We start from the raw sequence: 70,308 nt of genomic DNA, 5'->3' as shown, positions 1-70,308 counted from the left end.
TTACTTCTATTTAGGACCAAGTGAAAATCATACGTTTCCCACTAATATTTTTGTTTGTGATTGAGGTGGGGATGAGCTGGCACTGGGAGAATGGAAGGCTCTCCGGTGGTTTTCATACTGGCTCTTGTGGGAACAGCGTATTGACATTTTCTGCATAGGTGAGCTCATCATCTGGGCAATTTGGGTTTGGGAATTGGTTTTGCAAAGGTGCTTGTGCGTCATTTCTATATACATGCATTTACAAAACTAAACACTGCTAATGCTTCATTAAAAAAACCCTTACAAATCTCTAACTCAAATTCATTTCTTTTGCAGATATAATAAAACTTAGTGTCTGCTGATCTAATATATACCAGCAAAAAACCTCTCTGTCTTGAATGACTATAGAGTGAAACTCCTCAGACAGGGAAATCAGTTATTATAATTAAAGGCATTTAAACCCTCCACTAAAACACTTTATACAACTTTCCTTCCTCTTAAGTAACACTACTTCTCTATTTATGTTGTGGCAACACTAAAGCTTGCAAATTACCCAAAATCTGCAATAGCTTGGTTTTTTACATTCTCCAATTCTTTGAGTCAGCAAATATTTATGGAAATTTTGCTTTTCTTTAAAAATAGTCTAGTCCCAACAGATGCAAGACACGTCCGCTGCTGCGAAATCTGTGTGCCTTAAGTCATCAGAGGTCAGAAAATAACACCATCGTCCCCACACTTGTATTAGGAAACTTTGTGGCCTCTAAGCTATTTTCAGGTGGCGGAGGGAGGCAGCCTGACTCCTGGTTTTGCAGCACCTCAGCACTGGCCAGGCTGGTTTCTCCCTGTTTCCGCCTCCATTTTGTGAATGCCACCGCGTTTTCCCTGTATTAGGGGTTGTCCGCCCTCTTTACATTCTCCTCGGGGGATTTCTGAACATCGCTCCACTCTCACCTGGGCACCATCTCCCTCCCCTTCCCCGTCACTTTTCCAAGCGATGGTTTTGGAGGGCAAGGAGACCCTTTCCCCTCTGACTCCCAGATTTGGCCGCGGGGGGGGGGTCTTCTCTCCCCGGGCTGAGTTTGGGAGCGGGGCCAGCACGTGGCCCTCAGCGATGGTGCCGTGCCGCGGCCGTCAGAGCCCGTCATGTCATGGGAGGTGCAGAGTTAAAGAAGAACCGGGTTTTATAGAGAAATTGGAGGTTTTTTGTTCCCTGATGCTGGGCATGTTTTACATCTTCTGGAGCGACCAGAGCGTTGAGCCACGGCGATGGCTAACCAGCTGCGGAGGCAGCCGCCCGCTCTGCCCCAGCACACCAAGGGGGGCTGCAATCCCTGCAGCACACCCCCCACACCCCCCCACCCCACCCCCGAGCCCCCTCCCTGCCCGGCGCAGCCCCGCGCTGCCCGCAGCGGCTGTCGGCAGGTGGCAGCGCATCCTCTGCCTGCGGGAAGGGCTCCGCCGGCACCTCCCCGCCTTGGCCCCGGCAAAGGAGCCGTCCCGCTCGGGAGGGAGGGGGCAGGGGGAGATGCTATCGTGCGATAACGAGCTGCGGTGCCGAGGAGGATGGTTTGGCTCCGGCTGGTTTTCTTCCACGGTCTGGGCAGGGAGGGGAGGCACCGAAAATACACGGCTGGCCAAACGGAGGAGTATGTAATGTACTGCCTGAAACGCGCCAAGAGAGATAAGTGGCATATCTGACAGCATTTATGGGGAAAGAGCCCCACACAGACCCACCCTCATTTTTATTAGCTGCATTTGCATGGCAGGAGACAGGCAGCGTTGGCTAAAGAACACACCAGGAGATAGGGATCATCTGGAGCCCGAGGTTTTCCGTTGATTTGATATGTGACCTTGGGTGAGTTATTTAAACTTCATATGCTGGCTCCTTGCTGAGTTACTCTGGGCACACTGGACTTTTCCGTGGTAGCCTCACACCCACGTGGGCCTGAAGGCAACGGGATATGGCGAGCTGGGGTTCCTCAAGGCTGTCTGCCACAGGACCTCACTGCGGTGGCCCCCGTAAAGTCTGCTTGACCGGTTCTGCGTCACTTTAGGGCAGGTTTCTTAATTTCTTTCTTCTCTCCTCTTTCTCTCCAAGAAAGTGGCCATGCGACAGCTTCAGAGTATTTTTGTGCCAAATAATTGGTGCTTTATGGGAAGTACAAAAAGTCCTGTAATAGGCAGCTATGGAATAATTTGACTGACTCATAATAAGAGTTTATCGTTAAAAAACAAAGGTGGAATTTTAAATTTTTTTCTTTTGCCATTTTAACAATATATGTCTTCATATGGATCTAGTTTACCCATATCTAAGCCCTCTTGGAAACCTGATATATGCTTGGCTTCAATGAAGTCATGAGGCAGTAAGTGCCAGAGATAATGTGATATAAAAACTCCTTTCTTTTGTTCATTTTAACATTATCCTTAGACATACAACTTTTCCATTTCATTGAGTTACACAGTTCCAGTGTTTCCCATTGCTCTTTTTTTACCTCTGTCACCATTTTCATTTCCTGAAATTTCATTTCATTTCATTTTCAGCTCCCACTATCTCTGCATCACCTCTTGCGAAAGATTGACCAGTGCTGAACAAATTATTCTTGTCAGGGTAGACTTAGGACTTATCCAATGCTTTCAAACACTTTTTCATCGACTTTAAGTAGCTATGACTATTTGTAGTATACAAGATTTCAACCTGTGAGTATCACAGAATTTCCATCAGTCTTAGGGCAAAATCCCTTGAAGTCAAAGGACACCCTGCCACTAACACGGGGAAGTTTGTGTCGTGCTTTATGGGTGCAATTCAGCTCACAGCTGAATGTAGGTGTCTTAGTTTGTGAGGCGAAGCCCCGCCATGCCCATGCTGCGGAGTAAGAGGCAGATTGAAGGACCATAAGCACCATAAGCATGTCATGATACTGCAATCACTATCGTGCTGTGAAGTGAGTATAGCCAGAGCTGTAGCAAGGGCAGGTTGACAGGCATCAAGTGAAGCAAATACGTGACTTCATCCCTCTTTGACACATACAGTGGAAGTTCAAGCCCTGCTGTCGTCGTGCTCTGTGAAGGGTGTCGACACCTGCCTTTAAAGTGCTGGCACGACTCAACAGACACGCGGTGACCACTGCAGATGGTGGCTTGAAGGCTCAGCTCTGCATAGCATGGAGGGGCAGCATCAATCAGCACCGGAAAATTGGCACGGAAGATTTTTCTGACCTGGGGGGATCCAGCTCAGCAGTGTACTTGGTCTGGACAACTGCAGGTGTCTAGACTTTGCGGTCTGCCTTTAGGAGTTCTGATGGATATAAGAATAATCTGGCGTGTTTTTAAGGGGAGAAAATGACCAAGGCAAAGCTGTTCCTTTGACTGAAGGATATGAGAGGAGACACTTTTATAACCATCAGAGTAATCCTAAACAAATCCTGAAACTTTAATGGGAGTCATTTTAGCATATTTCCTGTAATTTGTAATATTTATTTTGATATACGTTCAGAAAGTTTATGTAATATTTTTCATGCATGAGCTATTTTTGGCAAAATATAGAGATCTTCACATGCATATAAATTTGCTATTATGATTGGCCAAGCTTTAATAAATGATTTGTAATAGCAAATATTGGCCATGTGTTTGGAACAGGGATGTGCCAGGACCACATTATCCAGTGCTCCAGCATGGAAATATCTGCTTATTGCAGATGACCTGACCTCAGCTGGCCTTTGTGTGACCGCTGTAGAAATCAGTCTGACCTGTGGCCCTGCTTTCTACCCAGAAAGCTTTTGCAGACTGTACAAAACCGTAGTTTTAGGGGCCAGATTCCTCACTTATGCCTTGTCTTATATCCCGTGTCTGTCATTTTCCTGTGGCTATGTGAGAGTGCTGCATTCTACATTTGAATATTCTTTGCATAATGTGAAAACCACTGGCAAAGAGGACCAGAAATTGATCTCACTGTCGATCATGTAACATCAGGGAAACTCTCTTTCATCAGGCAGAGTAATTCTGAATTACGGTCTGAATCTGAGTCCAGCTTGTTATGTCCACTAGCAAGACTGATTCATTTCTGCAATTAATTGAAAATTGTGCAGAAAAATAAAAGAAAGCTGGAATTAGGTAAGAAACATTTAGAAATGGGAGTTCCTGTGGTACCTCCTTGTCTACCCATGAGAAAGCAGCACCCTCTCTTAACTGAATGTGAGAATTGCTTTGTATTAAGTACATGTGTTCCCCAAGATCAAACTTTCAAAATGAAAAGGAAACGGAAATGGTTTTCTTAAATTATGAGAGAAAGCATTGCAGTGCATGACAAGGTGTCCTTGGCCATCGCTGCTGAGCCCGGCGAGCGTGCTGCTGTGTCAGCCGGTGCCCGCGCAGCCCCGGCCCACGGGCAGGGGGTTGGCGTGTGGCGCAGCAGAGGAGCCTGAAGCCTGCACCCATGCCACGCACTGTGCCAGCCAGCCCAGCACCGGCTGCTCATGAGGATGCTCAGTTTGCAAAAAACAGGAGGTACCAAGCTACACCTGAACTAACCCTTCTCTTTTAGGGCACATCTATGCACCACTATTGTGTACAAATGTAGACCAAATTGAGCTCGAATTAGAGTAGAAAACGTATGGACTCCCAATTGATTTTAAACCACAGTCTTAGCACATTGCAGAGCCGTGCATGACCCAAGCATTACGTCAGCAGGCAGTGGCCGACTCGGGACCCAGGGGCTGGTTGGCAGAGCCACGCTCCGGGCAGTTACACTATTTTCTAGCACCATCTAGTGGGTAGACAGCCCTTCCTGCATATGTCACCTTAGGAGAACGTTTTCCCCTTACTGCAGGTTTAAACAAACAGTTATAAAAGCTTGCACTTGACCTCTACTCTTTTTTCCCTTCATTCCTTACCAGCATTGTTTCATGAAACAATGCACTGATAAACCAACAAGCAATCCGTTCCGTCCCCGCCGGCACGGGGCTGCTGAAGAGCACCAGAAGGTCTCAGTTTGTCATCAGCCCTTCACGGGAACTTGACTGGACAGGCTCTGAAAGAAACTGAACATTTTGTAAGAAAGAAATGCATTTGACAAAGCTGCTACTGATCTAATTTTGCTGCCTGAAATACACAGGACAAGCCAGTTGTAAGCAGATATGAGGGAAAAGAAAAAAAAAAGGAAACATTAATTTTCTATTATTTATAGTGTGGCTGTCACACAGAGAAAATGTGCCAGGATTTTCTTGGCGTTTGTTTCTCCCTTGTTTTAAAACATGCAAATAGTAAACAGAGAACTGATAAGGCTCAGCCACAGCTGACGGAAATATATGAAAAGAGGCAGTGAACAGCAAGACTGCCTAAAGCCCCTGAGCACTCCTGTAACTGAAACTGGGTTTGTAGGTCGTGGTCAATTCAAACAACCTTCAAGCTAAGCTTTAACGTAATTTTTGCTGTCAGTATATGTAGGAGGACCAGGTCAACAGGAACCTTTCGGCAAAAGCTCAGTCCTGATCCTGCTCTGCCTACTCCAAACATGAATGAAGAACAAACCTGTTCGTTTCTATCCAAAGGAGAGACGAAAATTTAGGTGCTGTCTGAACACATTTATGTCCTTGCTTGCTTAGTGGGAGTCCTTGGGGATTCTAACCAAAGATACTCCAAACCCAAGTGTATGCTGCTGAAGCTTTACTCACCTTAGTAGACTTGTACCTTATTCACTAGGACTTGGATCAGAATTTGGCCTCTGGATTTCAAAGAGGTTTGGGAGAAGCCTGTCTTTTGTGTTTGTGCAGAGTTTTTTTCTGTGAAACCCTTGCATTTTTTGTCATAGCTGTGATTATCATTACAAAGCAACTAAACGCCTTTTTCATGTATATTCTTCCAGACCTCCTGATATGCAACTTTTATGTTGACTTCTGGGGAATTGTTTCCAATTCTTGCCAACTAAGAGGACAACTCCCTCACTGTATGTAAACATATATTGTAAATCACTTGTGCAAGAACCAGTTGCAGAACTATAGACAACACAGTCAGAAAAGAGCATTTGGCTGGATTTGGCATCGCGCTCATCTACCAGCACTACACAAATGCTCCTCCAAATGTAAAGACACCTGTAGGTAACATGCAGTCAGCTGCATGCTTCCCCACCTGAGTCCCAGGGGAGGTTGTTGTTAGCGATGTTTCCAGCAGGACACAAATGGTGGGACGCCCTGTGCAAGTGACTCCTGCTCTGGGGAAGCCCTCTGGGAGCTACTGCCAGCACAGCAAGGGCTTTCCCTGGCCAGGCTGTTGGCTTCTTCGGGTCTGCCCAAACCTCTGCTTGGACATCCCAGAGGCTCATTTTTTGGTACCTTACTTCAGGTTTTCCCAAGCACAGAAGATCCAGTCTCCAGGGTTTGGCTGCGTGGTTTTTTTTTTTGAGAGCAGAACGGCACCCAGTTTGCACGGTGCTGATGTAAACATCAACCTCAAATAATTAGCGCATGTGGCCAGTTAATCATCTTGCTGGCTCCAGGTGGAAATGTGCCAAGACATTTCTGTAGTAATGAGGCCATTACATTTGCACTTTATTTGCATTGGATATTTAAATATTTCTGTATCCCAGTCACAGTTTCCCTCACCAGTTCTTACAAGTGTTATACATGTTTTGGAAGGAGCTCAGCAGAAAATATTTTTAGTTAATATATAAATTCACAGCAGTTTTAGAGCAATTGAATCAATTTGAGTCAAGTTTGATAAATCATTTTGACAAAAAGTGGGGAGAAGGCCTGGAAAGAATCCTGACATTTTGTTTAAAAATTATATTTTCGTTTTGAAATCAGGCTATATTTAAAAATGAAAAAATCAAATCAGCCCCAAATACTTCTTTCCAATTGGCAGTTGAAAAAAAATATCTATTTTTCACCCAGTTCTATGGTAGAGTTTGACAGGGCTTGGTGACCTAGTAAGTATGTCTTAATAGGAAAAGAAATACTTTTGGATTATTTGTGGTTGACCTTATAATGGCTTCCCACTCAGGACTGTCACAAAGGGTTTTGCAAGCGTAATTGTATCATGTCTTGCAATATGTGTGGTATCTCTGAAGAAATTGTTATGCAGGTGACTGTCCTTTCCAGATTACTTTTGAGGGCTGATAAATCACTGCAGCAAGAGGAGAACGTCTGTAAGTCAAGAGGCAGGATTCCTTGTAGGTAACATCTCTGACAGTGTTTTGGCCAGAAAATTTCAGTGGTGGTGCTCATAAAACGAATCTCTGCCTCAGCTCTCACCTCGGGCTCAATATCATCCCGATATCATCAGTATCATAAGGAACACAGTGAAGAAGTTTGTCAGGTCTTGGCCTTTTTTCGCATCCAGGTGCCTTGCTGATGCATAGCTGTCAAGTTTTCAACGTGAGTACTGTTCATACTCGGAACATGCTTGTAGCACATGGGACAAGAAGGTAAAACGTAGCTGTCATAGAAGTGTCACACTGTGGCACCGATGGACAGTCATTTCCTGCACTCCCATTAGCATTGCTCATCACCATCTGATAGATGATACGCTGCTGTCGGTGTTCTGGCTTGTTTATGCTTGCACAAGAGTGTGAGGTATATAAATACCTCCCCCCCCCCCCAACATACATATATATATTTAGTGTATGATAAATATTTAATTGTGACTAAGCGCTCTGGTCAGTTTAATCCATCCTCTGGTCATGTTCAGACTTCTGTTTGCTTGTTCATTATTCATAAGCATTTGCTGAATAACAGACAAACCGTTTACAGACTATGAGTTTTCTGGGAATCATTCACTTTAGCTATTCACTATTCATCTTTTGTGGTAGAAGACTGGCTACTTAAACCACACAGTGGTTTTCCCCTAATTCCTAACTGGGTATTTATAAACAGTAAAATAAAGACGGACGAATTGTGAATGCTTTTCTTTGATTGTGAAGATCCTTGTTTGCCTGCCTATGTGGGCATACATCCCAAGAGCAGCCTTGTCCGGAACCGTGTGCATCCGTACAAACACACAGAAATTTGGGCTTTGGGGAAAAGTTTATGAACATAAAGGAGCACAGCGTGCGGGAGCCATGTTTCAGGGCACAGAACTGACCATGTATGTGTTTTGGATGAGATCTAGCAGTTCTCTTGTTTGCTTTACAGCACAAAATAACGCTGTTTGTTCTAATTTTCAAGGCTTTGGTCTACCTGCTACCTTTTCGTGCATGTAAATTCCTCTTAGTCACAGGGCTGTCTGTGACTCCTTCCTAGCACCTGCATCCCTGGGTAGGGCTGTGATGCCAACATTAAAAGTCATGAAAAAAGGAGAGACAGATTTTCATCGTCGAGGTTCATCTGGAAAAGAAATCGTCTTTCTTCCCACTGAGCTGAAAGAGGGAGGACGCTGTCCTCCGGCACGCTTGTGTTTTGTCAGGTCAGGATCCGTGTTTGGCTGGCTGCTGCGCTTCTACCAGGGGCTGAGAAGCAAGGAGAGAAAGGAACCGGGGTGGGCAATCTTGCCACTCAATGCGATCTGGAGCTCCGGCACTGTCATCTAGAGACGATCCTACAAAGAATGGTGTATGTGTAATTGCTGTTCATGGAGCAGAAACTGCCTAGAATAACATTGCTTTTGCAACGCCTCTGTGATCTGATTCTGGGGACTATTTAGGTTCCAATGCTCAGATGGTTTAGGGTGGACTCCATCTCTCCTATTGCTGGATTCCCTCTGTGTGTAGGAGAGTGTCTCAGAAGGGTGAAGGATCACCTCTGACGGTGCCGATTGCCCTCTGTGGACCACAGGGATCAAGGCTCAAATGCATACATTGACATTTGCCTACAACAACCTGTTGTTGTTGCTCTTGCAACACACAGAAGTCCTTAATGATCTGTCGGTGTCTCTTGGAGGAGATAACTATTCACTTTGCTTGTTCACAGAAGAGTGTGGGCACCTTTGAGAGGTTTTTACCAGGTTGGCTGTGAGAAGCCTATCTAGTTTCACGTGATAATGAGGTGTTTTCACAATCAGCTGGGAATGATTCATGGAGCTACGGAGAGATTAAGTGAATGAGTGCAATGAGCTGAGATGATTTAGCTTTTTTATTTTCCAAGTAGAGATTCTTCTGGGGACCATTTATGTACTATCACCACTAGTACTGTGCTGCCCAGTCAGACCATGCTGGAAGCCACTGGAGTGTGTGAAAACTCTGGGTATCTGGAGAATTTTAAAGTAAAAATATCCTGAAGTATCTATGGATTTTAGGGTGACACAGCAAGTGGCTAGGGATTTTGTGGATTGCATTTATGGATGTGCTCAAAATCTGCTAGTTCTGGTGGCCTTACCTTTTTTCATCTTGGGCCTAAACAACAGTGAAATCCTGAGGCAGAGGATGATGGACTTGCTTGCTGCCAGTTAAGATACTCATTTTCTGTAATTTGTTTTGACTTGGCTCTATCTGTATATCTATTTCAAAGTTTATTGCAGAGGCCATCATTATCTTAAATAAGCAGATGGAGAAAGGGGAGTTGCCATGGAGATGTGCTAAGCAAGTAGTGCTTGATCTAATCAGTTTTTATTTTGAGCATTTCTAGGTCTGTAATTTAATAATAAAATAGTGAGTTGGACTGTGGATCCTGTTGAATAGACAGTGTTACTGCCACAGAGGGAAACCAACCCCGACCTTGGAGAAAGCAGGAACTTAAACCCACTTCAGAGAGCACCTTGCTCCTTCCAGAACTGCAAGTAAGTCAACAGTGATTCTTCTTCCCCTACCTGCAATGTTTTTACTGACAGATGTCATTGTGTTTTATAAAGGTGGTCACTCAAAAGCAGTGATATGGTGACAGAGAGAGGCAAACTACTCATAAATCACTCATCGTGCTTCCTTGTGCAACACCCTGCACTACATCGTACTGGAGACTGAGAGGTCTTCTCCTGTGCTTTGGGAAAAGCCATCACCCGAGTGCTGAGCTGAGTCAGAGCCACGATTATAAGGTTACAGCAGAACAAGGCAAGGGAGCCATGCATGCAATTCTTTCCTCAAAGCAGTATCAGCTCGTTCGGGGCAGTAGAAGAGAAGGGGAAGGGCTGTTGCAGACACGAGGAAAGAGATACAAGTTGAAATGTAGTAGGTTTTATATGACATAAGGAAGAGTACAGAAACCATCAGGAAGCATCCCTAAATTGTGGGAAGATGAACCCTTACTTTCCAGGCCGAGGACTAAATGTAACACCTTTGATCAAGGGTCTCAAAGTGTGGGGATGGAGCAGCACTGTGGGTGTCAGGCAAGGTGCCTTCTTCTTCATCGGTTGTGCCTCCCGAGTTGTTCTCCTGCCAAGCGGAGAAGGGCCAGATCGGTTCACTGAGGTGGAGATTTTGTGCATACAGAAATCTTTCTCTGCCTCTACCAAGTAAAGAGAAGCTGGGACACTGAAAACCCCCCAACATTTCTTTAGCCTACCTAGGATGAATGTCAGAAGTTTTGAACAAGGCAGGTTGATGGGCTTGGCTGCCCAGGGGCTGAGGGGGAGGTGAGGAGGGGTGGTCTGGGTCTCCTCTGCAGACTCTCATTAAGGTGGGTCCAACCACACTGTAACACTGCATCCAAAGTCCTGAGATGAGAATACTTATTCCTCTGCAGATGTGTCGGTGAAAACTGACTGAGCTGGCCAGCAAGTGTGCCAGAGAGCTGCACTGGATTCCGCTTACTAGTGTGATGAGGTACAAATTTCCATTTTCTCCGTGCGATGTCTGTAAACCCATGGCCTTGCTAAAGAAGTAAAATAATAAAATAAATAAAACAAGGCCTCATCTTGTGTCCATGTGAGATTACTTCAACAGTTTTCAACCACAGTCAACAAAGTACCTTATGTTTATCAAGGCACATTTTCCATTATATATACAGACTTTTTTTTTTAAATATGAAAGGTCATTTTGAGAGCCCACAATACCACGCTGTTACGCGGGCCCAACAGAATTTCTGGAAATGTTTAATTTGTGTACTGTGTTGAAAGCTCTCTCAAACAAAGTGTGCATAATTTAATCTATTTATAGAACCCCTTGCTTCTCCTAAATATACTCTCATTATTTCTCTCAGTTCAGAAAGCCTTACTTTCTTTTATCATCAGTTTTTAGTATTTTATCATGAGCATTAAGGGATAGTCAAACTTGTTCAAACCAAAGAAGAATACCTGAGATTTTCTCTCTTCTCTCTTTAATTTCATTTTTTTCTGTTAGTCTGAAATGGCTTTCTTGAGGACTTGGAAAAATACAAGGTTTGGAAAAAAAAAAAAGGAAAAGACTAGACATGCTAAACTAAAAGACTCTTTTTATGTACATTACTTTCAGTCTACCCTGGTAGACTACAAAGAGTGCAGTCCAACAACTCCTTCAGCAGTACCTGAGCAGCCTCCTGAGGAGGTAGATTCGCTTAAGTGTATCTGAGGGCAGATTTGGGCCCTGTGGTTTGTTCTCAGCTATGGGATCAACTCCGCCATGGTGAGGTCAGGCCATAAAGAGAGGTAAGGAAAGGTTGCAGAACCGGGCTCTCAGCTATGCTGGGCGTACTTCAAGAATTTAATTTGGCCATGGAAATATTCCCAGCACAGCAGTATTCCCCCTCATTAAAGGAGGGGATATCGCCGCAGCCCATAACCTCTGTAGGGGAGGAATTAACTTTCAAACTGAACACTGCATTTGGATAGGAAATGAGCTTAGTGGGGTCTGCGTGCTAAGGAACGCGTGTGCTTTGATACAAATACTCTTTCAAGTTTCAACCTATGCATAGAGTAACAATGGTCAAACACAGACCAGGAATTAATTACTGTGAAGTGGTTTCCAGTTAAAAAATATTCTTTATCATTCCTTCTCTGGATGCTTTCAAGTGTCATATAATTGTGTGGAATACTAGAATAATTAATCAAATGAACTGTGGAGGTCATTTTTGCAGATGAAGGGTTTGAGAGAGGACCTTTCTAGCTACTTTGCATTGCTTGTGAGCAACTTCATCCATGCAAAGCCACATTTTGACCTGCAGCCGTGCTGCTCTGCAAGAACCTCCCAGTGTGGGCAATCGTAAGCACAGCTGCAGCAAAGCTTCTAAGGTCTTGCTGTGCAGGACTGCAGGACTTGGGGAGCCTGGGGGAGTCTTACATCCAGAAGTCAAGAAAGGCTTTATTTTGTTCCACCTTGCCTTTTGGTTTCTTTTTCTCGCTTTGGTTCCTGGTATGAAAAATAAAATAAAAATTTAAGATTCGATTATACCTTTAGGTTGGTTTTAATCCTAATAGAAGTATAAATAAAAAGTTGAAGTTTAAATTTTAATCTCTTTCTTGATCATTCATTATTGCATGGTAATTTTGCAGAATATACTCTAATGGCCTAATGTTGTCAAACAAACATGCTTCTCCTGAATAATTTATTTGAAAAAACTGAAGTAACATTTTCTGATATTTTCTCTGTAATATTGGACCTCTGTGGTGAAGGGATAAATTAGAGTCCTGAAAATATTCTTTCAGCACTCACATAACTTACTGGAACTGCAAATACAATTTCTGCCAGTTAATACAGCTGAAGCATAACATTTTTATGACATCCCAGTCGTTTAATATGTTTTCTTTCTAACTGAAATGTGGCTCATCTGCTAAATGAACCAAGACTTAGCTTAATCTTTTCTGGAGTGTTTCTAACTCCAGATTGCTCTTCTTTTCTTGGGACATTTCATGAGCCTTAAGAGGTTCCAAATTCTCATCAGATCTTTCATAGAAAAATGTGTCCAACTTTGATTTTACATATATATAAAACATGATTATTTTCAGTTTCTGACTGAAGCATGTCCAATTACACACTTGGTTTGATTAGATGAAAGTTTACCTTTTTGCTGAAGAATGTAGTCTGGATATATGTGTAAGACAGAGTGTGTGTCACCCTGTTTTTCTCAGCTTTTTTCTCCTGGTTTTTCATCATTGCTAGAGAGGAGTCAGGAAAAAGAGAAAAGATGTTTGATGTTTCAAGGTGATGCTTTTAATCAAGCACTATGCATGCTCAGTTTGTTTATACATATCATATTTGTTCCATTTTATGTTGGGTTATTCCAAGCATGCCAACAACTTAAAGAATTGTTGATTTTAAAAATAAATAGTTAAGCCTTTCCTTTTCTCCAATATTACAGTCCAAGAGCAGCTTGTCTTACAAGAATGTAGTGAATGCTCATTATGGAAAATTATTGTGTTCTGCAATAAGTTACAATGAAGTTAGTAATTATCATCTCTATTCTGATATCATCCTGAAGGACAGTTGCTGAAGTGGCAACTTTGTCTCTTGTGCTTTCTGCTTTAGTGTAATTTTGACCTCTGTCTCTCCAGAATGGAGTCAAGAATTTTGCAGCATTTTGAACCCTGTAGTAGTTTAAACAATCTTCCACTTTCAGAGATGAAATCTGGGCAAGCATCCCATAAGGTAGTATCATCAAGTAGTACAATAGTTGACTTATTTTTGAACATGAGTGTAGAATGGTTTGTTCTACTAAAATTCTGCACTGGGGCTTCAGTGATACTGTGCATTTCTTATCATACTTTATTGTCCTTATCCTGCATTTCATTCATACAGAAAAAAAAGAAAATGCAGCATACCTCTGAGGGCAATGTCTTTATCTTTACCTCACAGTTTGACTGATGCTCCTTCTGCTTCTTCTGGCTAACAAAGAGGTTCCATTTTTACACTGCTGTTTCAAAAACTCTTGTGTGAGAATCTCCTGTTTTTTCTCCACCATCAAGATCCAGTTGCCTAAACGTACTTCAGAGAAAATTTAATTTCAGAAAGGGACCCAAACCAGTCATATAACCCAGGTGAATATTCCCAGAAATGAATTAAGTATGGGGAAGATTTTGTAAGGTATGAACAGCAAATTTGAGGAGCAGGTTAGGGAAGGATGATCATGGGTCTTTACTGGCTTGTGTGAGCTGTTGAGGCGTGGGGAGAGGACCCGTTCTCAGCTGCTCTGTCCGTGCTTGGCTGAGGATGAGCACACTGCCGCTGAGCCAAGCTTGGTCACTCTGCAGAGCAAGTCCAGGCACTGATCAGCTAGTTACCTAAAGTGCTGTACACAGGCCCTGCTTCTCCATCCCCACTCTGCTACGTATTCTTAGAAGCTGTTTATAAAAAGTTGCTTTACTTTATCTGGATGTCCATCTCTGCACTGGTCAGGTCAGTAAATAGAACAGAATTACAGTCAGATTCCACTCCTGGTGGCAAAAGCAACAGAAACAATTCTCCAATTCCCGTTTGGTTCCTGTTTATTCCTATTTAATTTCTTGTAGTTGCTGCAGGACTGGGGAGGAGTATCTTCCATCCCTTACCTAGTGTTGCTCCAAAGTCATGCCAGAGCTGCTGGAAGGTGACCCAGGTGTCTGGATCAGTCTGATGTGCTTCCCCAGGGAAGTGCAACGATTAACAGCTATGGTCACTGCAGGGGTTGCAGATGTGTGAGAATCCCTGTCCTCATGCCATCCTTGCAGAGACTGGCCATCCAAGCCAAGATGCTTAGGAAAAGAGCATGTGAGTAATGGCTTTAGCTGCACCGATGCCCCAGGCTGTAGGGAGCACTGAAGAGCAGAGCCTTCAAACACATGCAGGAAGCGTCTCCATCACAGTGGTTGTGCAGAGCATGTCGTATTGCCAGAAAGTGAGTACCCTATTTCTTTCTTCAAAACCACTTTTACAAATTAATTTCTTATAGTTAAAAAGTGATCATTCCTCACTTCACTGAACAGCTACTACATTTTCACACTCTGACTGGTTGGCAAAGACCAACTGGGTGAGGACACTGCAGACACAAGTTTGTCTACATGAAGATTTATTTGTGCTCCTGTCCACATAAATCATGCTTGCTCCGGGGGTAAAGCTGTAGGTGAGAAGGGATGTTAAACTACCACAATTTTCCATGCCTTCATATAAAAGAAAATATCTCTTCTATCCCTTTATTTATTTTTTGTCCCATTCAGCAGTGATGTGGAAGTGTTGCTAGAACAATAGTCAGTCTAATCCAGACAGTCATTTCATTGAAAATCACCAGCGTGCAGATTTTACAGTTCAGGTATTATTATTTTTGCTCTGTTTCTTCACTTTTCAGGCTTAAAATTGGCCAACACAAGCTTTCAGAAAATGAATTAAAAAATCAAATGGCTCAGGACTGGGACAGGGTTTGCCAAGTATCAGCCTGGGGAGGTGTTCTGTAACTCTGCGGTAAAACCCAACGTGTATAATCACAAAGGAAAAGCTGACAGACCTTTAGCAGTAGCTTTGCAGCAATAAAGTATTATTATTAACAGATTCTTTCATCCAGGGATCTCAAAGCACTTCAGGAATATTCCTTTACAGGGAAATGCACAGGGGTAAGGCATATGGTTTAATCTTCTTTATGCCATGCTGTATCAACATCCAGGTCTGGGCACCCTCTTCTGAGCATGTGCTGTGTGAGGGACTCGGACTTCGGGGCATTGCCATGGCAGAAGGGTTGGGAAGGCACGAGGCAGCGTGAGCACAAAGGACCAGATGAGACATGCATGTGACAGTAAGTTTCTCTGGAGAAGCAGCTCACTGATGAATTTCTCACAGACCCTGACAATGTTCTAAGCAACATCAGGGACTCAAAGCATTCAAGAGTATTTTCCCCATCTTTCCACAACATGCTCTCTGCGTTCTTATGTCTCCTCTGGGGACACGCTGCAAGGGTGCTCTGTGACTTGTGAGGGACACCATTTGCTACGGATGCATTCAGCACCATGAACCTGTGGCTGGCAGAGCTGCTCATCCGCTGCCTGCCTCTCTAAGGAGACCCAGCTAGAGGACCTGGTGACAGCAGGCATTTGAAGGAAGTCAGCTAATCCTTCCATGCAAAATGCTAGGCCATGAAGCTTTGTTTTCCTCTTCTTGGCTGAGACTTTAAAAAATGCAATGTTTTTACTTACTGATTTAATCCCTGGCCAGCCTCCAGGGAACTCAGGCTGCAAAGTCACAGGGGCTGCCTGTGCTCAGGCTGTTTGCATGAGTTTAAGGGACTGGGCTCTCGGAGCGAGACCTGGGCTAGTGCAGGTTGTGGTCAAGTGGCACGAGCCTTTCTCCCATGCATCCTGTCCTTCCCTTCTCTGCTGCACAAATGCACCTTTCGTGCCTGTTTGTGCTGCCCAAGCAGCAGTCAGCAGCCAGCCCAGGATGGCCTCAGGCAATGTTTCCCTTCCTTCTCCTTGCTTAGCCCTTCGTTCAACAGGTGTATTTATTAGATGACATACCCACTAGGCAGCATTTCGCCATTTAGTCTAGGAAAGATTTTACTAATTTCTGACTCCCTTTCGCTTGCTCAGCAGCCATTTGTTTAACACGAACCCAAAAAGCTGCACCCGCAGCTTGCTGGACAATGACCTTAGTCTTTTAAAGGACCCATTTGTAAAATATGGTACATCTGCTAATGAATTTAAGGATATTTTCATGGCACTAAAACAAGCCTTGCAGTGAAGATGCAAGACTGATGGATCACCAGGAGAAAAGGCTCAGCAGGGGATACAGCTACCTGGGCACAGAGCTCCCGGCTGTGGTGCATGTCTCGATGCATCCCCTAGCCGAGGCAGGGATGGCTGTGCATGTGCTGTTAAAGTTTTCATTCGCACGTCTTAGCTCCCTGAACTCCTCTGTTGTGCCAAAATTGTCACCCTGTGATGTGAACGCACCTTAACCGAGCCCAGCGCTGGCTGGCTCCCATGGGCTATTTGCCAAGGTGACTGCCAGCCACTAGACACATCGCACGTGCCTTGGTGAGCTGGTCACAGCCACACCGTGCAATCCTGGCAGGAGAGGCACTCGGTCTGCTGGAGGACTACAAAATGACGAAGGCTGTCTTAATCTAAGAAAATAAAACTGATGGCAGGGTCAGGAATTTGCATCCCACTCCTGAGAATGCCAGTCTCTCCATAAGGCATGGATGAGCTAAGAGATCAGGTCATTCCCAGAGCATCAGCTCAACTCTGTGAAAGCATTCAAACATGGGTTTGGACCAGATTTAGTACAAACTGAACATCTGTCTGAACAGCGAAGTTCACCAGCCCCGAAGTCTCTGTGTTCTCCTCCCCCTCCCCACAAATCAGTCTTATGATGGGGAAAATATATGAGCAAATTTTGGAGTCTGTGGGTGGCCCCCGAGGTGGAGTGCTGAGTTTTACATATGCACACCCCCACGCAAATTCTGTCTTTGCTTCAAATCAGCATCAGCGAGCCTACACACACCTCTCCTGAGACCTTTGTACAAGACCTTTATCCTTCTACCAATGGGGAAGCCAAACCCCCAGGGTGAAAGACAAGTTGAAAGCTAAGATCCGAATGATTTGGCAGAAATCAGAGCTATTGCAAGATTTTCCAAGATGACCCCACTGGGGGACTGAAGAGCTCATGATGGTTTAATGACTAAAAAAAGAGAATGGGGTTTAATCTAGACCATGTGCTGAGAGGAGCTGCTGAGCATGGAGGTAGAGTATGGCAAACCCACCCTGACTACAGCGACTGCCCTCTCCACATCTGGATCGCTTGGAAATGGCATCTGTCTTCCTCCGTTCCTTGTTCTTAAAATACCGAAGTGCTGAACCAAGCTTCCTTTTTGTGGTTGGACCCTCCTACATGTGGTAGGTTTTGTACCCCAGGGGTCCCCAAGGCTGTTCTTGGACACCTCTCTGGTGCTGTGGTGTTTGGGGAGCAGGGTGGGGGAAGGCAAACCCCGCACTGCCTTGGGCCAGGAGAGACATGCAGGCTCCTCCAGGTCTTGCAGAGGATTCTCAGGAAAAGCGTCCTGAGGCATTGCTGAAATTAGTCCTGCAAGACAGGGCTGCAAGCGGGGCTTTGGACCCTGCAGCTGCAGCAGAAAGAGCCTCTGTGGTGGGCTTGTTGAAGGCACACAGTAGTACCGTGGCTCTGGAGATGAAGAGACAAATGTCTGCCTCCTAACTGCAAAGGCTGTCAGACCCCAGGAAGCAGAAAAGAGGAGGAAGAAAGGAAAAAGCAGTGTCAGGTAGAAAAGTAGGAACAGACCAGTAGAAGAGGACTTCCTAGAGACGTGTGACCTGGGGTCCTGCTCCTCCCTGCTTGTGTCCCTATAGATCCCCACTCTCCCCATCCTCACTGCCTCTCTGCCCAGCTGCAAAAGAAGTGGAAAGAAACCATTGCGTGGCTTTGACCCAGAAAAACCTTTCAACTATCTGAGATGGGACAAGACTCTTCTGCTTTCTCAGCATAAACACTGTGAATTATATCTATGATGCCTGGTCTGAGAGAGCTGCTTGCTCAGCCTTGCTGGGATTCAAAGTCCTCTTCTGAACCAGAGCAGGTGCAAGATGTTAGAGAGAAAACAGACCCCAGCAAGGGCCCAAGCCCAGCCCAGAGGGATTGTCTGCAGGGAAAAACACAGCCTTAGATAACGACAATTCCTTTGTTCATACTGCTAAGAAACAAGACATTTATTCACTTAGGGTAGTCTGCTCAGACCTGGCTGGCCAGCACTAACCTCAGTACTGCTGAGGCATGCATTTGCATGGAGGATACTGTGGAAGCTGGAAGATCTTACAACTCATAAACCATCTTCAGCATCCTCCTTAGGACATGACATTTAGTTTTAGATAACACCCTCTGGTTTGGCTTAGGTTTTGCAAGCCTCTGTAACGAGAAGCAGATGCATCTCACTGGCCTCAGGGTGCCAACGGCTGGTTAAGGGGACTGAGGCAGTCCCGTCAGCCCCGTTCACCATCAGTACGTGAGATAGACGCTTGCAAACACAACCCCTTCCAACAGAGGTGTCTAAATGAGGTGGATGATCCCTGGAGCAATCTATTCATCTTCTCTGTCACAGGAGCTATGGCAGCTACATTTCTGACTCTGCAGGGCTGAGTGGGATGATGCCCCAGCCTGCTTGCATGGCACAGCCTGATCCCGCTCCATCCACAAACACATGCTGCAGCTGGACCAGGGGCACTGCTGACAGATGGCACCAGCTATGCTGCACAGCCATGCATGGAAAATGCTGAAACCCCACCCCAGGGGCCAGGATGAACCCTGCAGTGGGGAGGAACAAGGTGTTACGTGCCCTGCAGCACAGTCATGGGGCCAGAGCATCATGGAGGGTGGTGGGGACAAAACCGTGATGGATAAGATTTATAAGAATGCCAATTAGGAGAGTCAGTACCAGAAGGTGCCCAAAAAGCCTGTCACCGCAGACCCCATCTCACTGCCGTGCAGGGTGCCTGGGGCTGCCGTGTCAGGGTGACTCTTGGGGATGGAGACCATGAGAATGGTGTCTTTTCCTGCCTGGACACATTTAACTTCTGACCTGTATCAGCTGTCAGATTAGAAGGGGTTTAGTCACATCAGTCTGAGCAGGAATTAAAGCCAAGCTCCAGGGGTGAAAGGGCAGAGCCGTAAAGGGATCACCTTAATTGACAGGGCCTCTTAATCCCCCTGTTCTTGTACATTAATCCAAATATCTCCAGTTCTTCTTCTTAACCTGTTTTCATAAAGTAAAGAGAATTATACTTAATACAACAAAGCTGAGTGTAGGAGGAAATCGTGACCTTAGCCCTTCTGAAGAAGGGGTTTGAGGCGGCTGTGAATGCTGCTCTTTATCCCGGTCACTCCCCAGCCCTTCCCCAGCGGTCTGAGAGCTGGAAATGATCAGGCAGCTCCTCCTTGGCCGAGCCATGGCAGTGATACTGTGCAGGACGGGGCTGTTGTTTGATGTTCCATTTGCAGTTTACATTTATAATGGCAGTGCTCTGATAACCTGGGTACTTGAAACAGGCCCAAGCAGAGAGGAGCTTGGAGCACACCACATCCATCACCTGATGAGCATGGTCAGCGGGGCTCCGCTGCTTGGAGCATCCCTCTCTATGGTAGCAGCCAACGTGCACGACCTGGAGGCTCTGCTGCCCACCTCCCGGGGTGTGGAGGGCTGATCAGACCTAGAGGTGCCCTTTGAATTGGGGAAGTGCTGGGATTGTTTTCTTAATGCCTAATGCACTCTTTGACTATCAGCCCAGCAACTTTCCAAGCTACCAGCTAAAACGCAGTTGGATTTCCAAAGTTTTCATACACGCAAGGAATTATGGGCAGCAGTCATTTACATCAAATCACTTTTTGGAAGCAAAGTGTTGGTGTGCAAAATCAGTCCTTTCTGAAATCTCTTTTCACAGTAAACTCCTTCGAAGGTTGATCTCTAGCACAGGAGGTGTAACTGAGATCCCAAACACTAAATGCACTCTGTGGGCAGTGGGAAACCTAACTGGTAACGTGGCAAAGCTAACTACAAACTGTTAAACTAAGCTGTAACAGCTAAGCTAAGGTGTTAAACTCTCAAGGGCATAGAATGTGCCTTCCAGTGCTTTGGTAGTGCAGCTACGCACTGCAACCAGGGGCACTCAGCTCTACCGAGAGACAAACATAGGGGGATAAAGAAGAGGTTCAGCTCTTGAGCCACAGGGAGGAGGGAGAAATCCCACGCTTGGTTAGGTGATTGTCACATCTCTGACGTTAACAGAGGTTCAGGTGTTGGGGACAGTGCCCACTGTGCCAAACTTGGGGTCCACGCTGGCCCTGGGGTGGTTTCGGTGGTCATTGCTTCTCACTGCCATGCAGAGCCAGCCTAATGGGAAAAAACCCAGCCCTAACACTGCCCTCCTGCCATCCATGTACACTGTGTTTTGTAGCTGCGCTGGCTTGTTCTGGTGGTGAGAAACTTACCCTGCAAACTAAGTTCCTTTCAAAATACATGTAAGGCATCTATTTTTCTGCTGGCATGGTGGTGAAAGCCACAGAAAATTGTGGAAAGAATGAAGTTTCCAGGGGCAAATTTATTTTGTCTCGTTCTCAGCCGGCTTAAAGTTCAACTCAGATGTTTCAGGAGCCAGATTTGTACTGAAGGGAAGCAGTCTAAGAAAGAGTTGTGGATAAAAGAAATCTGAAGGCTATTCAAAAATAAGGAGAAAAAAGCTTTTGAGTGGGCTGAAGGAAAACAAACACAGATCCCATGAGGAGGAGGAGAGAAGAAAAACTCCAATGAAAAAAAAAAGAAATGGCTGGTGAAAACCTGGTCTCACGGAGGTCAATAATATTTTGCTGCTAGTTTCTCTGGGCCAGGATTTTATCCACGGTTTCTAAGCATGGTGATGGGCTCTTCCTTCCAAAGTTGTTCTTCCATCTTGTGATTCATCACATCTCCTGCCTGGACATGCAGTAGCACAGAACTCCCATTTAGCTAGGTAAATAGTCTTTTAATGGAAAGAATCACTCTTGGAATAAACCCTAGTTTCAAATGACAGGAGGAGGAGGGTAAAAGTTCATGACCTTGAACCAATTTTTGAACCCCATGAGCACAAAAAAATCTTTTGAAAGGTTCATAAAACCTCAATTTCCAGCATATTTGCCCACCCCAAAGTTTGGGCTTGTCAGGCCAGAAACCCAGATTCCTCCTTGGATCCAGCCCTGTGCAGACAGTGACACTGATGCACTTTGTAAAAAGCCTAGCCAAAAACAGAGCCCTGGAAAAGGAGCTATTTGGGCAGCAGAAGCAAGAAAGGGAGAGCCAGTCCCTTTGAAGTAATCAGCTAGGGAGGCGTTGGATAAGCCAGGGCCGTTCGTAATCAGATGTCTGAGAGGACTGTCAAAGAAATCTCCTGACACTTGCCTTGTCACTGATGGTATCTCAGTGCAGATAAAATAAAAGCAGCAGTAAAAGGAAAGTCCGAGCCATTATCTGCTGGGCTGCGAAGGGCGCCAAGTGGAGACAGCAACCAGCCATGTCCGAGGCTGCAAGGAGATTTTGGGGCGAGGAGGCTGCCTCCCGTGAGGTACAGGGGAGCATCGTCCTACAGCCCTGGGGAGCATAGCCTGCAGCATCAACTCCTGACCAGGCACTGGGGCTTTGTATTTATGGTAAAGAATTTGTATTCATAGCCTTAACTATCAACTCCCTATGAATGCTGGGCTGAAAAGCTGTTTTCTTCCCAGGATAATGGGGAAATGCCATTGCAGCTTTTTGAGAAGGATTTGCAGGCTTTCACAAAGCTGCTCACTAAGTCTCTCCCTAGCCTCCAGTGTTCATGGGAAGTAGCTTCGCAAGCCACAGAACCAAACAAAGTCTCAGCTTTGGTGTTTCCTTTCCTTGTGCATTTCCTGGAGTCAAATAGGGTTGAGGTTATGTAGCAGATTTTACTTCGAGGAGGTATTTCTGGGCTCTCTGTACTCCATGCACTTTAAATCAGCTTGCAAGAATGTGATCCCTTGAAACTTCTTCTACTGCCAAAACTTAATTGGAATCGGCCAGCGGGCTTGACAGGACAGATGGATAGACAAACACGTAAACAAACACCGCTATCATATTTACTCTATTTTTCTTGGAAAGCTGAGCTAGAAACTCCAGTAACCTGATGGGAGATGTGGGGTAATACCACATAACGTCAGCAACCCATCTTAGACCCTATTCTGCAAGGCATGAATCGTTCATGGGCGCTGTACAAGCACTGAGAACCCATCTGCACATGCAGAAACATCAGCTGTGCCCCGAGTCACCACAACAGATGCACGTTTTGAAATGACCTTTGGAAATTTTGACCGTATCTCCATGGCTGCTGTGACAGATAGCACAAAATGCCCAGTGGCTCTCAAAACAAGGAGCCTCTGTATTACAACCTGGTAAATTCTAGTCCTTGAATGTTTTGGTGTGTTTGTTGTTTTTTTTCTTCTCTCGGTAGTGGAGAGGCCCTAATTCTGCTGTGTGCAGACAGGGGAAGGTCTACTTGATGCTGAGATTTAGGTTTGAGCCAGAGCTGTCAAGTACACCTCTTAGGGATTTTTCTATTCAGTCTTTGGGCTTAGGTGATGCTTTGTGCTGATGTCCTACTGGCACAGACACTCTGTGAGCAGATTCCTCTATGGGAACTTTGCTAAGATTTTATTATATCCTAAACTTATTTACTCCGAGAAATCAGCCATCATCCAAATTCTAGTCACCATGCAGAGACTCAAGGGGGTCTGTAGGATTACAGTGGTGTGAAAAGAGACCTTGACCCTTTCACTATATTTAACATAAATCAAATGGCACAGTGGGGTTGAAACTCCATGTAGATTAACAATCTTCCCATACTTATTAAACTACAGTAACTGTCTCCCTGTCCTTCCCCTTCCCCCCCACCCCCTTCTAATAGCGGTATAAATAGTCCAAAGGTCTCTTGTCAACACAGCTCCCAGACTTCTACCTCTTTGAGGGGCAAATGTACTTTGTTTTATTACTTGTACGGAATTCCTCAAAGAAGGGGACTTTGACCTTCTTAAATTCCTCCTGGAGATTAAATACCAAAACCAGCAGTCCACAAGGGAATTAATAGACAGCTTCAATACACACAGCAGGACCTTTGGAGGGGGTCAAGTTATTAACACACTGGGAAATGTAGATTGTATCTTCCGATGCAGGATATATCTTGCATTCTAGATCAGATAATGACAATGAGGCCTAGAGAGCTGCATTTCTGAAATGAGTTCTGCAGCTCTCAGCAGACCTTCCCATTCTGCATATTTTACTGAGGACACAAACTGTGCTGACTTTAGAAGTCTTCACATAGAAAGGAATGCATAGCAAACTTCTTTTTTTGGGGAGAAATTGTGCCTTCAGTATTAACAGTGGGCCCATGTGGCTTTATTTTTCATTAGACAAGGAATCTTACCTGGGGGCTTAATACTTATTCAACTTCCTACCACCTCAAACCAGACAACCCTACAAAAAATATTTGGTTAATATTTACATATTTAAGGAAATTAATGTCAGGCATTGAAAGCCCTTTAAAGTTCCTTTTCATGCACTTTTGGATAATCAAGGTTCACAGAAACTATTTAAGCCTGATGATACCTAAACAGCCATGGAAAACTCATTTCAACTTTCTTGCAGTGCATATTTGCACTGCAAGCGTGATTAAAAATGTTCACTTAAGGTATTTGGGCCAAGGGAAAAAGAAGACGTGTGATAAAATCAACCAAAGCTTTTAGATTGATTCAGCATATCTGTAAAACTTTGATACTTGAAAAATGTAAGGAAATAGGACAATTTAACAGTCCTTCCTTTTTCTTGAAATGCTGTGCATCGGTTTGAGATTTTACCTTTGAAATTCTCAAGAAGGGGATAACATCTTACAAAATGTCTTCTTTTTTTCTCCTCTCCACTTGCTTTATGTGGTTGGCCACTGCTAAACAACAAAAGTTGTTGAGATGAAAGCCCTACAGTAAATGAAAATTGTGAAAATCATGAGTAAGTTGGAATATATTACTTGTAATGAAATATTCCTTTGGCATGAATTGCAATAAACAAACCAGCATCCATTCCAAAACAGCTGTAAACAAATCTTTACTACTCCCTGATTGCCAAATATCGCACACCACTCAAATTGACATGGAAAAAAGCATTAATGTTAGTGAGAGATGAATTTCAGGAAGGCTGGGTTTGGTCTGGATAAGCATATCTGACATATGCAAGTCTTCTGGGAGCCTATAAAAACAAACTTTCTTGGGAGATTTCCTGCACTTCTGGTTGGGCTGGAAATGTCATGACAGCTGGCTTTGCCACAGCACTTGGGCACTCCAGGTTGTGTTCCTGGCCAGAAATCAGGGAAACAAAGATGCCTGGAAAGGGAAGAAACCACATAACAATACTTAGAGCTTCTAGAGCAATTCCCAGCCAATGTGCTCAGTGTGCTCTTACATGCACTCAGAGTTGCATGATGGCTGTGTGGAAGATCTACTCCGTACAGAAACAAACTGAGGAATGAATGGTTGAAAAATGCTTTCCATCTCTTTTCTAGCTGCATGCAGAATGTACAAATATGCAGGCCAGTCTTTACTGTTCTACCCTTGGGGCACAGAAAAAGTGCAGAGGTAAAAGTTGTCACAAATCCATTGTCCATGCCCACGTTGCTGCATAATTAAACATCTCTTCCACCTTCTGTCCTCTCCCCATGAATTAATTTGATTTATAAAATCCCAATAACAACTTAAAAAAAACCTGCAATCCTGCCATATGGAAGCTGAGGTTGAAATGCAGAGGACCTGTTAGAAGTCTGAATCCTAACCTTAGTGGAGCTTCTAGCAATGGCAAAATAGACTTTGGCTTTGTCCGAGTGACAAAGGATTTTGTCCTAGTGATATTTGGACATGTTATCATTTGTGCACCAGTCTCATCTCATAAAACCAAAAAAGCATAGTGAAACTGCAGAACCCCTTGCCAAAAGAAATTCTGGGTGCTAAAAGATTCCATGGGTTCAAAAAGGCAGTTTAAGAGAAGAAAAATCTAGCAAGGGATACTAAAAAACCATATCATGCTCAGAAGTGCCTACGCTATGAGTTGCTGGATGTTGGGGAAGCATTGAGAAGCTGTGTCAGTGCTTGCTGGTCCTGTGCTTACCCTTTTCTCTGGGCATCCACATCGGCACTGTGGGAACACCGGGTGCCACAGGAGCACAGGGAGGAGATCTCACTGCAGAAGATGAGCTGCTGCCTGAACCCATGCAGAAGAAATGCCTCTTTGCTGCCCATCCTGCATGAGGATGCCCCTATCTTTGTGGTATTTTTTACTGATTTGAACAGGAAAAGTAATGCTGTTGGACAAAAATCTTCCCCTAATGAGACTTCTAGGTATGCTCTGGATAGCTTATTGTTCCTTACCGAGCATCTCCAGATGGAGAACATGCTCTTTCCAAAAGACACCCCAAGTGAGGCTCCGAGCTGATGTGTCCGTAGGCTGTAAGCCTCACTAGGCAGTGTGCCAGCCATGGACTATCGGCTGGGCTGTCACAAACCTCTCCTGGAAATACCTTCCTCCTTCTTGGTAGTCTTGAAGAACACTCCCCATCCCCTCATGAGACTGGAAATGGAGCCAGATTTGCTGCCTTCTGCTGGTTTCACAGACAATTCAGAGCCAAAGATTATTTTTCCAAGGCAGACATTCATGGAAATACAGCTCCCTTGAATATACAAGGGATGATGAAAGGCAGTGGGAGGGAAGGTCTCCCTGCTCTGGTCTTGCTGGGATACTTTTGTATTTCCTCACGATTCCTCAGGCCACCACTTGGGTGCTGCCCTTCTCATTGGCAGTCTTCTCTGTCATATTATCCATCCTTGGATTCATTTGGCAGAAGGACTGAGGAATTAATGCCGTGCCTGCTTTCCAAGGCTATGCTACCTCTGCGCAGGGCTTTTGGAGTCAGGCTTCCTCATGACTTGCGTGTTAGGAGCGCCTGGGTGCGCTTGCCCCCTTTCAAGTGACAGGAGGGGTTAACCTGCCATCCGTCTCTGTGGGGACAAGGCACAGCTTTTATGCCTCTGTGGCTTGTATCTGTGTCTGTGAAACACAATGAAGTGTAAAATACATGTCTGACTTTTGATCCTTGGGCCAAATGCAACCCTGGGGTAACCCCACTGGCTTTGCTACTGAAAGAGACTTTAATTTCCTCCAGGATGCCATTGCAGGATTTGCACACAGAGTGGGCAGTGCTTTTGGCTTCCAGCCTAATTCCTCATCATTCCCTGCTCCTCCATACATATCCTGGGAAAGACAGGTGTCACCAACCTAGGAGCACAGGGACAGGGAGGACGTGGCAAAGCGAGTCTGCACAGGGCTCAAATGATAGATCTGTTGTTCTTCTAATAAAGAACCAGGTTAGGTTTATGAACACAAAGGCCTTTGATGTTGTTACTCAGCAAATGGTGCCTTAAAGATAATAGATGGTGTCATGGGCTGAGCCCTTGGCTGGGGATTGGCAGCCATGCTCCGGCAGAGACTTCCTCGGCATGCATAAGCTCTCTTGAGGGCAGCCATGGGAGCACCTCCAGCTCTTCCAGCCATCTGGAGAGGGGGAGATAGCTGCCTCCCTCATGAGGTCTTGCAGAACTGTGTTGATGTTTGCACGGTTCTTTGAAGATAACTTATTTACCAGCTAACATTTGCTAACTTGTTCCATCCCTTCGGGTCGAGATTTGTGTGGGCAGCGCAGGCAGCTCCAGGCTGATGTTAAACCCGTGCCAGGAAGAACTACCTTCTCCTTGGCCCCTCGGCTCTGCTGCTCAGACGCACACCTCCGACAGGCCACTTGGCTCGTGGTTTCGGTGGGACGTGGCTATGACTTGGCCGTGACACTGCTTCTTCCTGGCAGCTAGTGCCAGGCCATGAACACACAGCCGTATGTGAAACCTGCCTTCTCCCAGGCACCGCCTGGCGTCTCCATGTCCCTCTCCTGCAGCTCATGACCTTCTGGCATGGCTGGCGTCTCTGCCACCCCCCGATCCATCTCCCAGGGCTCTGGTCCCAGAGGGGTTTGTGTCCCCCCGTGTTTCCTTCTGGTCCCTGGGAGCCGCCAGCCGAGGAAGAAGGCGGTCATTTTGAAGGTGCACTTGGCACTGCCAGTAAAGAGGCTGCCGATCCCACGAGGGAGACCAAAGCATTGTAACGAGAAGGCATAAATCCCTGGCAGGAGCTTTAATCCTCTTACTGAGCTGTCAGTTATGATTTATTATCCAGTTTAATTTTAATGCTGTTGTATCTTCAGTGCTCCTACCCTGTGCAATGACTGGGTCGTTTCCCTTGGGAGGGAAGGGAGAGTGTGTGTGTGTGTGTGTGAGAGTGTGTGTGAAAGTGTGTGTATGTGCTTGTGCGTTTGTGAGAGAGTGTGTGTGTGACAGAGCGTATGTGAGTGTGTGTGCTTCAAACTGTGTAACAGGAGATGAATTCAAAGTGCCTCCTCGGGACATTGTCGCTGCAGACGGGTACTTTGTTCGTCTCTGTGGTGGAGCCGTCAGCCCCTCCAAGTCCCCGTCAGCATCTCAACCCGACGCGAGTCCCGTTTCAGCGGCACTCCCCCTCCCCACGCCGGCACATAATGTTTCTATTGTGCCAATGCTGTTTGTCTGGGGAAGCGGCAGGGATTTAAATATCATAAAGGCAGAAGTTGGGCTTTGATATACTATCAGCAAAAGCTGAATACTGTAATTTTGAGCAATTTTCTCCGAACTCCCCTTCCCACCCTCCCCCTTCGGCCCCCGGCCCCCTCATCTCCTTAGGCCTCCTCCCTGTGCTTTTTTCCTGACAAGCCGCTCCGTCGCTTCTCTCTCATGATCCTCACCCGGCAAATTAATGTGCTGCTGCTGATGAGAGACAGTGGGTTACTGTGAGCGTAGGCTCTCTCGTCTCCTCTCGCGCTTACACCCTGGCAACTTCAAAGGTCCAGTCATCCTGTTTCCATCTTCCCGTGGGTCTGCAGGGCCTGACTCAACGGCACAGTTCAAAAGTGCAGGCTGGCCAGGACGGCGACAGCCCCGGCACTCCATCGCACCCACCGCTGCCTCCTGCAGCCATGGTCAGTGCCGGAGAGTTTCTTCCTCTTCTCCTCTTGAGATTAATTGCCACACTGGGAGGGTAATCCTCCTTCTTCCCCTTCACTCCTAATTTCCAGCTGAGGTAGTCTTTTGTAGAAGGAGCACGTTTCCTTCTCTTTTTTTCAGACAACTCTTTAATCTTTTGCAATCTGCCCTTCTGGGCTGCCTGGCAGTTCCCTGGCGGTAACCAAGCTGTTTGTTTTAGCCAGTAAAAAGATACAGTTTTGAAAAGTAATTCTGATTACTCTGTGAATTTAAGCTTTATTTCATATGTGCTCTTTCCATGGCAGAGAGAGATCTTTGTGATTTCTCCCTTGGTAACAGTTATTTTTGCATATGCGTGAAGAAAAGGCACATGGGGAAAGGGCTGAAGGTCTGCCCATCTCCTGTCCTCAGAAACATGGTGTGCTGGTGGGAAATGTTGCTGCATTTTAACCATTTCTGGACCTTTCCATCCCTGTGGATAAGGAAAGCCGCCATTGGGAACCGGGGCTGTGCGGGTGCCACCCCAGCTGCAGAGCTCGCTCGCAGGACATGGGGGCCAAGCATCTCCATCTCCCGTCCTAGGATTTGGCTCATGGGTAAGCAAAGTGCCCAGAAACCCCAGCCCTGCCAGGCTGCAAGGGAAAGGCAGGTCCTTCCAAAATTAGGGTGCTTTGTGTTCGTCAGGCACTCCATACACAACACTCCTGCCCCATCCATAGGCTCTCTGCCCAAACAGCAGCCAGGGAGAAGCACAAAGGGGCCATATATTCTCCATGTAATCCCCTGCCCGCATCCTTCATGATGAGGAGCAGTAAATATTTCTCTTTTGCTCGGCCACAAAGGTCCCAAGACCTTGCTGGCTGTGGTGGCAGTCCTTGCTGTCCAGACAGGGGACAGCCACCCTTCAGGACCCCCAACACACACTCAGAGAGGCTTCCCCAAGAAGGAGGTGTCCATCCCTGCAGCTACCAAGACCCCTGCCACCACACACCCAAGCTGTACACACCCGAGGGGCTATATTGCAGCAAGCCTGTGGGTCTCGTTCCCTTCGTGCTGTGTTTTATTTTGCTTAGGCAGTGACTGAGTTTTTCTCTCTCCGACTGCTGGAACAGCTCGAGAGTGCTGGCCTCAGTCCGAGGACTACAGTAGCTCTTCCTCTCCGGAGAAAGCGAGACAGCCTAAGAATAAGGAGTAGCTTAGAGCAGTAGAAGCTCGTGTTATGCCCTGTGGGATTTTGACTGGTTTGTGGATTTTACTCACCCCAGCTGCCCCTCAGCAGCCCCCTTGGGTGACCCAGACATCCACATCTTCTGCCTGATGTAAAGCCTATAGAGAGCACAGATAAAATAAGACAGATATTCCAGCAGCTGGAGTGGTTTGCTGTGTAAACCTGGGCTCACGTCCTTGTGTTTTCACACTACATATAGCCTTGGGTACATCTAACATTGCTGTTCTTCACCTCCAAAGGAGCAGGGGAGACAAACTAGGTGAGGTTATACCATGTCTAAGTGTGCTCAGATTTCTTTCTAGATGTCCAGGGTTTGCAGAATTTCCAGCGTTGTAGGTTTATCAGGGATGCGCCAAACCCTGAGTGACTCCAAAAATGAACAAGCCCTTTCATTAACAGCCTGTTTGAGTATATTTTCATCTAAAGCGAGTCCTACAAAGTTTAGCAGGCTCCTATGGGGTTTTGGAACATATTACTGGAGGATCTGTTAAAATGTAAAAGTTTGCCAAGGTCACAATTGAATTAAAACAGGTCTGAAGCTCCCAACCGTGCCACTCCCATTACCTCAACATGATTTAAGTACGTTAAAGAAACAAGGAGAATGACAAGCCCATGCAGCATAGTAGCGTCTGAGTTGCTGGTATTAAGGCACTGAATTTCATCCTGACTATTTCAATTCAAGTCAGTATTTTATGACCAAGTTCTCAGATCTCAGTGGCTAAAAATCTTCCTTCAGGCATCCTTGTTGTGTTATTTTCCACATAATGACATCGTTGCGTGTAATGAGATGTTAGCAGCTCATTCACTGCTTACATCTGTCTTGGAGGAGAAAATTGCAATTTCTGGACTTATACACTGATTAGTGTAAATGTAAGTTAGTCATGGCAAATTTTGAGAAGTCCAAAATCTGGAAATTATGGCAAGAATGATGAAGACTCAAAGGTATGTTTTGAGAGAACCACCTACTTTTGGAGAACTTAGCCTCTGCATTTGATTAATTTTGTGTCAGAGGTATGCCTGTCACAAACCTTCATGCTCATTTTGAAGGACATGGCGTGTTTAACAGGGAAGTGATTAAGCCAGTCGGAAGGGTTCAAACCCTTACTAAAACTGTCCTCTGGAAAAAAACAAAACAAAACATAACCAAAAAAAACCCAAAACAGAATCAAAGAGGTCTTTTGGGTGACGAAAACTAAGCAAATTCTCGGACCAGATTTTTGCTTTGGGGGGAATTGACAGTGTTTCGTTCAAGTCACCCTTGAATTTGCAAGTGCTCTTTTTGCAGTGGTTTGGGTTACTGACAGCATTTTTCCTGATACCATCACCTTGGAGTTCAGTGTAGGATTTAGCCACCCACATGCAGGCAGTTAAATGTAGATGTCTGAACACTAGGTATCTAAACTCTCATTATGGTCAATGGAGATCCAGTCAATGTGGTCAACAGAGTTTGAGTCAATTGCCTAAATATGACCAGCTAGTGCCACCAGAGATAATCTAGGATATTTGGTCTCTCTATTGGCTGGGAGGTATCGTGCAGGACTTATGGAGAACCACATGCTCACAGATCTGCAGCTGGAGGGCACACAGGACACCTCCCGATATCTCCAATGTCTCCTGGTGCCTGTGTTTAGGCACTAAATTGAGTCCGAGGAGCTCTGCGTATTATTCAGCTGAACAAGCAAGAGGTATCTACTTTAAGGTGAGCTGAATCCCACTATAAATGCTTAACTGTGCCTAAAAGTACACTGTAGTACACATGAGAAAGTCTAAGGCCGACACCAATGGCTTTTCTCCTTCTCCCTGACCTGCCTCCTCTTGAGACCCAGGCACCCCGGGCTGTGCCCCTTTACAGCAGCCTAGATCCTAGGACCAAAAGGGTGCTTCTGGTGAGCACTTTTCTATTGGATTTAGGTGGGAAATAAAATAAAACATTTAATTTCAATCTTCAGAACAAGATTTTTCAGCTTGTTGAATCTGTAGCTGGACATGTGTCTTGAGTCTGCTTGATGATGATGTGGATGAGGCCCCTTCCTGGAAGACCTTTTCCAATGCTCACACAACCTCTCCGAGGGAGGAAAGTGTTCTGGGAGCTGTTTGGTCACGACTTACGTGGCGATGTAAGGCTAGTGAGGAGCCTGCCTGTCTGATGAGAGCTGGGGACAGGAGGAACCTGAATGGCAGATCCTAGCAGCAGCAGCAGCAGCAGCAGCAACTCAAGGGGACACAACCAAACACAGCCTTTTGGTTTCAGAATGTTAAAATACTTTGCATTGATAATGTCAGAAAAATATATTTTACACAGACATTTACCAGAACTTTCTATTTCTTGAGAAACTTTGGCTATTCAAGTTTTTGCTCCTGATGAAAGCAAATGGGCAATGGCCACTGTTTCTCAGGGTCAGAAAGCCTGATCTCCTGCTGCCTGCTGCGCAGCAGCCTGAGTAGTATCTACAAGCAAGGCAACAGGGAAATGTTTTTCTCTCTCTTATGTTACACCACTCCTTGTAACCCTGCATCGGTGAGTACAAAGTACCTCCTGGCCATGACATCATGCCACAGAAAACAGACTAATGAGGCAAAGGAAGCAAGGCTGACTTTTCTGCAGGGAGGCTGGCTCCGATCACCTGGTTGCAGTTAAGACAGATCACACTGAGCTGTTCTGCTTTGTAAGAGCTGAATTTCATTCTGTGTTACTGCGTGTTTATCTGATATCTTGTAAAAACTGTTGTCCATTTCTCCTGCCTTTAGATCTTTTGCTTTTCTGAAATGCTAAATCTCCAACTGTGACCCTTCAGCAGAACTAGTTCACTTCTTCAAATGAATCCTGTGACTTTGATTATGTAGGAGCTTTCATTAAAGGGGTCCAAAGTAAAGCAGACAAGGAAATGTCTTTGTGATTTGCAGCAACGCATTGAGAAACAAAAGGAAATGGATGGCAGAGATAAGGAAAATAAAATAGCCACAATTTTTTAATAAGGGGAATGGAATTTCCCCCCAGGGTCTGTGTTATAATGCTCTTTAGTAAAACACAAGCAAAACTCATAGTAGCAGAACTTATATACAAAATATTGCCAACCTTGAGCAGCACAATGAAATTGCTAATAGTCAGAAAATGCTGATATGAAGGCATCACCAATACGTTTTAAGCTCTAGATAATACTGCTTCCAACAAATGATTGGCTATTATGGATTTAACCATAAAACTGGAACTGCCATGTACACTGCCACTATGACATACACTGCAACAGCATCCATTTCGCACTTTGCTTTCTTTGTTATTTTAATTATGGAGTTCAATTATGGCATAAACATTCTGGTTCTTTTCTGGTTTGTCTACACTATATTTTGCAGTTTTAAAGAACAAAATCATCTGTGGATGATGTGAATGGGGCTAGTTTTATCTTCCATGGGACCATTATTTAGCCAGTACCAGCATGCAATGCAAGGGCAGTATGTTTACCAAGGGGTCTGGTTAGCACACAATACCAGCATAGACTGTATGGATCAGTGCAGCAAATCACCCAGGCTTTCTGACAATTATCTCACCTGTAAATTCTATTTACTTTTTTTCCACATGGATTTTCTCGTAGGCTTACATTAAGTGATTAAGGGAATGAGGTTGATGTTTGGGTTTTTGAATATTTTTGTGGTTTGGATTATTTTATAGGAGAAATGTGTTTGATTGTTATTCCATTTACAAATTCCTTCATGAAAATGATCCCAACAGCCAACACAGACCTGCTGTCTTATGTAAACCCCAGTAAAACTATGCAGCAATGTTGCCTATGAGTTGAGTTCCTTTGTCTTAAAAGTTAGAGCAGATCCCAGGCCATGGTAGATCTCATGCAGTTATTTTTTTACTTCCTTCAACCAAGCACAGTACAAACCCCTCCAAAGGATTGTCTTACTGCTAACCTTTCAACATCATCTGTTTTCTTGTAGCATTGCCAAAAGAACTGATTATCCTTTTAACAATTATAAAAGTCTATTTTACCACTCTCCCACAATTTGAAAGATGATGAAGGGATTTCGTTCAAAGTTTCCACAAAGATTACTCTTCTAGCTGAGACCAGCATGGGTGACATCAGCCCAGAACAGTTTAAAAAAGATCAGCATGTGGAAAGAAGGAGTTCAGGTCAGAAAGTGTCCTGCAACCTTGAAGGAGAAGTGAATCTGGCACAAATCTGAAGTAATTTCCCTGAGATGGTTTTCAGCAGCCCCAGTTGCACTAGCCCAGGGGGTCTCAGTTGGAGGGAGCCAGGACATCGTCCAGACAAGTGGGAATCAGCGCCTGGGGCAGGAGAGTGGGTTGGGCTGCAGGCGGATGGGGAAGATGCTCCTTGCAGAAACAGCAGCCGCTGCCCACCGCTGCTGCAGAAGGGTCATCAGCAAACACACTGGGTGCCCTGGAAAACTGTGAAAGGATTCATAGACATTGGGCCAGAAGAGTCCGTTAGATCATCTTTTCCTCACTGAAGGCCAAATGTAATTTTCAAATACCTTTTGAGAGCCACACGGTGGCACACCCCTCAGTATTAGAAAGTCTGTATTTTCAGCAAGGCACTTATACCCAGGAAAAAAAGGACGAGGTTCAATTTCAAGGCTCTTGTAGTAAAACCACACTCACCCATTATCTAATAATCTTGGAAATTCAATTACAATGTCTGAGATCTAAAGCATGAATGATACATCCCACTGCCATGCAAGTTAGACAAAAACACTGAACCCAGGGGCCCTTAAGACTTCCTCCCTTCCAGCTGTTAGATATGCAGGATGGTCTTTTCCCTCCCTCCCCTTAGGTCCGTGGGACCCTGTCAGCATCAGTGGGACTGACCATCTCTCCCTTTCCCTGTGGATGGTGGGTAGAGGGGTCATGGAGAGCAGCAAGAAGCAAAGTGACAGGCTGGTCGCCAAGGGATGGCACTGGGCCCCACTCCATGGAGGCAGGACACGCAGCACGTACTGGGGATGGGGCAATAAGCTGTGGATCAGAGCTGGCGATGGCAAGCTGTCTCATCTAGAGAGTGATGGCAAGTGTCGCAAAGCCGACTTGGAGCAGGGTAAAATCTGATCCTGATCCAGCCTGAGGGTGAGTGAGTTGCCGTTGCTGACACCCGACCGCAGAATTTCACCCATGTCCCCTTTGGCAGAGCCCCAGGAGCTGACTTCCAGCATCACAGACCCAGAAAAGCATCTGGTCTCTGTCGGGAGATGTCAAGAGCTGGAAAAGCCACCATTTCTCCTGCTTGTTTATTCTGGTTGTTAATCTCCTTTCACTGATTAAAAGTTTATAATTCATTTCTCAGTTGAATTTGCCTGGATTTAAGTCCCAGACGTCGGTTTTTGTTATGCTTTTCTCTCCTGGATTAAAGAGCTCTGCCATGCCCAGAATTTCTGCCTGTGACGGTACTTAGGCTTTGTAATCACATCATCCCTGGATTTTTTTGATCAGGTTACCAGGCTTAGCTCCTCCATCCCAGAGAGGTCTCTTGGAGATAGCAGTGGTGAACAGAAACACTGATTTTGTGCTAGACTGGCTCCACACACACACAGCTGAGTGCACAGAACCAGGTTCCCCTCTTTAACATCACTGGATGCACAGGCCATGAACACAGGTGAGGGTTTGGAGATCAAACCATTTTAAAGGATTAAACAGATTCCCCAGTCTCTGTAACAATGTATTATTTTTCAGTGAAGATGGCCAAACTAAAAAACTTTGTATCTTTTCAATATTTCCCCTCCTCATGAATTATACAGGTGTTTCTTTCCTCAGCATCTTCTGCTTTATTCACCCTGCTTCATCCTTATGCAAACACAGCACTGTTTACTGACTTACTCTGGTTTAAATTACACTGAAGTTGCCAGCCTCTCCCTCAGGATCTGTGTAAAACCAATTGTGTTTCTTTATGTAAGCTCCGGGATCAGTAGCTGTAACGGCAGGACACGGGCCGGGCAGCGGGCAGGGAGCGCAGCCTGGAGAGGAACTGCTCGGCGGCTGATGGCAGGTACCTGCCCCAGCCTGCACACGCAGGGCACCGGGGACGGTGGCGGGGGCTGGGTGTGTGCATGTGTAAAAGAGGGGTGCAGGAAGCCCAGAAGCAGATGCAGAGGAGAGACAGGCTGACAGTCGGCATTCCAGACCACACAGAAGGAGCAATCTGGGAGGGCACCAGAATAAATTTCATTTTTAATTGGGAGCAAATAATTGTCCATGGTTGCATGAATCATCCTGTGCCCGGTACACTCTCTGTAAGTCTGTAAAGAAAGGGGATTGCATAGAGAAAATAGCTAAATTCATCTTCAGTTTATTCTCCTAATAAATACAATCTGCAGGATCCAAAAATCTACCTATGTACCCAGGCTGGAAGAAGGTAGTGGCATTTGGCCAATAGCAAAGGAAACAGAGAAACCGAGTTTGCAGTGGTGCCTTTGGCAGGGACGTGTTGGTGCTCTGGGATGTCTCTTGCATTCTCTTGCTGGATCTGGCACCCCTGGCTTTGTTCATTGGAGTTGGGGGTGTGGGGCTGGAGGTCATGGAAGAGATCATGGAGTAGAGGATCAGCTCTCCTCTCTGACCTCATGAACCTCATACCAATGCTTTCAGGTCCTATAGCAGCTACACAGATAATTTGGTCTCACAGAGCTTTCCAGAAGATGACAGCAAAGCCCCAAGCTTCACCACAGGGCTGGACACACAGCTGGGGTTTTGGGTGGTACCTAACACTGACTCCACCAGCCCCAGCTGCCTTGCTCCATCCCCATGCACGCACGTGGATCACTCAGCAGCTCTGGTCACACAGCCCTGCTCTCGGTGCTGCAAGCCGGGAGAGCCCACAAGCTGCACGTCAGCCGAGTGACCGTCCCTGTTCTAGCAGTGGCTTCCTGACTGCTGGCTGATCCCCTGGTATCACTTATCTCCCTTGCAGCTGACTGTAGTGATTGCAACATCAATTAATTAATTTATTTTGCATTTTTTTTCTTTAAGAATGAGTGAATTCATTTTTTTTAAGGTAGGCTAGCGCAAAGATGGTAAATGTTATTGCATAGCAGCAGTAACTTAAAAACATCCAAGAAGAGCTATTTCTCTCTCTTTATTTTTCTTTGTGAGTGGAAAAAACGTTAAAAACAAATCTCCTAATTTGCTTGTAGGCTAAGATTTCTGCCAAGTGAATATTTATGTCCAACTTTGAAAGATGGGGCGTATAATGGAAGTGTTGAAATACTCTCAAGCAATCTGGAGCTGTTTGATGACATACCCTACAAGGTCAGTCCTGTTTGCTGTTAAAATCAGCGGTAAAACTTCCTTTAAATTCATGGGGAAACAGGATCAGGCCCTTTATTTAATTTGTTTCTCTCTTGGTAGGAGGTTTCTTGTTCCTGTAAAATGTGCCTATAGATGATCTCATGATCCCTGTTGTCCATGTGTGCTGGCAAGGTCCTCAAGTAGTTACAGTGCTCAGACATGACAGCGTGCCAGATTACCTGCAGTCTTCGTGTCACCAGGGAGGCTGCAGGTTGGGGGATACTGTTTTTTCATGAGGATTACCAAATTTCCCCTGCAAATACTACCTCCTAGAAATAAACGGAAAATTTGCTTTCATCAAGAAAACAAGGAAAACATACTCTTTGCCTTTCTTGGGATTTCAGATGGATACTGTTGAAACAAGTTCCTTACTTGGTTTCCAAGTAAAAGTGAAGCTGGACACCTAGATTTTTGCCTTAAGTGAAAGGGCAGAGTCAGGCTATCCATCACATCTTACACAAGGCAGCTGCCCTGTGTCCTCAGAGCTCTGCTGTGAGTCAACTAAATATTTCTCTGAGGAAGATACCAGAGCTTCTATGGGACGTGGTTTGACAGTACTGTGGCCGATCACATCCAGAAGTGAACATAGTTCCCCTGTGTTTTCATATGTGCTCTGGGACTCTAGCACTAACATTCAAGTATTTGAGATATCCATCATCTCCAGAAAACATAGAAAATATGCAACTAAGTCACAGATGAAAATTTTGGCCTTAATTCCTAGTACTGTATAGTAATTGCCCCAGATTTTCCTTAGAACAAAAATGAATAGGATTTTTTGAGGATTAAAGTATATTTTCTGTTAGAATCTAGCATTTTGATTTGAATGAATTTGGTTTTGGTGAAGTGGCGATCATCACACATTTAAAGCCTCCATCCTTGGCTTACATCTCTAGACCTAGGCTTGGATTTCAAAGCTCAGCAGTGTTAGAAGGTAAGATTTTGATTCAGACCCCATCTACTGACAACAAGTAGTTTGTCCTGATGTTTTTCTCTTTTCTCTTTTTAAACACAAGAACAACCACCACAACATAATAAAAAAATACTCCTTTGTATTTTTGTACTTTCCCAAGCGTTCAAAGAAAACAGCAGGCAGAGCTAATGCTCATCTGTGGTGACACCACCACCACCACCACCGTTTCTCTTTAACCCTCTCTGTCCCTGCGTCCTCCCAGCTGCGCGCTGCAGGCATTCCCACACTAGACTTCTCCTTCCACGTGGCCTTTGCACGGTGGAGGAACACTGCCGGCACAGGGATAGCTTCTGAGCACAGCTAGGGTCTGCTGTAGACATCTGGCTGCAGGACCGGCCGGTTACGGCACAGGCTGCACGGCGGGCAGGAGAGCTCGCTCGCCTCCTTTGCCCTGGCGGTTTTGAAAGGGCTGTGCATCACTTCGACTTTCCACAGGGACAGCTTACACTGCTGAGCAGATGTAAGTTTTACCTAGTAATATTTGGGGCTGTGTTTTGCTGCTTTTTTATTACAAATATATAAATAAGAAGTGTTGGAAAACTTGCAGATTTGCATCCTTTTTTGAAGTCTTTCCTTTTTCAGTTTCTTTGAAAACTCCAGAGAAATCAGCTGTGTCCAAGGGTATTGCTATCTACCCAGCTCCCGACCTTCACTTCCTTGTCCCATTTAAACATGCACAAAAAAGACCCTCAGGAAAATCTTTTGGGGCTGGACCCTAAATCATATGTGAAAATGGAAAGTCGAGTTTATTCTAAAAAAATAAAATGCGATACTGTTAAAGTTATTTTATACCTTGTGAAATGCCTTGGGTTTGCAAATACGAACTGAGAAGTGTTTGCAGCGAGGGGGAAGCTCTCCCCTTGCAGGACAGGAGAGGCAGCCCCCGTCAGCCGCAGCAGAGCTGAGCTGGGGATTTTCTCACAGCTCACATCCTTCCACCCACTCAGACAGGTCTCGTCCTTTGCAGTGCATTGCCCAGCCTTCCCTGAGGACAGAAGAAACAAAGAGAGACTATTTAGGTACTAGACTGATATAATTCATATCCAATACGAGCAGGCTCTGTTTTTTGTAGGGTCCTTCCCAATGAGGGACCTCCCATCACTAGCCCTGGAGAAGGACTTGCAGACCCTCCAACTTTGACTGAGCGTCTCGCATTGAGGAGTGCAGCCATCGCTGTCCCTTGATGCCACCTGACCTCTCTCAAGTCCTGGCCAGGAACGACGACTTGCAATGGCAGGTCCTGCCACCTCCTGCCTCTGCCAGGGTCCCTCCTTTGCTGGGATGTCACAGCTGAGCACAGTGTGTTGAGCATGCAGTGGGCCATGCGACAGCAATGTTCTCATCACGGCCCTGAGACCGTTTGCTGCGTATGCCGCAGAAATTACTTCCCTCACCTCTACTCAGAAATGCTGCTGTTTTTGCGGTGAGCCAGGCTTCGCAGCAGCCCACCACAGGAAGCAAAACCGGCTAATGAGTCCCACTGCAATGGTGGGGGGCGGGGGGGGGGGGGGAATCTGAAGGCAAAATTTTGTCCCTCAACTTGGAACGTATTCAGGATTCAGTGGTTAACGTCACTATTTTTGCACAAAATGCCTTGGGACTTCAGACAACCACATATTTATATCATCGTTGGAATTGTCTTCTATCCCCACTTCTATTTTCTCAGCCTGTTGATTATTCTGCCTTTACACGCTTCCTATGTTACAGCAGCCTGGAGTCTAGGGATGGTTCAGAGCTGCACCGAGCAAGGGCTGTCATCAAGATTCATCAGGATATTTCAGTGATTAACGCTCTCAAATGCTCTGGGAAGAATTGCTTACATGCTAGTTGCTTCCAGCTAAGATAAGAGACAGCAAAAAGTGGGTGAAGGAGCTCTTTGAAGGACTTTGAAAGCATAAGATAGAGAGAAATCTAGAAGGCCTAAGCTACTGGCTAATGGGCTCTTTACTGAGCATTTGTTTTTCATCTAAGATTTTTTTCTGAAACATTTTTTGTCTGCTCCTTCCTCCCTCGTCTTTCCTGTGAGATGTTTTGCAGTGCTTGAAGCAGCGCAAGTTTGTCTCCATTCCCACCCATCTGCAAAGCCTTGAAGTCATGGTTCCTCCTCTTCGGTGTGGCTGCGCTGCCTTTGTGTGACAGTCAGGCAAAGGGCAGCCATGCCCCTTCAGAAATACACATGAGTCCTGCCAAAGAAACCATCCCGTAGCCCCTTACCAGGCATTCATTCCTTGTGGGTTTCTCACAATTCTCTTGGCACAGATGATGTCATCAGTTATGTTACTTGATAGCAGATCTGCAGGGAGAGAACACAGCCCCATGAGCTCACTTGAGGGCAGGACACCAGCCCGGAGCAGATTTCCCTGCGGGGTGCAGCGAGGGCCGGGCACTCGAGCAGACCCAGGCATCGGTGTGGGGCTGGATGCTGCTCATTCTCCCCACTGCCAGGCTGCCGTCAGCCCCAGGAGCTTGAATGCTGCCAGGCAGGGACCCTCATCTGCTTCTGCACGGCCAGCAGCAACCACAAGTGTATGTTTTCCCCTGCAAATGCTGGTGTGCCTGCCTCTGTAATCACAGGTCTGAGAGAAGGTGGAAGGAAGGGGAAAAATGGGAGGCAGACCCATCTATGCTTATGATATTTCAATTCATTCCTGCCTGCTCTGCTGGGGACAAAAAGCTATTAGGGAGCTTTTCTGCCTATCTGGAAAAGGAGGTTTTGGTCTGAACAGGAACAAGAAGTCCAGCCCCAGCCTCCCAGACCTTGGGTTTCTCACATACCAGGGTGTCTGCTGGTCAGACACAGCAAAACCCTTCCCATGTCTGTCTGGGAGCTCCCCACTGGTGGCAGATCCTGAGCCAAGACCTGGACCTGCCTGACAGTAATACAGCCTTGGATGATTGCTTTCCCAACTGCTCACTCCACAACCGGGGGGATGCAACCAGGGGAATCTCATCCAGCCCCACATCACAACCCACCCAAATCAGGACTGCCTATCTTCCACCCACTGTCAAAACACCCAGAGAGCCCTGGGGTCCCTAGTGTCCCAGGAGAGGAAAGAATGGATATGGGGCAAGGGAAGGGAGCTGTCCTAGAGGTGCAAGGTGAAATCCTGGAGAAGGCTTGGAGGCAGCGTTGCTGTGGTGCCTGGGAGAAATGCCTCTGGTAATGGCCATGGTCTCTCACTCCCCAGCCTCAGGAGTCAGCAGAGCTACCCACACCCTGCACAGGCCGAAAGAGGAGCTGGACCCAGCCATTCATCACCCCCAGCTTCCTGTGGCCACAGGCACTGAGTTGCCCAGGTTGGGCTCCACATGCCCCCATGGCTCCATTGTGGCCCGGGTGTGAAGTTGGTCAGAGTGGGAGGGCTCGGGCTGCTCCCTCCGCTGCTGGGGCTGGCTCTGGAGGAGCGGTGCTGTGGTACCCCTGCAAGCCACCCTGCAGCCGTTATCCGAGGGGCTGCGGTCATCAGTGCACCACAGCTGGCTGCTGATCTGGAAGATGCCGTAGTCGGCGCTGCCATCCGCTTTGATGCTCTGAGCTGCCGTGTTGAAGGTGCTCACGTAAAAGGCCATGCAGAGCCCTGGGTAGGGGCAGAAGGCACTCAGGCTGTGCCACAGCTGCCACCCGTGGGGATGGCAGAAGCTGGTAAGGAAAGACTGCAGGCAGACAGGGGACTGAAACTCACAGTTTGCGAGGCTGTAGCCCCCGTAGCCATCCAGCCCCTCTTCCTGGAGCACATGAGCCAGATCACAGCGACCGAACACCTTGGCTTTGGTGACCGCGCTCAGCAAGGCTAGCAGCAGCAGCATCACGGGAGACCCCATTCCTGCAGGGCTGCTGGTCCTCACATACTGGGATCGCCAGGGCCAAAGGTAAAAACAAGGTGTAAGCAGGCAGTAAAGCACAGTTAGACATCCAAGGCCAGCTCCCCAGCAGGTAGTGACACGGCTGGCTCTGGTGACCCTGGGCTGCTCCCGCCTGCCATTGGGGTGTGCACACCCATGTGTGCAGGCATGCACGTACACAGTGGCTATGCTGGACAGCCCGGGCCACAAACAGGTTTTATCGGTGCAGACATGGAAAACTCATTGCTTCAGGCACTGCCATTTTGCAGTTTTCTTATGTTAGTGGTGAAAGGTCGGGTGTCCCGTAGGAACTGGAAAGCTGACAAGTGGGACCCACTAAGGGAACAGTTACCTGCTTTAGCTGCTCAGACATCTCAGCCTCTTACCCTGCTGCTGGTCAGCCTCTGAGCAGAAGCCGTGATGTGCAGTGACCTCATTGCTGTTGGGGAGCCATAGCCAAACTCACTAACCCTTAGTCTCGGTTTGCACAACAGCCTTTTACACAATTACCAGCACGCACAGTAAGTCACATTCTACGAGTCCAGGAAGTTTGTCTGAGGAAAGACTTCAAATCCGCACTTCAACAAACGGAATTAAAATCCTTTCCTTGGAGTTATTTCTTTCTCATCCCTCCTTTCTTTCTTTCGTCCTCCCAGTATACCCTCTTTTACCAAACCTGCCATGTGGTTTGCCTTCTGGCCATGCAGCGCAGAGCAGTCCTGCAGCCCTGGCAGGCTATGCCCAGGTGCCCATGCAACCAGAGGCATTTGCAGCCCTGCAGAGCGGTTTGCAGCAAGCGGCAGAGACAAGGGGTACCCTCTGGTGCTGCCTCTTGTGATCATCCTCTGTGAGCAAGGGCAGTAGGGGCTGCTTAATAAAAAACCCATGTATAACTGGAGAAAGAAATTGGTACCTCCAGCAACGGGGCTCAGCAGCAGGCCTGGGGTGGGCGTCCCTCAGGGGTGTCCCCTGGCAACTGCTTGCCCTTCCAGAACCCCCACACACTGATGAAACCAAAAGCCCTGCCCCACGCCACGGGAACAGGGATCCAGCACAGCCAGGGAGCATCACAGCTGTGGCTGTGCTTTTCAGGGAGTGACCTGAAAACTAATCCTGCAAGTGAATCTACCAGCAGGGATATATTCTATATTTTAAGCTCATATTGCAGGACACTTGTGCAGACAGAAAAATATCACCTTCTCACTGAGAATAATAGCAGAACTGTTTCCAGTGCCTCCAGCTGGACAGAGGTGGGATCTCATGAACAAAATTCAAGTAAATTTGTGTCCAAAATGTTTTAATTTCTACAGGGAGTTGCGCATGAATAAGCAGCAAACCAAGAATTATCACACAGATCAATCGATGAGCAGAGGCAAGAGATGAATTACACACTTGTACTGGTTTAGATGCTGCAAAGACAATTAGCAAGAGGGTCTTCCAGTCCAGGCAGTAAAAAGAAATACGGACATACCCGTTCTCCTCAGGTTTGTGGCGAGGACTTGAAGAGTTTTTCTGTTCTCCCCAGAGTGGTCAGTATGTTGGCATCTCCAGCTGAGTCAACGAAAGCCACCTCTGCCCCACGGGCTGGCATCACCACACAGCTGAACCACGACCTGGCCACACAGCAAGGTGGAGGTGTTTATTCACTCTTGTCTTACCATTCTGGTATCTCTTTGGTTTTGGCCATGAAGACTAATAAACTCAATGAAAATTAGAAATTCATCTAAAAGAGGAGCAGCGGAAGGAATCTCCCCCTTATGGGAGCATTTGCTTTAATTTAAACTATCTAAAGATAATAAATAACAGGGCTCCATAATGACATAATTTGCTCATCTTCTTGGTTTCAAAGTATTTTTTAACAAGCAAAATGAGGTTTCAAACATGTCTGTGATATCTCCTCTGGATCAAATATTAATTGTGATGCCAAAGTAATAAATACAGAAATCCCGCCTGGTTGTTCTGACATGCAAGTCCCTAATTGTGTGGGAAGCTGCTTAGATGGGTTTCAGTTTCAGCAGGAGATAAAATGCCACAGAGCCAGTACAGTGTCTGTGTCGCTACAAGATTTACAGCTCAGTTCCCTGCCTGAAAACAAAGGAACAAATAGCTGCATGTCATGCACTGAACTGAAACATTATGGATTATATTATTACTCAAGTTTCTACAGGACTTCTCAGTGGGGGAAAAAAAATTCTATTAACTCCCTTTTACGACTACCAGCAGGGCAACGTGAAGAGAATAATCTCCTCCATTTATAAGGTCTGGGGGCCTTAAAACCTGAATAGCAGCCCAGGAGCTTTGTCACAAGGTCTGGCTGTTTCCTTTCCTTTCCTTTATAAAATTCCTATCTCCATTAATCTGTGTTTATTTTCTTTCTGCTTTTTAATTTGCTTAATGGACTTCAGCCGAAGTCTCTCCTAGAAGTCAGAGGAAAGTAAACTCCAATAAATCCTTTGGGACTTAATAGCCACAGTTAAGCACTTCTTTGGATTATTTTGTCTGACTTTCATCTTTGCTGCTGCAGAAATGTCGGCTGCCTAGTACTGCAGCCCTAACCCCATGACTTAAGAGCCTGGGAATGAACTGACAAAAGATATCCCCCTTTCTTTCTTCTTCTGCAGGCATGGAAATACAACAAGACCAGATTTGAACTCATAAAAGGCAATTGCGGTGTCCATGTGTTTACCCCATGCAGAAAGCATGTCAGAGGCTCATTGCTCCTCAAACTACCAGTCTCTGATGGTTTCTCCCATCCCCAGACTTTGGTTTCCAGAGTCAGAAGGAGGAAGCTGCAGCCAGGCAGGAGATGCTGTGCTTTGTACTGGACCCAGGATGAGTACTGTGGAGCACAGCCTGGTCTGGGCACCTCCAGCCTCAGCTTCCTGAAGCCAGGTACCATCGCTGTACAGGAGGTACCAGCCATCAGGCAGCCTGGCAATCTCTCACCTCAGATCCCAGCACGGATGGGGTAAGGAGAGGGCTGCAGATCCCAAGCCTCATGGGCATCAGAGCCCTCCTGCAGGAGAGGAGACCTGTGACATTTCCTTGTCCCCAGTCCTACTGGCATCATCTGGTCAATAATGTTTCATGTTATTAATCTATTATTATTTTCTTTTGAATGAGCAGGCTTTGAATGACAGCCAACATCAATATTAGTCTCTAAATACCTTTTTGTTAGGACTCCAAATCCTTTGTGTTCTAACTCATATATTACTTTCTATGCAGCAGATTTATTTTTGCACAGCATTTATTCCTGCAGGATCTGCTTACTCAGAAATTGCATTGTATAATTAAGTCCCAACTGCCTATTTCTAATCCTGAACAAAGGTTGACTTTATTGTTCATTTCAGCAATTCACATTTTCATTTTACTTCTTCCATGTATGATAGACATAATTAATTAGGTCCCATTCCACCAACCTTTCTATTTCTTTTGTCTAATGATCAGGCTTTTACAAAAACCCTCCATGGTCTTACATGTTGCTGGAGCAATTTACACACACCCACCTTTAGTGAAACTAAGGCATGAAGCAAAGGCAAGCACTAGGAGCTGAGCGCTGACTGACAAACCTTGGTACAGACAAATGATGGGCCCGTTGACTTGTAATTGAAATTTTACATCTATTTTGGCCCTATCTGTATAGACTGAGGGCAATTTGTTTCCTAAAGAAAATTTCCAGACACCTGATTTTGTTTGACCCACTTGGTAAAGCTGTCAGCTGTGAATGCATAGGCTTTTCTCTCAGAAGCAGTGAGTAGGTGGCCATGGAGAAGGTAATTCTGACCATTTTTATGAAAACACACCTTCATGTGCCAGAAGAAAAGCCAAGCCATTGGGCAGGCCCCGTATCACAGTAATATCCAGCCCTGACTGCTTCGCCTTGGATCTGTTTTTCTTTCCTTGGTGTAGAAGGGCTCAGTCCCCTATATGCTAACCATAAATCTCAGCAGTACCTTCATTACAACATATCTGAACGTGGTTTCTTCTGGTACCAGGAGGTCAGCCACAGCACAGCTTCAGCTTGCTGCTTTGTAGCATCATCTGCCATAGTCATAATGAGAGATTAGGAGCTGGAAGTTAATATGGTGAGAGCATGTAATTATACAACTCTAGGGTCTGAAGGCCTTATTTAAAAAGAGCGATCCAGCACTTAGGGATACCAGCAAATGGACTGCGGTAACATCACGAGGAAATGTGCTCTTTGGAATGGCTGAAGGCTTTGTCGAACTGCGGTGGCTACCACAATTGCTACACGGAGCAGATAAACCTCAGTGTGCTTGAAACCAGGCAGCTCAGGGCACAGGAGAAGCATGGCTGGGAGAGCACAAAACTCTGCCGGATGCAAAACCCACCCAAGAAGCTGGGTAAATACTCTGGTGGTTTGCTCTGCGGAGGTTGCTGCTGCTGCTGGCATCCCGGCTGGCCACGGGCCAGCGCAGGGGTGTCTGCACTGCTCCGCGGGCACAGCAGGGATTAGAGGGGCTGAGCAGCTGATTGCACAAGCTGATGCGTCTCCTGGGATCAGTTGGAGACAAATGATCCAGAGTCCTATTTTGGAGCTCTCAGTAGTGGAACAAAGGCGGAGGCTGAGATCCCCTATCTGCTTCTGTGAAACTCACACTAAGCAAGGAAAAGCTGCACAGCTTGGCCTGGGATGAGAGAGAGCAGACTGGATCCTGCTCAGATGAGCCACTTTCCATGGGTGGACAGGAGCCCTTGTGGCTTATTAGTCCGGCTCACTGATCCACGCTCTGATGTCTGGGATCCTGCTAACGAAATTATCACATCTAGTAAGAGTAAAAGCTGCTTTGTGGGAACCGTGAGTTTCCTGTCCTCTTTGCATTTGTGAAGAGAGACTTTGTCATGTTCCCAGGGTAGAAGTCAAATTTGCATTAGGAAAATATAAACAAAATGAAAAGATCGGCCCGGTGATAGAGCCAGCACAACAGATTCAGGAAAGTACTAACTAAATGCTGCACAGCGGGCAGATTTTAATTTATATTTGTAAGCCTTTCTGGTTTCAAAATACAGTATTCTTCCTCTTTCATCTCCAAAACCCAGCCAATACAGAACAGAAACATAGCTTTTGGCGGTCTTAATTTTTTAGCTGAACTTGTTTGTGTTCTCTCTTAATGCTTGAAGCAGAGCAGTAGCAAATTATATTACTGCTTCTCAGTTTGTGACACACTTGACCATGTTTTTTCAATAAAAATGACACCACTTAACTTTGCCGGGTCAGTAATGAAGCAGCAAGAAAGATTTTGTTTGGCAAGAAAAACTAGCTAAGAATCCAGAGCTTCTTACAGCTAAAGCAAAATAAAGGATTTAGGTTAATTAGACTATTTATGAACTCTAAACTCTTCCCTTAATTTATGTATTACGATGAAATGTATCTCCGTGGCTGGTTTGAGGAGTCGTCCACACGCTATGGGAATATTTTTCCCACTCCGCACAGCAGCGGTGGTGCAGACACTGCGGAGCAGAGCTTGTCCCCTGGGGTACTGGTGGGAGCCTTTGTGTCTGTCTAACCGAGGAAGAGGTATGTCCCTTTGACATGAACTAGGACCGCAGTCCAGCTCAGAGTTCCCATCAGAGAAGGCCAGCTGACTGGAAGGGAGCAGGCTGTCTTTCGCTTCAAGGGCCATGTCAGCTTAGTGGAAACATCTCAGCTATGCAACTTTTCTGATGATTTGAGTGCACCTCTGTCACCATCCTGTTTCCAGCTGAGGAATGGGTCAGCCAAATTGGTGCTGAGGACACCAGTTATGTTATCTGAGGAAAACCTGGAAGGTAACAGGCACTCTATCGTGTTTGGTAAGAGAAAGCTCATTTCCAGGTGTGTCAGACATGAAGACCCAGGTCTTCCCCCCACATAAGCCTGCTTTTCTCTCACCTTTCCGTTATTTTAATCTCATGACATCAGCATTTCTAAATGTGGCACAATGCCTGAAAACACACGGTAGCAGTTCTCACTTGCACTGAAGCCGGCTAGGAAGCATCACAGCACGTCTGACAGGAACAGCAGCCTAAAAATAGGTATTGTGTCGTGACATTTCCAGTGGGTCTTTGAAGTCAGCCAGACTAATGCCTGCATCTGCTGAGATCTGCTGAAGTGGCTCTGGCTTTGGAGAAACTGCTAACTCAGCCGGAGGCACAGGAGGGCTGGCGGGTGCCTGTGCTCGCAGGAGCGCAGCCCTGCCTGGGGTGGGGGTTTGTGTCCCCAAGTGTCCCCATGGAGCATGGTGTCCCCACGCAGACAGCCCCATGCAGCCTGCACCGAGGCACAGTTCCCATTCCCCCTTTTCCAGGGGAGATGCAGACCTCCGTCAGGTGGATGTGCACCAGTGGATGATGAGTTTGTGTTTTGGGAAGTGCCCTTTCATGTCACCTGGGAGCACGGGGAGCAGGGGCTGGCATCAGCTGCTGCACCCTTGCATTTTGGCCAAGGACTCCTGCTTGGCACCACTCCACACCGGGCCAGCACCAAATTCTTAATGCATTTGCAAGGCACCAGTGCGTAGGTAGTGAATCCCTTGCAAAAGGCGTAATTGCACCCCTCCCCTAAAAGTGACTTTTTTCCGGCCAACAACAACTCTCCTTCATGCACTATAAATACTTGGGGGATGGCATTGGCTTCAACAGCATATAACGTCAATGGCACTGAACCTTGCTACTGGGAAATGATCTATGTTGACAACCATACTTTGGCTTTGCCTTGATTTTTCTTTTCTGTAAATACCTTGGAATTTCTTTTGCAGTGTCAGGCTTTTTTCCAGTCACAATGGTCTGTTTCATCTAGGTCCTTATCTCTTAAGAACGCTTTGGTTGTGGAAGGGCTGTTGGTGCTTGTCTGAACTCATGTAATTTTGATGTAGGGGTTAAAGAAGGTTTATATCTGAAGGGGATTTTCTCAAGTTCATACACAGCTGGTTTTCGCTGGTAAACTCATATTACTTTATTTTTATTTTTTAATAACATCCTTCAATGGAAGTTATGCAACTAAAAATCTTAATGTAACAAGCTGAGAATATTTGCGTGTATATATATACACACATATATATACAAGCACGCATGTACATACACACATATAATCTTTATTTTCAAATCAAATTGTTTCCTAATACTGAAAATGCAGCGAAAAGAGTTGTAATATGAATTCTCTTGAATGAATGACATCCTCGCATTCTCAATTGATTAATAGAGCATGTTTTTCTTGAACAAAGTCACAGGTCCATTTTTGTAGTTTCTTTAACAGCCTTCATGCCTGTCTAAGAAATACACTGAACGTGCTTTACTGTGACCGTTCCTGACGCCTGAATTTCACACTCAAGAGAATACTGGAAATGCTATTAGCTTAGAAGGGTATTTGAATTTATTTGTGGTTTGGCAACAGAGAAAATAATGTTTTATGTAATTTTTGTTCCTATTTGTAAGGGAACTTAGTAATTTTGGAGACTGGATGTTTATCTATGTTTATCCATGAATACCACATGAGTTAACTGCATCAAATCTGTTAATACCACACGAGAGGTGGCAGAATGCTTTTGTACATTTTTTTTTCCCCCAATAGAAAGATGAAGATAAGTATTTTTGGAGTTTGTTCAATTCCAATGATTGAAAATAACCCAGAAAGCTAATTTACAAGTAAGGAAACAGATTTCCAATTAGTTGGTTTGGGGTTTTTTTGTGTGTGTGGTTGGTTGGTTTTTTTTAATATTCTTTTTCACTTCTGTTTTCTCAGATATAATATGGACAAAGAAAGGCATTAAAACAAGCCATGTTTTTGGGTCAGACACAGCCACAGCATCCCACCTTCAGTTTACACCAGCTCCAAATTTGGCCCCTTGGCATTAACCAAGAAAGCCTTTGCATGTATGCTCCTATCAACATCTGTAAACATTAAAAGGTTTCTAGGCTACTCAGGGGTTAAAGTTGTTCGAGTAAGTGTCCTTAATAAGGAATTCAGACAGTTTCTGTTTGGTTTTAATTATGACAGCCTTTCATATATGTTGGAGGGGCTCCTGGCTCTGTCCTGTTGAGACATTAAAGGTCCCTTTGTTTAAAAGTTCAGAGCCAGACCTGAGATCGCCTGTAGTTTACCTTTAAGATATAGAAAAGTGCTGATACATGGTGGGGGTTGATGCTGGTAGCCCCTGCGGTGGGAGCTGCGGCACAGGGTGTTGTCAGCATCGCTCTCCCTGCTGCAGCCTGCTCGCTCCGACCGCGATGCTATCAGCATTCCTCGCTGGAGCCTGTCTGAGTGATGGCTGATTAATGAACTGGGGCTACAGCTATCTGTGAGAAAAAAGAATTGCTTATTTCACCCATGTCACAGTCCTAATTGGGAAAGTCTGACAGCATTTCCATGCTCCATGTATAGACACCAGATACACAAAAGGACTTCTTCCAAGATCGCTGTGATTTTCACTCATGTCTCCCCTGCAAACACCTCTCTCCCCAGGAAATAAAACAACCGACCCTGGAATTTCTTTCGGAGGTAGAGAGGAAAGAAAGCATGACCCTCCTCCTTAATAACTTTTATGAAATGAAGCACAACACACAAACTTGTTTCACAAGCACTTTGACATGGAAAGTCTCATGCACTGTTTCACCTGAAAAAATAACAATCTTGAAAGTAAGTGCAACAGAGATCTCTGTTCTGATGACTGGAGAGCCCTTTTAATTTCTGCTCTTACATGAGACGTTTGCCAGTTCATTTGCTTTCTCTTCACTTAGCTGGTACCACAAAAATCAAAATAAAAGGCTGCAGATGTACCCCACATCACTAGCCAAGATGGAGCAGCCTGTGGCAGTAACCCATGTTGTCCTTCTTCACGTGCACCAATGCAGGAGGACGCTGGACCTTTCGTATTTCCTTTTCAGCCCCTGTTCAATATGCTACAGAGCTCGTCGGTAAGAGAGCAGGTCTCTCAAGAAACTTGTTGGATTCGCTGATGTTCCTCCCCAATTTCTCTTGGCAACCAATTATTTTCTCATCCATGTTACACTTGGCAGGACACTTAGGGTTTTCCAGATGGTAGAGCTGGCCTCTATTTTGCCTGAGAGAAAATATCACTGAAGATATAAGGCAGCAGAAGTTCAAATGTGAAATCTGAACACAACATTAAATCTGTACTGACATTAAATCTCTCTGCCATCTGTGACCTGTTGCCAGGCTGAAGCATTTGGGTATTTCAGCTATGTAGAAGATAAAATTGTTCACAATTGGCTGCAAATAAAGACCTAGCAGGCATCTTCCTGGACATTTGGTCCTCCAGAAGATCTTCTAACCAACAATTCTTATACCAGTGATTTATAACCTGTAGACACTGCAAATTGTGCTTGTCTGAAGGGCAGTATTACATCAGAGCATCAAATAGACACTGAAAGCTGTCAAGGAGTCTCTTCAGTGGCTGAAACGTCAACCTGCCTATTCTGCATTGTCCGTGATAGTAAGCCTCAAAGGAAATGTAAGATTTCTGCCATGGCAGTGAGTCAGGACATAGGTATGCTGCCTCATCTTCTAATCCTCTGCCAAATCAATAAGTTCTTCTGAAGGATAGGATTTTCAACTGCAGTTTAGGGAGACACCGTGGGAGGCATAATGTAAGCTGAGCAGAGTCTTGGCTTTGCGAAACCTCCCTGTTACCCCAGAGCCACCTGCAGATCGTGGCAGGAGCCCTGCCATTTGTGCAGGCACTGGGCCAGCCCCACTCCTAGGTCCCAAATTTGCTTCTTCAAAGGAAAATCTGAGTAGGTCATGTGCTTTAAGGAAAATATCTGCTTTACTACAAAACTGTATTTTGGCGAGATGAGCATGTCTGATGAGCTCACCTTGGTGTGTTGTGCCACAGTATCTGAGACTGAATGAAAATCCATGTTTCTGGCTCTGTGGTTGTTTTATCCTGTCATCCTTTAATGTAATGGCTGGCAGTTCAAAGGAAACCTTTGAACCTCAAGCCTGTACACTCTCAAAATACATGCATCGGGCCAGCTTCTGGGGGTTGTTCACGGATCCCAGAGGCAAGTGAGGGACCTGATGTTAACCTCCTTCCAGATCCTGGCACTGCGATGAACTTTGCAAAGTTAAAATAGCATCGGCAGTATTTCCAGGTACTGGAACACTGAGACACTGCAGCACCCAAGGATCAGGGACCTCTGGGCTCAGGGTCAAGGCTTTTTCTCTTGCTGTAGACACACACCTGCAGCCGTCCCTTCTCCTTAGGGGATGCTCTAAGGGTCTTGGTGGCACTGGGTCTCTGGCTGCCCTGCATACATGCATTTTTAACAGAATCTGTGCTCAGATACCTGGTTCCTCTCCTCTGGAGCTGTCTCAAACACTCCAAACCTGAAAACTAGAGGTGCGCTGGGAGAACCAGAGGAGCACTGTCACAAAAAAACCAAACAGGCAACAAAGAGTCAAGTTGCAGCAGTCCTTGTGCCCATGTCAGCTAAGTTGGTTATAGTATGCCTCCATCTTCCCAGGAGAACACAACTTTATTCTACTAATCAGCACACTGCTGCGCAGAAGACATAAACAATCTTAAAAGAAGGTAAAGGTATCTCTGTGGCTACAGGTAGCTGGACTCCAGGGATGAATACTCGCACAGCCTCAGGACCCAGGAGGTGTGAAACCACCATGTCATGGGAACAGCAGCACCGTGGCTGCCTTCAGAGCCATGAAGTAAATGCTGCCACTTTCTCAGCTAGCAATGCTGGGGTAGCTCAGGTACTGTTGTTACCTGCAGCACTCTCACTTCCAGTCATGGCTATTTCTGATTTGAGTAAAGCCTGAATGGGGAAAAGAGGGTTAAACTCAGTATATTCGTGAGAAAAGGAAGAAAGGGGTAAATTCATCCCTGATTTATACCTTGTGCAGCTTTGCACATCATACTGGTGTTAGAACTCAACAGGGCTAAGCTTTTCCATAGGGGCAATTTGTAGAACAAAGAAACATCTGGGTATGTGTAGGAACAGCAGGTTCATTACATACAAAGTAGAGTCAAGTCAGAGCAATTTGGAAATACTATGTGCTGAGCCCAATGCCTGCCTTGCTTAACTTTACGTTTGAAGTCTGTCCGAGGTCTATACTTCAGCCCATTCCAGCAATCTTCCCACTCATTCCCAGTCGCCTCCATGAAACCTATTTGGGTGGCAGGATTAGTGCAGACAAAGTGCACATGTATCATCTGGGGTGGGCAGCCTTGTTTGGAGAGTTCAGTTGTTGGGCCTTCTCAAAGGGACTTTTAAGGAATTGTATTAACAAAGCACGTGGAGTCAGATTAGAAAAATTCAGCCTTCCTTTTAATCCATCTGCTAAGGTCTTTGCAGGCATTTCGGAAGTGCTCTTCCTAATGGTGCCAGGGGGACAGCTGGAGGAGGCTTCCCAGAGTCCACTTCTCAGTCTGATCTCAATGAACCTTTGTGGTTCTGTCGATGCCAACGTGAGAACATTTCCTCTGAAGTCATTTGTGTAAACAGCCCAGGGACTGACTGAGAGCATTCAGCTTTGTTCCACAGGACGGGGACAGTAGCCCAACTGTTGATTTATTTAAAGGGAGAAAAACAACAACAAAAAATGTCGCCAGGAAGTTGCATGACTATCAGGAAATGTTCACCAAAGGGACTGTGTTAAGCAGAGTATGCAAAGCCAGCAAACAAATCCACTGTTTTATAAAGTAACATTTTTTATTTGTATTTCTGACAACACATTAAACCATTCTGTCAGGGATGTCAACTCTGCTCCAAATCCCTTTTTACCTTTTTAAAACATTTTAAAGCATGGACTATTTCTTTAGGACACATTGCAGAAAATGGCTGTAATAGGGAATTTATTTTCATGCTTCTGTGTTCCCGTTTTGTCATTAACATTCTTTCCACTGTACCATGGCCAGGAATGGGTGCCAGATCCAGGAGTTTAGAAATTACTTCTGCATCATGTGGAAGCTCTGCTAATCAGCCGGTGTTCTGTGATACAGTGGGAAAGTCCAGGGATTTTAAATTCAAGACCAAGGCTTTTATTCTATGGGTTACATGTGGGTTGGTCGTTTGTTGTTTTTTTGGGGAGGGGTCCCTTCTGGGAAGGGAAAACAGCCCTTATAAAAAAACAGGCTTTCAAATGAGAACATAGGTGGAATGAAAATGTTTAACTGTGCTTGGCATTATCTTGCACTGCCAGCCCCTCAGATCAGAGCAGACCTCCCTGCTCCATGCAGTGCCCAATGCCCTTCTCATGAGAGGGCTGCAGCAGATGACAAGGCAGCCCTCGAATGACAACCACGGACTGCCATGGCAGAACGAGACCGGCCGTGGGGCTGCGGTGCTGGGTGCTGTCCTTGCTTTCACTGGCCTCATCACCCGCTCAAACAGTGGGTGAGGAGCTGGGCTTTGTCCTCGTGCAGCCCAGGTCAGGGCAGCCTGTGGTCATGCCTGCCCTCTGTGCCAGCCCTGGTCCATTCCCCCAGCTGGGGAACTTTTGGATTATATTTAATCATGCCCCTGTAAACCCTATAAAAAAGAAGGGTAGAATTCCCTTTTGCCCACTCTCATTTGTCTGTGCTTTACCTCTTCTCCTGAAGAGTTTATCTAAGGTCCAGTTTGGTGAAACACCTTACCACACATTTTCTGCACTCGGAAGAGCAAGCATAAGCTTAACTAGATCCTAAAGCTTTGCTTTATCAGGGTCTTTTTGGTGTGTCTTACAGTCTGGTGCCCACCCACCGCTAATTGATTTGAAGGTGGAATACTGAAACCAAGAACTGGAGGAAGATCCTATTTCAATGTCCAATACAAGCCAGCATGTCACTAAGCTTCTATAAACACAGGATTCAGCCTAGATTACATCAGCAAATACCAGTTCAAACTATTCATTTGAGAGCAGAATATTCCATTTCATTAAAAACTGGAACTGCAATTTCACAGCTCTAATTCCTGTAAAATAATAAAAGCAGTGAGCCAAGAATGGACTTTTTTGTTTAAAATGAGATTTATCAATAGATGAAAGATCTTGGTGGCACAAGTGGCAAGAAGGTGTGCACAGTAGTTTAGTACTCAAGATATTCACTAAATAGACATATTTCAGTAATGTATGGGAGAACGTTCCTGATACTTTTGCTATTAATCCAGACACTGCTGATTTACTGCTGGTACACATTTGCCCAAAGTCACATTGCTTTAATACCTTGCTGAAATGTTCTAATTAAACATAATTTCCAAATAGGTTCTATTATTCATTTACTGATTTGGAAATATCCTTCTTTACACACAGTCAGGAGTTTTTCTGTGCAAACACCACTGTATCAGGGATGGGGACAGTAATATGAAGACAGACCAGCAGAGCATATCTCATTTGCTCCTTCTCCAACAGACCACAAAAAACCTTGTTTCTTGTCCCCAGAAAGACGTAGTAGTTCCCTTCTCCAGCTCATATCATCCCAGGGTAGTGGGACAGGCTGAGGGTAGCTCCCCACAATCCTGAGCTGGTGGGAAGGGGTTCCTCATTCCCTTTGCTGGGGACGTGGCAGGGGTGGTGGCAAAGGGCTGGCAGCAGACTGCAGAGCTTTGGTCTGGTCTCTGTGCCTGGCTACCCACAGCCAAATGGAGACTCACCAGTGGGGAGATGCATACAGTATACCCGGCAGTTATTTATTTGGAGATTGGACTAGATGATCTTTGAAAGTCCCTTCCAACCTAAACCATTCTATGATAACTCTTCCTGTGACCATTCTATGATAACTCTTCCTGTGACCACTCCCTCTTTGTCAGGACAAATGCTTTTTTTTTCCTTCTTTTTTTTTCCCCCAGAAAATGTCTCCAAGCACATGAGTAGCTAGCAGCCTGAGTCTTGGACTTGCTGTCAAAGAACTGCAGACAGTAAAGTCCCAGCCTCTCAGTGGAGTGAGCCACAGAATTTGGGACCAAATGAACCAACATAGACACACTTCTCAGTAAAAGAAATCCTGTTAGCTGTTAAACCATGTTGCCAAGGTAGGGCTGCCAAACCAACTATGGCAGATTGGTCTAAACAACCATCTAGCTTTCATCACTGTTTAATACTTCCTCAATGCCTGACACCTGCGAGTTCAGTAGTGTTGACTCTCCACCCTGGTAATACTGCTTTCCATCCTTATGCAGCTTCCCTCCTCTCATGGCCAGTTGATCACTCTTTGCCTTTGGGTGGAGTGTCCAGAGGAGAAAGTTTCACAAAAGGAAATTAAGAAAATCTGCCCCTAAATCCAATCTATAACCTGCAGAAATCTCCTTAGAGGGATGACTCACTCTGTGAAGCACTCTAGGAGCTTGTTTATCAGAAATACTGTAGGAAAATAAGGTTTTGTGTTCCTGTGATGTTGTCTTGAGTTGCCAGGGCAAGTGATTTCCAAAGCTTCATTGGGCCATCGTTGCCTTGCAGAGCAGCAGAAAGGTTTCCTAGGACCCTGGTGTGTGAATCCTACTGGTTAATACAGGAACTGTTCCATATAACTGCATGGAGTGGCATCTCCAGACCTTTCATGCTCTGTCCCTCACGTCTTGCATACCCTCATCTTTTAAAATATTGTAGAGTGCAGCAGGATCCAGGTTCTCCTGGAAGCACTCTGGTCTCAGAAAACAGCAGTAGATAGGCCAAGTAAAATGCTACTAGACAAAGGAAAGAAATGAGTTCTGGCCCTTAAAGCATCTCTTCAACAAAGTAGAATGCAGATTGCTCACTGAAGCCATCCCTTTACTCTTCAGGATCACAATCACTGCCCAAGAACTGCTGCCACCACATACCTTCAGCTTAGAATGTAACGAGAATTACACTGTCAAGAAAAAGATCCATGAGACTTCTTCACCCACTTGGCCACATCAGGTGTTATGAAGACCAGAGCTTGTTAGCAGAACAGAGTGATCAGCACCATTTTGGATCAGGACTGAATTAAGATTACTAGTAGACTAGTAGCAAAATGAGTACCACTGGGATAAACCTCCTAGAGAGCAAATCACCAGAGCTGCGAGGTTGGATGGATGAGGTGTATCCTGTCTTATCTGGGAGGTAGTCTCCATGAAGATGTAAACCACCTGGCCCAGGGAAGCCATGGCACTGCAGACTGCGACGTGGGCTATCAGGCATGCTCCACTCTCTGTTCCAAAGATGCCCCTTTTGTGACCAGAGTCTTCCTTGCTTTTCTCTTGTTGCTCCTGCGGCTGTTCACAATGCATCTGCCTAAAAGCGCAGGGCTGTGTGTGATGGGAGGAGATGCAATCAGGCTCAGGATCAGAGGCTTGTCCTGAATGCCACCCCTGGATCCTGACTTACTCCTTAGATATTGTGATTTTAAAACCAGAAGGGGCTGATTTGCCAGTTCAGGCAGTGCACAAGCTGGTAAAAACTGCAGAGAGCTGATGATTGCTAGAGATTTCACTTGTGAGCTTCCCTTGCTGCTGGGCAGCAACCTTGCAGGATTTCTTCCCTGTGCTGTGACACTCATGATCCACCTTTTCCCTCACCAAGATCCACTACTAATGGTGCCTGGCCTGGGGTGCAACAATTAGGAGGAAAGATGGGGAATCTGATACTCCCTAGGGCGTCACATCAGAAAGGGCCCTATGACTAGGCCCTGTGAGGATCCTGATGTAGAACTACAACAGCTCTGCAAATGTTACAGTTGTTTAAATCATTTATGAACCTAAAACCTGGGGTTTAAATAGGATTTCACTGGATTAGCATTGTGGAGTGTTCCCACTCTATCATCCCCAGCTAACACCTCTCAGCTGGGAGAAGCAGAGATCTCCTGGGGTGACCTTCTGAGTCACCCCAGAGCAACAGAACAGAGGAACAGACAAGGCTCAGATGGTAAAGACAAGTTCCCATTTAAAAAGCATGCTTTCCTGGGGCTAATTCTCTTCCTATTTCTCGTTCCAGTGACAATCAGGTTGTGTAAAACCAGCCAGCTCTTTCTTGACACAGCCTTCCTCATAGCCTCCATCCAAAAGGCATGCCCACCTAGCCTGGTGAGAGAGGAGAAACCCCGCCATGAGATGAAATGCCCCACTTGCCTCCTGTCGTCCTGTGCAAGGGTGACCACCGGAGCTGCCCGTGGCTGCCTGCCCAGGACCCAGCAGATGGCACTCCTGGATGGTGTTTCTCCTAGATCACGGGCAGCATCTGCCTCCAGCTGCCTCAGCTGCCCCATGCCAGCTGCCCTCCAGGGGACAGAGCTGCAGGGCAAGGCAGGGCTGCACCTGGGGAGGCAAGGTGAGCTCTGCTCTGCCTGTTTCATCTCAAAAACTGGTGCTCAAACTGCCTCAGGTGCAAGGCTGGGAACCATTGCTAGCATGCCAACACAGCAGACCAGTCTTCTTGGGGCTTGTGCTCCTCTGCTAACAGGAGAATGCCAGGATTTGGGCTCTGTGACAGCCATTCCTGGCTTCTCCCAAGAGAAGTCTGGGTCAGACAGACTTTACATGAGAAGGACAAACCTGTGGGCTGCTGGTTGGGCTGCACAGTAAATATAGCTTACCAACAGGTCTGGAGAAGTCAGCACCTTGTACATCAGAAAATTACAGTATCACAGAACAGTTGAGGTTGGAAGCCACCTCTGGAGATCGTCCAGTCCAACCACCTGCTCACCCCATGGTCAGCCAGAGCACATTGTCTGGGACTGTGTCCAATTAGGTTTTGCCTATCTCCAAGGATGGAAAATCTGCAACTTCCCTGAGCAATCTGCTCTGGTGTTTGACTACCCTCACAGTCAAAAATTTTTCTCTTATGTTTACATGGAATTTCCTGTATTTTGATTTGTGCCCATTGGCTCTTGTCCTGTCACTGGGCACTGCTAGAAAAGTCTGGCTCAGACTTCTTTACTATCACCATCAGGTATTCACACACATGGATAAAATACCCCCGCCCCCCCCCCAGCTTTTGCTACCACTCCTTTCATATTTCTTCCTTCTGTCTTATGAAACAACATCAAAATTAACAGGCCTTATGAAGATCCTACTATTGAAACACAACAGCTCTGAAAAGTGAAAGTTATTAAATTGTTTATGAACTGAAAAAACTGGCTTTTAAATAAGATTTAACAGGATTAGCACCCTGGAGTGTTCCCAGTTCTATCATCCTCAGCTCTATCATCCTATACAAGTAGGCACGGTGCCACCTAGAGAGTATCTCACTGAAGAAGCATTTTCATATTACATGTCTAACCGTAGGGCTGAAATCACAGCAAGGTGCATATCTCAGCACATAGTAGCTGGTTTTTTGTTTTAGGTAGAGACAGCCAACACCAAAATTTTGGATCAAACTATTCCCAACTTTGGGGAACAGATTTCAAGCCTGGATCTTGGGTTCTTGAAGCTTTGCTGTTGACAGATCCAAAACACTGAAGACTTTTCTGGAACTGGGGTCCAAGTGCAAATGCTGTTCAGCAGGGTGAGCTTTTTAGCTTAAGCTTTTAGAAATGTTACTTGGCTTGTTCCATCCTTGTTGGACTTTCCCACCATGATACCTAGCTCCTAATAGCAGGCTGGGTAAGGAGTTTCTTCTTCCCCTTGTGTTTTCTCTTGACAAGCATTGCCTCCTCTAGACAGAGGTGTCTGCGTGCCAAGCCATGATATTCCTCCCAGCATGATTTCATAGTGATTTATTTATTTATTTCTGTGCTGCATCCTGCTTGCTTGCCAGTGGAAATCTGCCTGAGGATTTTGTTTCATGTCTCTTGCAATGGGACATGGAAATATGCCTTCCCAGCTTTACCAAAGCGCTCCTGGCCAATATCAGGAGAGGATGCCAGAATATAACAGCTCCTGTACTGCATGGGAAATGCATCTCCCTTTCTGGCTAAAAACTTTTGCTCTTTAGTGGTTCCTTCCTCTTCCTCCAGCTTCTCCTCCTCCTCCTCCTCCTCTTTTAGGACTGTTATCAATAATACATTTGTTTTCCAGAAGAGGCAAAGGAGTATCTTGGAGCCCTGCCAAGGAGTCTTATCTGCATACTACACCTGAAATTTAGATTCCTCTATAGTCATGGACCAACGCTTATCACACCATTTCACTGATCAGCTTTATTAGTTCCATCCCCTCAAATTCTTTGCCTAGCAGAAGTCTTGAAATCTATTTTATTCATGACCACTTTAATCCCTGCTTCTTACAGAATGGAGGTAAGAGGTCTTCCCCTGATGTAATGTTTAAAGCTGAGCGTTACACAAGAAATATCACAAGGTTCTTATTGCAGCTTTTGTTGCACCCAGACACAAGACTGTGTTGTTGAATGCATGAGTCCTTCAGGAGGCTTTCACATGTTGCATGTTGAGACATGAAGACAAGCTAAAAAGAGGGTCTGATGCAATCCTGACTGCAGGCATTGGAAGGCTGTCAGATGACTGTAATGGGTCTTCAGTCCCAAATTCATTCATTTGAGCCCGTGATATTTTGCAGTTGACTTTACAGGTTCTTAGATTTTGGCTTTCAACATTTCATCCAAATCAACTGATGACAAGGGAATGCAAGAGAGACCTTCCTGAATGTGCTCTTGGCTTTAGTTTATTTAAGTTTCTTTATAGGAGCATCAGCTGTAAGTCACCATTTAGATGAGTTTCAAAAATACTGCTCCGTACTAGAGAAGAAGAAAGATGCAACAGTGGGCTTGAAAGAGCTACAGTTTGGCTCCTCATTATGACATCATGAGAAAACATCATCACTGAGCTGTTGTTATGGCAAAAATGCCAAAGATACTAGAGATACTCAAAATATCTTGAATGTTGCATTGAATTAATTGAAATAATCTTGATTTTCAATAAAAACTTACTGAAAAAAGTTAAAGAATAGTTCCACGCCTATCTCCCAGTCACATCGGACTGATCAACAGCCAAATCTGTAAAATCCTAAGCAGATTTGTACAGCAGAGATCTGGCCACATTACAGGAAAGCACAGCTTGTCATGGAAAAGAGTCTATTTGCCAGTCTTGCACCATAGACCAGCACATCTGAGCAGCAGAGATGGCAGAATGAAGAGGCCTTGTCATGGCTGCAGCTGGCCATAAAAGCATGTAGATTTTGTTCCATGTCTCTTCCTCCCTTCTCCTGCTGGCGAATACCAGCTGTGGAGGGATGGTGAGCCAGGGGGTGTGAGGGAGAAGTTTCCTATGGTTGGCAGGAAAGATTGGAAAAGAGGATTAGAAATTGTTATTTGAATGCATGTGCCTCTTGATAAAGTCAGCATTAAAAATCTCCCTTTTTGTTCTTAGCACGCTCCAACCCGACCGGAGATGCAGATTTCCACCTAGAGCTTTCATCACTCAGGCTGTTCAGACCAACCAAATTCACACTTGGTGGTGCTAAACTGTAGCCCTGAGCCCTGCAGGAGAGTGTGGGAGGAGAGCAAAGCACTTCCATTTCTACAGTCTTTTCCCAGGCCTTGTAAATCCAGTTGTGGCCCTGGGTGTTGCTGTGCATCCAGGCTGCAAATTAAACCTTCAAAGGAAGCTGGTGTGAGCTAATACCTGTCCAGTCAGGCAACTTGGAAAGCCACAGTGTAGAAACATGAGCTGGTGTAACAAGTAATCAGAACACTTGAGTTTACCTGAGTCATCGTCATACCTTACTAATGAACATCTTGGGGGCTCAGCTAGCAGCAGTAAACTCCTTTGGAAGTCAAGATCCTACAGTCTTACATTGATTTGGGTATATTTGCTACTTCTCAGATCCTGAGATGAACAAATGCATGTGTAAGATCAGTACCATCTCAGGGCAGGAGTGCATGAAAAGACACAGGACTGACTCAATGGAAAGTCAGTAAGAAGGTACAACTGGCAAGGAGTGCGGGGGGAGATCCTCAGAGATGGTTTTGAGGTGCCTGAAGCAAGAAGCAAGCAGAATTCAGGTGGCTGAATTGAAGCTCATGCTCCACTGAACTCAGTGAACTCCTGGATTTGATCTCCAGGTCTCTTGGCTTTTCATCTCATCACACGAACAACATCAGGAATAGGGAGGCAAGAGCCCAAGGTATCTCAATGCTCTGACAGGCTACAGAGTCGGACCTCTTGCTTGTCCTCCTCTGTCTGGTGACTCCTGTGTCCTTGGCTGTGTCATGCCCACTTTTAGGAACAGGAGTGGAAGAGCCCTACAACAGGTTGCTCTGGAGCATGGTTATTAGGGATTTCTTGGGAGAGATGAGAATTCCTTCCACTCCAGCATGTGAGAGACCTTGCTACCCCAACTGTAGTGGGTAGTAGTACTTCCTATGCAGCCCTGAGACAAGCACTAATTCCTATAGGGCAATACGGAATTTGTTGCATCCCTTTGTTCAGCATTATCATTTATCGACCTGGCTTGTTAATTTTTGTGGGTTAATCTGGAAGGGCATCAAGTTTTTCCTGTAGGTCAGGAATTATTGTTCAGGGTCTTGCCCCTGACTCTACTGAGCACAGATCCACCAAGGTATATGGTGAGTTTTCAGGCATCTGTCATCACACGACATCAGCGGACCTTTCTCTATTTTCAGCAGCCTTTGCCAACAGTGCCTATCTCTGTTTCCCTGAACTGGGATTAGACATTTATTTTTTTTTAGATATCACAAGTTCTAAATTAGGGGCGCACAGGGCTGCAAAGCACACAATGTGTTAGGTGATCATAGCTTCTGATGGCTGTAACAGCAAATTAAGGTTTCTTACCTCTTTCAGGACTGAGCCTGGACAAAGTCAAACACATGCACACATATACACAGCCTGTCAAGCCTGAGGCTTTAAGACACTGGTTCTAACAATAAGTGTGACCCCTTCCCCCAGCTCTTCAACAGGCCAATGAAGTTCATGCATAGAGGGTCAAGTCTGGCCCATGATGTTGATTAATCACTTTAACATTATGAAACTCACACATGTTTCTGACATGAGGATGAACTGGGGAAACACATTCCCATAAATAGGTCAGCCTGAACATGTCAGTTTGGTGAAAAATAGTTCTTGTCTCAGAAAACTGAGCAGTAAGGCAAGTCCGTGTATCATGTCTTACACTTACGAACAACTGCCCCATAGCTCCTCATGCACAAGATACTGTTGTGTGGTTATTTGGGGGTGGATGGACACACAGCAGCAAAAGGAAAGTTTTGAAGGCAACCACAGGGTAGAGGCATGCCGTCATCAACCTGGCACTGTAAAATGATCCATATGTATAACTGTCATTGCCTCAGTTTAGCTCCCCAGAGAGGCATGTTTCTTGGGCTGGGCAGTGTTAAAACAGCCACACATTTTCTAACTTTGCCCCTTCCTGTGCCCCTGCATTTGATAAATGTGTCCCATGTGCCTAGAAGAGATAGGCAGTGTGTGTTTAGTTTGCCCCCTCCATTCTTCTCTTGACTCTACATCTATACGGCTTGGTGCTCCATACACAGCACTGTTTCTCATTCAAAGTATAGTCTGATATATGCCGTATAAAAAAAAAGAGAGAAGCAAGCAACTCTTAGACCCCATGCTTACAGTCCAGAAGTTGCATCACATCGATGTGGCCTGTAGTAGGACTAATAAAAGCTGGTGGATGGGAGATGGTTACCAGTCAGACCAGTTTGGTATCACTGCGCTGCCGTCTACAGGATCTGGAGTATGATGCAAAGATATCTGAATGCAAAATCAGCTCAAGTCAATCAAGCTGGAGCTGCTGGCACCAGCCCTGGTGGTTGGGAGAGAGGACAGCGAGTGGAGGCAGCACCTGGAACCACCGTGTTGAATGCTTCATGCTCCGGGGTGCCGGAAATCCTCCTGCTCCGGTAGGTAACAGAGCCTGCCCGCAGAGGCAGCCAGGGCTTGGCTCCCAGTGAATTTGCCCTGCTACAACCAGATGCACGGGAGCAAAGGGTTTCTGCCGGAGCCAGACCAGCTGGACCAAAGCAGAATCTTTGTCGAGTTGTTCAGGTATCTGTGCATCATGCTTCAGGAGTTTTACATTACCAGGGGATCCTGGCCCTGTATTTCTCCAGCTGATGGGGAGTTGACTATAAATCAATGCCTATTTAGCATGATTCAGTATCAAAGCTCTGCACCAACGTTAGCTGACAGCTGTTTGATGTAGGTGCTCATTATCTGAAAGGGGGAGGTGAAGACATTTGCTTAACATCTCACGGTGAATCAGTGGCAGCCCAAGGATGTGCGCTGGGAGACGCTGGCTCCCCTGAATAATACACTAGACCTCATTGCCTCTGATGCTAATGGCTTCCATGCACAGAGAACATTACCGAAAGCCACGAGTGTGTGTGAGAAAGATGCCCGCGAGGAATCTCGTAAAGATGGGGCATGCAGGAAATGCCTGAATGATAGTTTAACTAGCTGTGCGTCCTTGCACGTGAAGTTTGCTGGGTTCTCATCACACACATTATGCCACTAATATCCTTTGAAGAGAAGGAACTTTCCTATCCATTCATGCAGCTACGTGTCTGAAATGTACTTAGTCAGGTAAAGCAACTTGCTTGTATTTACCTCTAGATCAAAAGCTGCTCTGATATCCAGGTATATTTGAATTACAATTAAACTCCTCACAGCTGTAAAAGCCCTTTCCATGCCTGACTCTGGTTTTAGGCAAGTGAGTGGGAGTTAGAAGGTGCCTGAAAGTATGGGCATTTTTAACAACACAAATGAGTAAGCAGTGAACAGTTTTGGACTGCAGATGTTTCAGTTCAGCTTAGGGGCAGACATTTAGGCCCTGGTGAGCTTTCCTTAAAAGTCTGAGCAACGGCCATTCAGACGTGTGCTGTTCCTAGACACACACTTCCCTATCTCCTCTCCTTTGCACACAGCAGCTGTGCATTTGTGAGAAGAATTGGTGTCAAATTAATAGCAAGTAATTGCTAAGAGCTGATGAATCTCTCAGATGAAAGGCACCATCTAATTACAAACTTTTGTCATAGTTCATTATTATGAAGCCATCAGTTAAAGGGCTATTGCCCCTAGAAATTCTCTTTTTTTTGGTTGTTTATGAGATTTTAAGTGGTTTCAGTTCTTGCATCTTGTTAATGTTTTAGTCTCAGGCTTTTGTCTCTCTCTCTCTTTTTTTTTTTGGGGGGGGTCCTTTTTCTCTAAAAGAGCTTTTTGCCTTTCCTGTTTGACAAAATCTCTCAGTGTGCCATATAGGCTGTGTAGACAAGCTATTTGCACACCTGCGTTGAAAATACTGTTTGAAAGCTGACTCTTTGTATTTGCAGCCATGCCTTAGCTGAAGATGCAATATTTATGACTCATATCTGGTTTCTTAACAATGTTTCTATAAACTGCAGTGCTTGTTTGAGGTAGACAATACTTGTGAAAGAAGATGGAAAAGTTCTTAGAAGTAAAAGTTGATCAAGTCCAGCAATGATCTGGTCTGTGCATCTGTGTATGCCTGGGCGTGTGTACGTGCAATTACTACGATGCCAGGCTGCAGCTTGTAAATAAGAACCACAATAACAAGGCAGATATAAAATAAACAGCTCACCAGATCAAAGAGAGAAGCACTCAATATATGTGAAACAGAATATCAGACATAGCGAAAAATAGGATCAGACTGGAAACTTAAACCACTTCTGTGCCAAGTCCATGGCTGGAATAACTTCATGGAGTTTAGTGGTAAACTAGGGATGAGTTTGGCATGGGGTGAACTTTTTGTTCTCGGGTAAGTTGTGACATAATGTTGAAATTATTGTTACTGAAGTATGGCTGACTCAAATTAGCTGAGGCTCCAAGCAGGAGTTTGGTTGTTGTGAACGGAAACTGCATGCAAAGTTAACAGAGGCTAGTTTAGACAGTGATTGCTTGCAGTTGATTAAAGTAAGATAACCATCCTGCTGAAAACCATAACTAAATTTCCACAGCCATTCACTCTCAGAAGGCTTCAATTAGACTACTGTGCATCCCTTCCTCTGCCCTGGAAACCACACCGCTGCTCTCCGAGCCACCTAGGCGCTTACATGGGCTCTCTTCTCCCACTGCCATACGGGAAACACCCGTCTGCAGCTTTCAGATATGGGGCTGAACATTTTAAGCTTTGATCAAAATAGGTGTTTCCCCTGGTTTTCTATTACAGTTTAGTAAAGGTTCAAATAGAGGAGCTGAAAACGATCTGTGTTTTCGGGATAAGTGATTTTGGCTTGATGAGTTTATTCCTGATCCTGAGCTGTATGTAGGCACACCCCACAGTTTCACTGCTGTGTCTTCGACACAAGTTGTCTATACCATATTGACATTTTGTTGGGCAGGGACTGTGTGTGGTGAGTGATGGATCTCAGGGTTTTCTGAGATCAGAGAAATAATCCAAATGCAAAAGTACTGATTTTGCTGGGTTCTGAAATGAACAAAAAGCTTCAGACCCTGGGGAAAATGTAATGATTCAAAATTATGTAGGAAATATAACCCTGGACTATCCCTATTTCATTGTAAAACAACAAACAGCTCCATTGCATCTCTGAGTTTTGCAATTCATTCTGCTCCTTTGAATCCCCACCAAAACAAGTGGTAATGATTATAAGCCCTTTTTTAAGGTGAAAAGAAAAATTCATCGCAGTGCTAAGAGCTGACATATGAAAGATGCTTTTAACCTGGCAGACTTGTGCTGCTGTTCCACAGTGGGAACACAGTGGGAACAAAGTCTTCAGAGTCCTACTGATGCCAGATGCTCCTGGTGTTTGACTGATTTATAGGCTACCCTAAATAACTCGGCTTCCCCTTGCTGATAGCAGAAGTCTGCTTTGCTTAATCCCACTGAACAGCAGAGAGTTGGTGTTGTCTGCACTTACTGATAACGCCTCCTCTGAGGAAGCCAATACTGACAAAACAATAGTTCCTCTGCTGACAAAGTTATTTAAAACACAAAATAACAATGTTATTTTACGTATTATTGGATCTTCAAAGAAGATGCATGAGATTTAATCCTAACACTGAAGTACTTATGTCTCAGCCATCTCCATTAGCCTCAGCTGAATGCCTTGGCGTTATCCTGGTAATGGGCCAGATCTCAGCATAGAGGACAGGAGATGTGTGTCTCCTGTGCTAATTCTTGGTCATCCAGTGAAACATACAGTGGAAGCAGGAGCAAATGGAGGCCAAAGAGAGGTGCAGAGTATAAATTAGAGTGATGACAGAAATTCATGTTTTCAAGGCTTCCCTGGCAAAATAGGGCTACAAGATGCTGCATTATTGAGTTTTGTTCTTTTAGTTTTGCTACAAGACATACTGATTACACAAATGATTCCCAGCTGAAAAGGGGATGGGATTTTGGCATGTTTAACAAGAAGAGTTTTTGTCCTAACTGGGCTTAGAATTTGCCAATATTGCTAAAGAATTACAGTGTCATATTAAATAATTTTTATTTTTTTCCCCCAGTTGGTTCCATTGCAATCTGTTTTGTTTCTTTAGTCATTCTGGTATGCCAATAGCCATCCTTATTATGCTCCAAAAAAAGAACTATGGCCCTGCATAACCAGAATTTACCTTTAAATGCTTGAACATTCCGAGCTTTTCTTTTTTTTTCAGTATGTCTCAAAAAGGCCTCTTTTTCTGCAGTTCAGAAAACTACATTCTGCAATTAACCTTAATCTTATTTGTCCTTATCCTGAACTGTATCTTTTTTTCTTCATCCAGCTGCCATCGTTTTTCTGGGAAAGGTATTTGTGGAAGAAAATCCATTGATTTTTATCTTCAGTGCCATCTAAAAAAGATACGCATGGGTTTGCTCATGTCTGATGTTAAACCAAAACGATAATTTGGAAGCCATATATTCAGAATGTAAATGACTCATCTTTAGGTGAAACTGACCCTAATTAGATCTAGATCAGCCGTCATTTGACAGAGAGAAAGAAAATTCATTTTCTCTGAAATGTGGTAATGGCTAGGAAACTAGCCCCCGAACCTTAAATTAAAAGCAGGTTTTAACATGCTGGCTCCATGCCTGCCTTCAATATCAGCCTCTGCCTGTTTTAGTTAAATAAATGGGAACAAAAGAAGACAGGCTGGGTGACGTTAAATAAAGAGAAATTTAAGAGAGTAATTATAGCATTAAACGGGGCCAGAGGTGAGGAACTATAAACTTTGTGGAATAAAGTGCAGCATTGCAGTTTCTCCAAAACTTTGTTCACTAAAACCGTTTTACTCCTGGTCACGCAAAGCTGTTTGTTAGCTAAGGTGTCTGTCCCCAGCGCAGGGCATGAGCCAACATCAGTGTGGCCAAGCTGCTGGTGTGCAGCTGCCCCACACAAAGGGAAGCCTGACGGGTAGGATGGGGGACAGCAAGGTTGGACCACGGGGTGGTCAGTGGCCCCGCTGGTGTGGCATCCCCCCAAGAAGCATCTTGCACTGCTTCTCCATCTCATTTTTCATTTCATTTTCATAGCATGTACGACTTGCTGCTCTTCCCCTAACTGCTAGGTGGCTTTGGAGAAGGGAGTTTACCACACAATGGGCTGTATCTCCTACCTACAGGTTTTGAAGGATTTGCACTAAGAAGGTACGATGAAGGAACAGCCCATCCCAGTCAGTAAGAGTCCTAACAGAACAGTTCTGACCAACGGTTACTTTAATGAAATCAAAGATATCCCTGCAAAACCAATTGCTCTAATAACATATGGTGGGCAAAACTCAGAAGATTAGGGGCTTAATTCGTATAAGCACCCAAGAGAGGCGCACAGAGGGGAATTGAATTTAAAAAAAATCATCTGGGCCTCACTTGTCTTTGAAATGTGATGCCCTTGTTATGAATGAGGCTATTTAGGCATCTCTGCTCTGAGTGTGTGCGTGTGTCTGTGTAGCAAGACGTAGGAAACACACTCATGACCAGAATAATCCCATAACCTGAAGTTCTTGGGTAGTTCAGAGGACAAAAAAATCAGTTTAATGCTTTTTAATGTTTAGCTGCAGGAGGACTGATGTGGAAAGGAAAAAGCTTGTGCATCAGCCAGCTTTTGGGCTGGAGCAGGTTCCTGCTGTGCAGGCATCACTCATCATCTTCTGGTTTGGTCCAGACCTATCCCCTGCTTAACAAGCTGCAGGGTCCAAGCAAACCCAGCTTTCATGTAACTTTCTTCCGGAGATGAAACAAAAGCATATCCATGCTTTGGAAGCAGAGAATTTGATATTGGCTAGTACAGTATAGTTGTGTTTCCTGGACCCAGCAAGTTCTGTCAAGGGCCCAGGATTCAGAAATCTGGAGCTGCACCCAAAATTCATGAGATTTTTAGCATTACTAACTTTTATATTGTTTGCTGTTGTCTTCTGCTTTCATACTTTTTCAGCTGCAAGATTTCCAGTTTTTAATAACTTTGAGGGCCTGAAAAAACAAATATTCTCAATTAATTACATAAATTCAGGATCTAGGAATTTAGAAAAAAGCATTAAATACTGTGAGAGTTAGCATTGCTAGCTGAAAGCTATTGAGATCTCCAAGAATCTAATGCCTATTTCAGTAATGTCCTGTGTACTATTAAGTTAATTTGTTGCTGGATATTGAGCATGGTAAAAGGGGGGGGGGGGGGATATTTATTTCAGCACATTTTTAATGGAAAAAATGATAATTTTTTCTTTTTGTGGAACAGTATGTAAAATTTTGCCAATTTTTTTTGCTAATGCTTGTCATTCATTTCTCACTGAATGCATTTTTCTATGATAATTTATGCAAGATATTCACCTCAATTTAAAAATGAAATATCAGTGGAAAAATGCTCACAATATTATTGGTCAGACTTTCAAAATCAGTTCCTCTAAAAAAAATTAAAATCAAATATTGTACATGTCAGTATTTAATTTAAGATTGTTGTTATACACTAGAGTCTACAGTTCAGGTACCTGCCAAGTAAGACATGATCAGTTTGCTTTGAGATTCCTGTACAGGGAATAACTGCACCAAGGTCTCTGATGGGTTGTTTCCCTCGTGTTTTTAAGGTAACTTTTACAAATGCAGAATATGTTGCATTTTACAGAACTCCTGCTGCTTTCTGGGTCCTGACACCTTTGGCTATCTGGATGGAATATTTGCATCTTAAAATACGCTTAGAAGGTGGAAGGGCAAATTTTATGGCCATAATGGCTTGTTCATGAATTTCAAAGTGTTGTTATCAGGATTGATGCAGAGGTCTGGGGAAATGTCCCTTTTCCATCACCCAGGAAAAAGGGAAGGGCAATATGCATTGGATTCTTTAGGAAAAACGAAGACAAAAGTCCTTGTGCTGAGCTGATAAATTTTCTTTGAAAGGAGAAACAGCTCTCTCCTCCCCTGAAGTATCACCATGGTGGGAGCACTTCCCTCCTGCCTCTAAGATTTCTCAGGAGATCCCATCTTTTCCAAGCTATGCTGGCCCTTGGAGAGCACCCCTGATGACAGGCAAAAGGCTACAGTTCAGGTCACCTTGTATAAGGTTTTTGGGTGAGCGTCTTTTGGCAGTTTAAGAGAATTTTCTCAAATTGGTTGCATCATTTAATCCCACATATCTTTCACTCCTGTCATCTTCGCTTTGCTCCTTTAGACCTGTTGTCTTGAGCTCCTGAACCAGCCTTTATCTGCCTAGCTCAGCTGGCCTGAAGTCAGTCCTCTGGTTCCCCGATGCAGTGGTGATCAGCACAGAGAGCTGCTCTATCTTACAGGTGGTGACTTGGATGTTACGCACTTGGTGCACG

General features: G+C 45.3%; 1 protein-coding gene and 1 long non-coding RNA gene across 2 annotated transcripts; one reads left to right on the top strand and one right to left on the bottom strand.

The window, feature by feature from the left end:
* Window positions 1-9,567: 9,567 nt before the first annotated feature.
* On the top strand, window positions 9,568-36,835 carry LOC142600798 (uncharacterized). The gene is made up of 4 exons (XR_012834358.1): window positions 9,568-9,681; window positions 10,581-10,660; window positions 35,044-35,206; window positions 36,741-36,835. It is a non-coding gene; the product is annotated as an uncharacterized LOC142600798 (long non-coding RNA).
* Window positions 36,836-38,782: 1,947 nt separating this feature from the next.
* Window positions 38,783-41,686, bottom strand: LOC104636549 (lysozyme C, milk isozyme). Its single transcript, XM_010303734.2, has 4 exons — window positions 41,548-41,686; window positions 41,284-41,442; window positions 40,079-40,157; window positions 38,783-38,849 (listed from the first exon to the last, which is right to left on the bottom strand). Exons 1-4 carry the CDS (start codon window positions 41,684-41,686, stop codon window positions 38,783-38,785), a joined length of 444 nt encoding a protein of 147 aa, XP_010302036.2.
* Between the last annotated feature and the right edge of the window lie 28,622 nt (window positions 41,687-70,308).

This window comes from Balearica regulorum, chromosome 2, assembly GCF_011004875.1.
Source record: "Balearica regulorum gibbericeps isolate bBalReg1 chromosome 2, bBalReg1.pri, whole genome shotgun sequence".
Taxonomy (NCBI): domain Eukaryota; kingdom Metazoa; phylum Chordata; class Aves; order Gruiformes; family Gruidae; genus Balearica; species Balearica regulorum.
Note: the sequence above shows the minus strand (reverse complement) of the source record. Positions and strands in the feature narration are given on the sequence as shown.

Coding starts and splice junctions, on each gene's coding strand:
- LOC104636549 (XM_010303734.2), bottom strand. CDS start 41,686: ATGGGGTCTCCCGTGATGCTGCTGCTGCTAGCCTTGCTGAGCGCGGTC. Junction 40,158..41,283: donor CTGCAGGGTGGCTTGCAGGG/GTACCACAGCAC, acceptor CTCTCCCTGCAG/ATCTGCTATCAAGTAACATA. Junction 38,850..40,078: donor CCACAAGGAATGAATGCCTG/GTAAGGGGCTAC, acceptor TTCTGTCCTCAG/GGAAGGCTGGGCAATGCACT.